At 36.0% G+C, this 68,852-nt stretch overlaps 7 protein-coding genes across 13 annotated transcripts in view; 3 read left to right on the top strand and 4 right to left on the bottom strand.

Moving 5' to 3' along the window:
- Positions 1–21,808: 21,808 nt before the first annotated feature.
- LOC135839734 (renalase-like) lies at positions 21,809–23,390 on the top strand. The gene is made up of 2 exons (XM_065355905.1): positions 21,809–21,983; positions 22,081–23,390. The coding sequence occupies exon 2, from the start codon at positions 22,304–22,306 to the stop codon at positions 23,330–23,332; it is 1,029 nt and encodes a 342-aa protein (XP_065211977.1). The 5' UTR covers positions 21,809–21,983; positions 22,081–22,303; the 3' UTR covers positions 23,333–23,390.
- Positions 23,383–25,762, bottom strand: LOC135839733 (zinc finger CCCH domain-containing protein 15 homolog). Its single transcript, XM_065355903.1, has 8 exons — positions 25,443–25,762; positions 25,165–25,360; positions 24,855–25,093; positions 24,654–24,773; positions 24,363–24,572; positions 24,159–24,281; positions 24,003–24,063; positions 23,383–23,923 (listed from the first exon to the last, which is right to left on the bottom strand). Exons 1-8 carry the CDS (start codon positions 25,515–25,517, stop codon positions 23,769–23,771), a joined length of 1,179 nt encoding a protein of 392 aa, XP_065211975.1. The 5' UTR covers positions 25,518–25,762; the 3' UTR covers positions 23,383–23,768.
- Positions 25,763–26,556: 794 nt separating this feature from the next.
- Positions 26,557–34,711, bottom strand: ldbr (lariat debranching enzyme). Of its 2 annotated transcripts, XM_065355901.1 has the most exons (10): positions 34,517–34,711; positions 34,259–34,443; positions 33,896–34,187; positions 33,703–33,803; positions 33,310–33,430; positions 33,047–33,130; positions 32,823–32,971; positions 27,433–27,742; positions 27,054–27,351; positions 26,557–26,987 (listed from the first exon to the last, which is right to left on the bottom strand). In XM_065355901.1, the coding sequence occupies exons 2-10, from the start codon at positions 34,300–34,302 to the stop codon at positions 26,932–26,934; spliced, it is 1,455 nt and encodes a 484-aa protein (XP_065211973.1). In that variant the 5' UTR covers positions 34,303–34,443; positions 34,517–34,711; the 3' UTR covers positions 26,557–26,931. The 2 variants fall into 2 exon arrangements, with proteins under 2 accessions (XP_065211973.1, XP_065211972.1); XM_065355900.1 differs by having other exon boundaries at positions 34,259–34,711.
- An 869-nt stretch (positions 34,712–35,580) lies between these two features.
- CSN1b (COP9 signalosome subunit 1b) lies at positions 35,581–38,279 on the top strand. Its single transcript, XM_065355902.1, has 11 exons — positions 35,581–35,833; positions 35,953–36,045; positions 36,128–36,309; positions 36,410–36,722; positions 36,794–36,871; positions 36,959–37,188; positions 37,264–37,369; positions 37,442–37,530; positions 37,609–37,738; positions 37,813–37,947; positions 38,027–38,279. Exons 1-11 carry the CDS (start codon positions 35,822–35,824, stop codon positions 38,030–38,032), a joined length of 1,374 nt encoding a protein of 457 aa, XP_065211974.1. The 5' UTR covers positions 35,581–35,821; the 3' UTR covers positions 38,033–38,279.
- Positions 38,280–39,998: 1,719 nt separating this feature from the next.
- Positions 39,999–42,117, bottom strand: LOC135839727 (uncharacterized). Of its 2 annotated transcripts, XM_065355898.1 has the most exons (8): positions 41,903–42,117; positions 41,685–41,759; positions 41,359–41,618; positions 41,139–41,284; positions 40,928–41,058; positions 40,557–40,858; positions 40,332–40,489; positions 39,999–40,252 (listed from the first exon to the last, which is right to left on the bottom strand). In XM_065355898.1, the coding sequence occupies exons 1-8, from the start codon at positions 42,024–42,026 to the stop codon at positions 40,165–40,167; spliced, it is 1,284 nt and encodes a 427-aa protein (XP_065211970.1). In that variant the 5' UTR covers positions 42,027–42,117; the 3' UTR covers positions 39,999–40,164. The 2 variants fall into 2 exon arrangements, with proteins under 2 accessions (XP_065211970.1, XP_065211969.1); XM_065355897.1 differs by having other exon boundaries at positions 41,359–41,759.
- Positions 42,118–42,326: 209 nt separating this feature from the next.
- LOC135839728 (cytochrome b-c1 complex subunit 2, mitochondrial) lies at positions 42,327–44,648 on the top strand. Its single transcript, XM_065355899.1, has 9 exons — positions 42,327–42,509; positions 42,652–42,791; positions 42,882–43,073; positions 43,159–43,273; positions 43,356–43,457; positions 43,549–43,766; positions 43,868–44,078; positions 44,177–44,392; positions 44,486–44,648. Exons 1-9 carry the CDS (start codon positions 42,465–42,467, stop codon positions 44,567–44,569), a joined length of 1,323 nt encoding a protein of 440 aa, XP_065211971.1. The 5' UTR covers positions 42,327–42,464; the 3' UTR covers positions 44,570–44,648.
- A 5,486-nt stretch (positions 44,649–50,134) lies between these two features.
- Positions 50,135–68,852, bottom strand: part of LOC135839725 (uncharacterized) — an 86,933-nt gene continuing 68,215 nt past the window's right edge. For 2 of the 5 annotated variants that reach the window (XM_065355889.1, XM_065355890.1), the window contains exons 23-29: positions 67,060–67,341; positions 62,020–62,333; positions 61,593–61,925; positions 60,050–61,521; positions 57,540–57,648; positions 53,967–54,070; positions 50,135–53,865 (exon numbers count right to left, since the gene is read on the bottom strand). In XM_065355889.1, coding sequence (XP_065211961.1) covers positions 53,661–53,865; positions 53,967–54,070; positions 57,540–57,648; positions 60,050–61,521; positions 61,593–61,925; positions 62,020–62,333; positions 67,060–67,341 — 2,819 coding nt within the window. In that variant the 3' untranslated portion in view covers positions 50,135–53,660. Of the gene's footprint in view, positions 53,866–53,966; positions 54,071–56,728; positions 56,894–57,539; positions 57,649–60,049; positions 61,522–61,592; positions 61,926–62,019; positions 62,334–67,059; positions 67,342–68,852 lie in introns of those variants that run through there. The other 3 variants (XR_010557636.1, XR_010557637.1, XM_065355891.1) reach the window with 3 other exon arrangements.

The following is a 68,852-nucleotide window of genomic DNA, read 5'->3' as shown; positions in this document are numbered from 1 at the left end:
TTTGAAAATCACAACAAAATTTCGCTGGTCATGTTGTTTTCATTTATAGAATACCCAGTGGTGTAGCCAGGGGGGGTGAAGGGGACCATGCCCCCCCTTGCGAGCAAAAATTTGAAAGAAAACATGCAAAAATATACGTTTTTTGGTTGTTTGGACCCATTTTTTTCTAAAAATTTTCGCTCTCGCTTCGCTCGAGCAGTAATTTTACCTTACTTTTCATGAAATCACGACACATCACAATAGGTTTCCAGAACATTACCCCTCATTTCGATTTTTCATACTTAAAAATCTGGTTTTGCCCTCTCCTTGAGAAAATCCTGGCTATGCCACTGAGAATACCTGAGTATGTGTTATAGCCCGGTATGACTTTTAGTTTTTGAGATATTAGCTGTTGGCGTTATTGGGTGTAATATATGCCTATGTCTATGTGGGATACTGATGTGTGCATGTCAGGCAAGAGTATTTTGGCCGGTATCGAGCTTCGGCACCACGCGATACTCTTCTAAAGTTCGTACTACGTTTAATTAACGGTAACGCACGTACATTTTAACATTTTATTCATAATAATTAAAAGAACAATCATAAGCATAATCGAGCATACTTAAAGTACAAATCGCCATTGCTAATTCTAACTCACACGTATACAATTAAGTGGCAAGACCTTCAAAACTGTCACACTTTACAATTACACTGCATACGGGTCGAGTGATTCGGTTAACTGGGTGGGCAATATCGTTCGTATCGGAGATATTCCCAACATTCGGCCGTCCTGCTATATTGTAGCGACCTCGCTACACGGCTCTGGTTCGGTTACGGCTACGGCGGTATCGTCGGATGCGGAAGCGGTTTCGATAAGATTTTCGAGATCGGATTCGGCTGTACCATTCGGTTCGTCTGGTGTCGGTTTCCAGGGTCTCAGTTGACTTATATGAAGGTCGATTAGTCCGGTCGGTGTACCTTCACGACGCAAATCTTGAATGCGGTATATGTCGCGGCCAATTCGTTCTACTATGACCATGGGCCCGCGAAATTTGGGCTGAAGTTTACCAGGTGCCGGTACCTTGTAAAACACGATTTCGCCAACGGTGAGCTCGTCGCCTACGCAATGACGGCGATCGAAAGCTGTTTTCATCTGCTCCTGAGCTTTAACGATGTGCTCGTGGGCTAGATGACGCATAATATCGAGGTCTTCTATGTTATCGGCTTTGTCGATGATCCTTGCGAGTGTGGATTCTTCGATTCGAGGTGTGAAACCGTGTAAGAGTTCAAAAGGCGTGCGGCCGGTCGATCGATTTACGCACATATTTATATTCCTTTGGATCTCTGGGAGGAATCTGTCCCAGTCTTCGGTTTCTTCGGACGACATTGAGGCGTAGATTATTAGTTGAGCATTGAGAATTCTGTTAACTCTCTCACATTGCCCATTAGCTCTCGGGTGACGGACTGCTACGAGATGCGGTACGATTCCGCGTGTGGTACAGAACTTTTGATATTTATCGGATTGGAAACAAGTGCCTTGATCGCTGATGATTCTGTTGGGTATTCCATAACGGAGAAATACTTCCTTAAGACAGACTTCGACGTTATCGGTTGACGTATTTGGGACAGCGAATAGACACACGAACTTGGTAAAATTATCTACTAGCACGAAAACAAACGAATTTTTCGTGTTGGTTTCGACAAACGGTCCTAGATGATCTATGTGTACGGTTTCAAAAGGGCGCTTTCCTGCGGGAATCGGATGCAGTAAGCCTTGGGATTTTCCGGATGTGTTCTTTGCGAGGATACACATTACGCAATTTCGAATATGTACGCGAATGTACTTGCGCATTCCTTTAAACCAATATTTACGCCTTATGGCTGCAAATACTTTATCTACACTAAAGTGACCAAGTTGGTCGTGAAATTGTATAACTAACGATTTGCGCATGGCGGCTGGTACTACGAACAGTTTATTTCCGGTTTCTGTTTCGTCGTAATACGTAATGCCATCTAAACGGATGAAACGGTTATCGGTGGGGTCAATATTTCTGATATATTCGTCATTTTTCTGAAACATCAAGACGATCTCTTCCTCGGTCAAAATTTTGAAGACACCTATGTTTACTGTTTCTTCGGTATCGGTCGGTTCATTAACGGGTGCTCTACTAATCGCGTCTACATGAGCCATTTTGCTGCCTTCACGATGTCGAACGGTGTAATCGTATTCCTGTAATACTAACGACCATCTCGCGATTTGCGCGTTTACGGTTTTATTCATGTTAAGGTGAAGTAAGGCCTGGCAATCGGTAACAACGAGAAAGGGTATGCCTAGCAGAAATTGTCGGAGTCGCGTAATCGACCAAACGATAGCGAGAAGTTCAAGTTTTGACGAGTGATATTTCGATTCGGCTTCAGTCGTCTTTTTACTGACTGCATAAATTAAATGCATGGGGTCTTTTTCTGCTTTGCGCTGTAATAGCATACCTGCGATTCCGTCTTTCGAAGCGTCTGTATGTAACTCAGTTATAGCGTTCGGGTCATATAACCTGAGTACCGGTCGTTGTACAAGCGCGTCACGAATATCAACAAACGAGTTCTGTTGATTGGTAGACCATACGAATTTTTGATCTTTTCGGGTTAAATTAGTTAAGGGCGCTATCCTTAACGCGAATTTCGATATAAAACGACGAAAGAAACTAGTTAATCCCACAAAACGTCGAACCTGGTGTACGCTTTTCGGTATGGGGAAAAGTTTAATCGCGTTTGATTTATCAGTACCTGGACGAACTGTACCTTTTTCAATTTCGAATCCCAAAAACTCTATTTTTGTTACGCCAAAATGGCACTTTTCGGGACGTGCGGTTAGGCCGTATTCTCTTAATGTCTGCAACACAAGTTCTAAACGGACTAAGAACTCTGTGAACGATTTTGCAGTGAAGATTGCTTCATCGAGGTATTTCAGTAAAAATTTCAACTTTCGCCACACAACTTCCATACGTTTTGCGAATTCGGAGGGTGCATTTTTATAGCCAAACGGTAAGACAGTAAATTGCCCACTTTCACGTGTAGTTACGAACGCTGTTAACTCTTGAGCGCGTTTTGTTAACGGAAATTGAAAATAACCACAAGCTAGGTCGATAACTCCAAACAGTAAAGCTTCGGATAGCTCTGCTAGAATTTCGTCGATGTTCGGTAACGGATAATGAACGGTTGGGACTTGTTGGTTGAGCTTTCTGTAGTCGAAGACAGGTCGCTTCTTTTTGCCCTTTTTCCCTACTAAAAATGCGGGGGCCGCGTACGCTGAGTTTGTGTCGATAACGATTCCAACTTCACGCCATTCTGCGATCTGTCTCGACATCTCTGCTGCGTCTTCCGCGTTCGAATGATACGGTTTAGAAGAGACTGGTTTGCTCCCCGGATTGACTTCGATATCAATTGGTGGAACTTTCGCTATACCCAGTTCTTTAACACTTAATGCAAAGCAATCGCGATACTTATTGCATATTTCGAGGCATTGTTTTTGTTCTAAATCGGTCAGTTGGGTGCCAAAGTTAAAGTTATCGAGAGTTAACTTTGCCGGTTCGGTTTTAACGAAATTAACGAGATTTTTAGTCGGTGATATTACGTCATCATCGAGGTTTAAAAATTGACGGAACCAAGTATTATCGGAATTGGTTATTACAAATTTATCACGGTATTTAATCGTAGCAACTTCGTTGTGTTCAGTCCATGTTCTACCTATGAGTAATGGGGCCGGAAGTGCTTTATCGGGTACGATTAAAATTTCAGTATCGGGGGGTTTAACTCCATCTATGACGATAGAAGCGGTAACTTTTCCGAGGACTTTGATACCGTTTTCGAGGTCTCCTACGCCATATATACGAGTGTCAGTCGGTTCGATTTTCGAGGCGATCCCAATCACGTTTGATGCACGGATTACACAAACATGACTGCCGGGGTCTATCATCGAGCCCTCAATTGGAATATCGTTAAGGAACGCGGTCTTAACGTATTTCTCACCGGTTTTATTCGAATTAATAGACACATTTGCCACGACTTTCGGTGTAGTGGTACTCGGATCTGTCTTTGTTTCGGTTGTTATCGGAGTTGTCGTGGTACATTCACGTTTTGAATGCCCCTCAGTTCGACAATTTGTACAAAATTTAGGCCTACGCGGTTGTTTGCAATCACGCGACAGATGATCGGTTTTCTGACGGCAATTGTAACAATAGGTCGTTTTGGGGGTCTCTTCGCTAACACTACCTGTCGAGGTCGTCGACACCACCGACTCGGGAACCAATTTTCGATCACTAGACGGATGTGATGAAAATGGACGCGGCGTGTAAGACGGTTTCGATAGTTTTAACGAGTCAAACTCTCGTAAACGGTTCATGAAATCGGCCGGTAAATAATAATCGAAGCCTTGCAAATATCGGGCTAAGTCTGGAGACTTTAGTCCATTGCAAACGGCACCTTTAGATTCCTTAACAGAGGCACCTACATCCTTAGCTAATCGCAATTTCGCAAGAATGTATTCGCGTGGTGTTTCTCTATCCCTCTGAGTACGAGTTTGGAATCGTTCCCATTTGTCGATGACACTTGTTTCAGATCCAACAAAAGTTTCATTAAATAGTTTGCGGAAACTTTTCCAATCGGATATATCATCGATGTTCAATAAGTACCACTCTTTGCCAGCATTAGTAAGTAGTCTTCGCGCGGTTTCGAGTTTTTGTTCGTTGTTCCAATTTGCGATTGTCGCTTGAGAGTCGATCGATCGGAGCCATTCTTTAGCTTCAGCCGGAGTCGCTTCGCCATTGAACTTTTGGATATCGGGTAAGAGCGTAGTACTATTTATGGCGCGAACGAGATCGCCAATAGCACTAATCGGTAGCATCTTTTCCTCAAGGTCAGATGGGTCTTCCTGCTTCCTTTGCTTTCGAGTTTTCGTTGGCATTATCTTTTGATACTCAGCTTAATCGAATTCGGATTTGGAACATACTTTCGAAGATACGGTTAATCGAAATATACCAGCATTAGTCTGCTTTCGGATTATGGAATCGGACTTCGGAGCCACTTCTGTATGTAGGTCACGCAGAAGGTGTGGTCAATCGGTTTCGGAACAGACATTCAGGTATTCTGATTCGAACCACTTGTGATATATCGGTTTTATTCACAAGATACGGTAGTTAATCTGATTATACATACGTCAGTCAGATGATGAATTCGGAACCACTTCTGAATATGTGGGATACTGATGTGTGCATGTCAGGCTACACACATCGTAACACTCGAGATTAAGAGTATTTTGGCCGGTATCGAGCTTCGGCACCACGCGATACTCTTCTAAAGTTCGTACTACGTTTAATTAACGGTAACGCACGTACATTTTAACATTTTATTCATAATAATTAAAAGAACAATCATAAGCATAATCGAGCATACTTAAAGTACAAATCGCCATTGCTAATTCTAACTCACACGTATACAATTAAGTGGCAAGACCTTCAAAACTGTCACACTTTACAATTACACTGCATACGGGTCGAGTGATTCGGTTAACTGGGTGGGCAATATCGTTCGTATCGGAGATATTCCCAACATTCTACACTGCCTACAGTACAATTAGGAGTTACTCCATCTGGTAACACTGCGTTGTCCTACTCGGAGCTGCACCCTAGACGCAGCTACGAGTGTGTGGAACGGCGCAGTTGTGTTTTGTCTGGCCAGGGAGATGCTTCTGTCAGGAATAACTATGCTTGTCTTAGATATTTCAGAACAACCTCGCTTAAATGGATAATCTCGCTTATGTTAATCTCGCTTAATCATGTTAATCTTGTTTATTGTGTTAATCTCACTTATTAATTGTGAATAATCGTCCATAAGGACACTCTTTTCAGGTTAAATATACTGATTTCGTATGTCGTTCGTGTATTTAATCCATTCTGTGGAATATAATTAGACACCGCCACCCTGCTGAGCTAGCCAGGTAAGTTATTTCACCTTAGTGATATTTCATGTTTATCCCCCATGAAGTAGTTAGGTTTCCCCTATGGTAATAGGTATAGAGCTATTATATTCTCACATGGGCAACTGGCGTATTTAGGGCACAGTACCTTACATTCAAATTTTTTAAAGAAAATGTTAAGCCAAAAAACCCATTTTTCACCTGAAACACTGTATTTTTCAAAACAGGTTTTTGCCCTCCTCCTCCTCCCTCAGTCACTTTATAAGAAACTAAGTTACTGAAGTTTTATTTTGGTTAGGTACTTCTTCTATATAGTTTTAGTTACTAAAGTTACTCTTGAAAAATATTTCAAAAATGGAATTTTAGCACAAGTACATTTTGAAGAGGAAAAAAATACTAATATATGTGTACTTCTACGTCAAAAGGGCCCATTCGGTCGGTGCCGAGAAGGGTATAGATTTTATTTTTCAAAAATCAAAATAAGCTTCCAATGTTCTCCGGTGGATTCCAACAGTGTTTCAGTGTGAAGCTGTCCATGAAAGCTTCACATTCGCGCGCCATTTAAATCAATTGGAAAACTTTGGAAGATTGTACCGATTTTTGAAAAATAAAATCTACACCCTTCTCGGCACCGACCAAATGGGCCCTTTTGACGTAGAACTGTAGAAGTACACATATACTACCAGTAGGTAAGCAAATAATTTGCGAAAGTATCGACCTCCATTATTTTTCAACTAGCTACAATGCAAAATATTCAAAGTCTACCTTGTAATGACAGATTATGCAGCATTTTCTACCACTTATGTGGAAGAAATTCGTTCTGCGTTTAGTCAATGTACTAAATAGTTACCTACAAAATCACAACATCTACAGTTTTAGTTCTCTTCTAACCAACAAGTTGAGAGAGAAACAATCAAACTATTCAATTTTTGCTTTAAAATTCTTCTTCTTCAAAATTATCTAAAAGCCCGGCTTGGGTAGATATTTATTGTCAGAAATTGCAAAAGTACCTAAGTACCTATATCTCTTTTTGACAATAATTATTTTTACAAAGTTCCGTTCTTCTTTTTGCTAAAATTGTCAAAATCCTGCTGTTTGCCAAAAATTGTAAAAAATCCTTGATTTTTAACAAAATTTCTGAAAATAGTCGTTTTTTCAGAAAACTTTGATATTTTACTATTAAAAAAAAAAAAAAATTGTTCAAATTTCTCGCTTTTTTGCCAGAAGTTGTCAGAAAACTATTCCATTTGTTAAAATTGTCAGCCTCGTTTTATTTTTCCAAGAACTGCGAACTACCTTTTTCGTCCAAAATTGTCAAAAAGTTCCGATTTTTCATCAAAAAGTTTCCAATTTGTAGTTCAACTTTTCAAAATTAAACCTTACATTTCAATTCGTACTAATGTATTCTGTTTTTTTTTTGTGATTTTTTTCTGTACCTATTAAAATGTTTTTCTCGCATTTTGTCACTTTTTTGGAAATTTTTCAATTATTTTTTGGCTTCTTTTTTGAGCTTTTTCGGTTATAAAATTACATTTTTGGAGGAAAAATTGAGTACGGACCCTGCCCTCGCTTATTCACTCGGTTCAAAATCATCATATGTACCTACAAATTCTAAAATGTTGGTTCAAAACAAATGAACAAACTTTTTCAAACATTATTTTTACCTCTCGAAACCCGAATTTTTGAAAGCTTTTGCCCCTTGCTTTGCTGAGATCAATTCTGATCAGTAAACTAAAAAAATCCCAGTTTGGAACTTCCATAAATTCAAAAATGAAAATAGGTACGTAACAATTCTTTAATGAACTTACAAGTAACTTGATGTGAGTATTATATCGATCGGCCAAATTGTCACTTCATCTTGAGAACTCATTTTATTCGGTTAAATTGGTATTTTCTTCTCATACCAGTCAAAAAATGATCAGTCCACACCCCCCTCCCCCCTTTCCCACGTATTCGTACATCTGGCTGATCTGTGGGGAAAATTCCAAAGTGGGATCTGAGATAAAAAGTTTGGAAAATTTAAGATTTACCTCGTCAGACCTTTGCTTATTCTCTTCAAAAATCCGTTAACAGATTACTTCAAAGAATCATGGCGATGAATCACCTGCATTGGAAAATATTCGTAGACGTCGAAAGAATTGCATACTCGGTTCGCCGTAAATACCGATTCGCGCGTCGTCGAGCCTTCGTATTTACGGCGAACTGAGTATGCAATTCTATTAACGTATCCGTCGTGCGGTTTTCAAACCTAGGTATCCCATAAATGAACAGGAACCGAAAACGAAATATCGCTTAATTTCGCTATAGGATTTGTGTTTAAATGTTCGATCGATCTACGAAGGATGATGAATTTTACTCGAATGCGTACGGTAATAACTTGATCTGGTCAGTGACTCATAGCAAAAATATTTTGCGAAATTCTAAACTTGACCGTAAAACACTTACCTACAAAAATAACGTTCGAACAATAAAATTTGTTAATTTCACGTAGTTTTACGATAAAAGTAGGCGTCCAATTTCTCATCAAGATTTCGCATTTAAATTTCCCAGTAATTATACTTTAAATGCGACGATGACTGGTAAATTAAAAGTTCTCTCAAATAAAACGCTTAATAATATATCTACGTTTTGCGTTTTGCAGTAAAATAGACATATACCTATTCGTTTAACAGATATTAAGGTGAATATGAATATTGTTCTTACCTATTTGTTTATTTTCTACCTTTCATTATCATCCGATTAAAAATATTCGTTTCCTATTTTAGTCGACACGAACGTCGAGTATATGAAACGAGTAGTAACAAAAAAGGTATCCCAACTGGCAAAAAGATCGAAGAAAATTAATATTGAAAAATTTGCCTCCAGGCAACATTTACGAATCCGGAGTTTCAATTCTCAATTTTTGATAAATTTTTGAGATTAAAATTTAGCACATTTTTAATGAAAAAATTGGTCAAGATTTCATTACAGATTTTTCGAATTTGTGAATTTTCCAAATATCGAAAAATTCCGTTAAAAAGAGCTCAAAATGAAATTAGGTATTATTCGAGACTGTTGTTAATGCGATTAAATCGGATTACCTATAAGTCGAATAATGAAAAAAAAAATCAAAATGAAATCTCACCAATGAGGTGAATATCTGTAGAAATATTCGTAGATATGCCTACAATTTATTTTTTTTTCAAAGTACCCAGCGCAATCACTTTGAAATTTTTTCTGATGTATGCACAGTAGGTACCTTTAGTTGACTACAAATGACCATAAATGTAATGATAATAAAACAAGCTACTTGAATGGAGCATCACGCGTAAAAATTTTATTCACTGTAAAATATACGTGACTTTTGGCTAAATATAAAGCAAAAGTTGCGTTTTTATGCTAAAAAAAAATCGATATTTAATCATTTTAGTGCAGTGCCATTTGTGTGGCATCTACCTATTTACAGTGTATGAAGATTCGCAGTTGAAATAGCCTAAATATATAGTAAATTTCGGTTTTGAAGACCAAATTGCAAACGAGAGGGACATCTTCGGTGGAGTCAATTGGAAGATGCTTAAAATGAACCGGAATGATGGATAAATACTGTAAATAGGCACATATAACCTTTTCGCAGACTTTGCTAATTTACTTTTTTGGTTGTTTTCATATTTCAAGTGAAAAATGAATTGTTTCTCAAACACGTTTGGATGAAGTAGAATCGTCGTTAAAAATAGATCTAACCTTATTTCAACCATAAGCCATTTTGAGTACCCCTCTACCTCCTACCAACCAGCGTTTCCAATTTGTTACGCTCAACTAGGTATTTTTAGATGTATTTTGAAGTAAAATCTAAAAATTTTTTGCGTAGGTATTATTATTTGCCTAAAATCTTACTTCATCTGATTCTCACCACGTTTTGTCATAATACTCGTATTACATTTCGCCACATTATGCAATTTGCGTTGTTATGCAACAAATGTACACATAATTACTCGTAGATTGTAAGTAGCTACTTACCACGCAGGAAAAACTACACAAAATATGATCAAAACACGTTCGAAAGCAGACTTAATCGTTTTTTTTCTTCGAACAAAATGACAGAATAACGAATGTTGATTCGGTCAAAAAGTAAATCTTACGTGTACTCCTACTTGAGAAAAAGTGTTTTCCAGTTTCTCGTCGGTAGGTATCGGATGGCAGTTAAAAATAAATCCGAACTCGATTCTGTTTAACAAATTACACTTTGAAAGTGAAATTTCATTTTAAAAGCAAATCATTTATTTGAAAAGAGAATATAAAGAAGGCGTAGGTAGCAAAAATAGATCAAAGGACATTGTGTCGAATTTAATTAAGTTTTAGAAATTAACCACTTTCTTATACATTTAGCTGATTAAAACGGTATTTCAAAAATCATTAATTATACGTCTTACCTACCAGATACGCGACTACCGACCCGTTTACCTACTTATTTATTTACATTTATTTATTTTTTCCGACCAACTGAAGGCCTATAAAACTTGATTTTTTAATGTCATTTTTCAGGCTATACAAAAATACAAACTTGAAATTAAATTTTTTTTCTCGATTAATCAGGTAGAATGGTAGATAGTGATGATATCGATGTCATGTAGTGACATAGGTAGGTACCTATTAGATCGACTTATTATATTATATTCTTTAGCTGGGGTTAAGTAGGTAGTACTTTACAAAGAAACACGTATAGGTACCTACGTAAAGCTATACATGTCATTCGATGACGACGTGCGAGACATGTCTTTCATTTGTCAGGTAGGTATCGTTTTTACAAATCGTTCGTATAATATAACATCAATTGCGCGATTATACTCGTAGACGCAAACACAAGGGTAGAAATCAAGAAGTGAAATGAACAATGTTTCGCTTCATTACTATCAAATTGCATCGAGTAATACTTGCCATTCCGTAGAATTGGAAACGAATCTAAGCATACCTACGTAACAAACGATATTTCGAATGTTGAAAATATTCATTAAGGTCCAATTTGGTACTCGTCTCTAGGGTACAATTTCTTAAAATAAAAAACGTCTCATTCATTATTACGAGTTCGTTGGCGCGACGAATACCTGCAGTTACGATTCAAAAGTAACACTATACGTACAATACATAGGTACCTGCATCTGGCATAATCATATTATCTACCCACATGTTTCTTTCATATATGTACCTAATATAATACAAGTAAGTAGGTACAGGTAGCATGAACATTGTCCAGTCCACAGAAATTCCAAGTACCTACCGTTTAGTATAAATATGGCACCTTCTTCAGAAGGTCAACGTATAATTTGGTCATTTGACCCTGATTGATCCGAAGCCTATTTTAGTTTTTAGAATTGATAGGTTTCTAAGTTGAATTTTCTCATTTAAAAAAAAAAATGGACTACCTATTTTTGATTTTTGGTTGCCTGTTTGTTCTTAATTTCTCAATATCAGTTATACAACGCAAGGTTTTCGTCCAAGCAGGCATTTCTTCTTCAAAATATCTATTTTCGTATTAGGTACGTTTAATACCTGAGAAAGATTTTCAGAAAAATTAGTTATATGTACTGACAACCTCTTGAGGCGTCACACTCCGATTTGAACAGGATCGCGATTTTTGGTAACAGCATAGTCTAAAACCCCCAAAACCAAATTTTCAGCTGCCCAAGTTCATTTTTCAATTTTTTAGCTAACGTTTGAAAATTCAAAATTGACTCGTTTTTGGCGATTTATGCTTTTTTTTTAAAAGTACTGTAGAGACAGATTGTGATGCATTTTCGGTCGCGTAAGCGAGAGAAATTCGTTCTGCCTCTAGCCAACATTGAAAATAGTTCCGTAATACGACACCTAGCGGATTAGTTTTCATACTACTTCGTAACGAGAGAACATACGTACGCTAGAGAAACTAGTCATTTGGCGACTCCCGATGATACAACATCGGATATCAATGTTCCGGAGATGGTATAGGCATGTACCTATTCCATACATTTGCGTAAATCTAATGGACTAAATTAGTAGCACAAGTCCAGTCATATACGAAATATGAACTGGTGAAGCTTGCGATCAAGTAATCTATTTCGAAATATGATCTGTGTTCCAGTTACATTGATAGAGTCGTTCAGATGCACTCGGGTCCAGGAGTTATTACGTAAAACAACTGTAGATCCTTATTGTAAATCTCATCTTAATGAGTAACATATATGGACCTTCCCACATCCGTGTACTGTTCCCTATTCCCTGTGGTGATGTGCTTTGCACTTTTCAAGGCATCCCTATTGACAAAATTATGCATAAAAACAGGCGTGTAGATGCGTAATGCGTGAAAGTCCAAAAAAACGCATGCAATTCAGCTAATTCAGCCTGTGAATAGCATGCGTAAAAGTAAGCGAATAGCATGCGTAAAAGTAATGTTACAGCATGTAAAATAACAGGAAAATTGAAAAAAATTGAAAAAAATTTCTGCCCTGGGTGGGAATCTAACCTGGGACCTATGGTTTCCGACTTTCCGCGTTACCTAACCCACTCGGCCACTTCGCTGCTTGCGAAGTGAAGAGTTATTTCCACATAAATGCTTCTGCGTTGTGAACTTGATAAATTTTAAAATTTTTCTCAAGTCCAAAAAGTGCAAACGTTTATGGGGAAATAACTCCACTCTTTGCAAGCAGCGAAGTGGCTGAGTGGGTTAGGCAACGCGGATACATTCATATTGTGGGTCCCGGGTTCGATTCCCGCCCAGGGTAAAAAATTTTTTACAATTTTTATTTCACTTGACATGCTATAACATTGCTTTTATGCATGATAATCGCAGGCAGAATCGCATGCTTTTTTTGAAAAAAGTCCAAATTCACGCATGCTTGTGCTAGGCATAAAAGCATGCGTTTTAGCATGCTATCGCATAATTTTTGTCAATAGGGATGAAATGCCATCTCTCCTTTCGTAATACTGTACAGGCCAGTATAAATAATATAGCTTGAGTAAGTTGTTATTATGTACTTGATTAATAAACAATACATGGAATAACAACTGAAGATGTTTCTTATTTCGTAAGATAAATATTATTAGATAAATGTCTGTGTGGTATATGTAAATACTAGGGTGGTCCTTATTTTTGAAGTTGGGATTTTTTCCGCTCCCACCCCCTAAAGTGGTAACCTTGGGTGAGAAAATAATTCCCTATTTTTTATTTTTTCCATTTTCGAAAAATTCGGGCTGCAGTGGGACCCTCAATTTACAAAAATTTGAAAAAAACCTAATTCGAAGAAAAATTTCTGAAATAAATCTCGAGTTCCATCATCTCTAGAAGGTCCTTTTTGAGTAAAAAAGCCTCTCATGGCGATTTTAGCCCCCTCCCATGAAAACCAAGCTGACCCCCCACAATAGCTGAAATTTGTATATCGTGTGAGACGAGCGTCTCGAGAGCAAATATGTGCAACCAATCAGAAGCGAGTTAGTTTTTATCTGTTGTCTCTCTTTCGTCCGTTGTTTACTTTTTGGACTTGTATTTTATTTTATGATGGTGTATTTGTATATAATTATTTCTATGTTTTCTTTTAAAAAAAATAAAAAATATGTTTTCCAACGTCGTTTTTTCGTCATATATGTATAAATCATCACATTACAAATAATAAATGAATCGATATAACATAACTTTACTAAATGTTAAATAATTATTAAAGCTGTAACTACGTATCTACTATGTAGTATCAAAATTCAAAACGTGTTGTTCGAATTCTCAATAAAGATGATCGATGTGCTTGTGACGATATGGCTAATACACCTTGTGTCATTTCGAATTCTCGATAAAGATGATCGTTAACTACATAAGTGTTTGTGTTGTGACGATCATCTTCATTGGGAATTCGGAATACTTATTATACCTTTTGAATTTTGATACTAGTTAAGTACGTACAGCTTTCATATCGTTTAATAAATTTAACGTTTACGGTTCAGTAAAGTTATGTTACATTGATTCATTTGTTACTTCTAATGTGATGATTTATACACATGAATGACAATAAATATAGGAATACACCATCATAAAATAACATACAAGTCCAAAAACGTAAACAACGGATGAAAGAGAGACAACAGATAAAAACTAACTCGCTTCTGATTGGTTGCACATATTTGCTCTCGAGACGCTCGTTATGTACGGGCTCTATATAAACCAGGTGAGCGCATCCACCATTTTGTTCCCTGAAGTGATAACGAACCAGTAATTATGCATACAATTTTTTATGTAAAAAATGCAATTTTTTAAATTGTTCGCGAGTTTGGGTGAACTGTTATGCAGTCTTAAATTAAAGACAATAAAATTCCCTATCGATTGATGTTAAATTTTGATCATTTCGCGTAAAAATAACGATTTTATGAATATTTCTATTTTACTGATTTTTGCATACTACGTACGTCATCTTTAAAGTAAAAATACTCGAAATTTTCAGTGGACACATAGGTATTTTATTACAGTAAAATGTTCGTTATTTTATCTTCTTTAAAATGAGCTATTACCGAAAGCTCTACATGCAACCGTTCAAAAGTTTTCGAAGTTGAAAGTTGCGAAAATCAGCTGCGGGCAGTAAGTATTTGACTTTGAACAAATTTTACTCAAAATTTTCAACGGACACATGGATATTTTAATACAGCAAAATGTTCGTAATTTTATCGTCTTTAAAATGAGCTTATAACGAAAGTTCTACCTCTCATCGTTCAAAAGATCTTGAAGATCAAAGTTGCGGAAAGTAAAATACTGATCAAAACTAAGTGACTGATAACAGTGATAACACAATTTGACCACTTTCCGCAACTTTGAACTTCAAAAACTTTTGAACGGTTGAAGGTAGAGCTTTCGGTAAACAACCATTTTAAAAAGGATACAATTACGAACATTTTGATGTATTAGAATACCTACGTGTCCACTGAAAATTTCGAGTAATATTAGTTCAAAGTTCAGTACTTACCATCCACAGCTTGTTTTCCCAACTTTCAACTTCGAAAACTTTAGAACGGTTGCATGTAGTGCTTTCGGTAATAGCTCATTTTAAAGAGGATAAAATAACGAACATTTTACTGTAATAAAATACCTATGCGTCCACTGAAAATTTCGAGTATTTTTAGTTTAAAGACGACGTACGTAGTACGCAGAAATCAGTAAAATTGAAGTATTCATAAAGTCGTTATTTTTTCATGAAATGATCAAAATTTAACATCGATCGATAGGAAATTTTATTGTCTTTAATTTGAGACTACACGTAAGTTCACCCGGACTCGCGAACTATCGAGAAAATTGCATTTTTTACGTGAGAAATTGTATGCATATTTACTAGTCTGTTATCACTCAGGGAACAAAATGGCCGATGCGCTCACCCGCCTTAGTTATGTGAGATGTCCTAAAATTGGTTATTTTTGGTCTTTCCTCCTTCCAACCCTACAAAGTGGTGTCCTTTGGTTAGAAAATAATTCCCCATTTTTTATTTTTTCCATTTTCAAAAAATTTGGGTTGCGGTGGGCTACTCAATTTTCAAAAATTTGGAAAAAAACCAATTCAAAGAAAAATTTTTAAAATTTCAAAATTTCGAGTTCCATCATCTCTAAAAGGTCCCTTGTGAGTAAAATAGACTCTCATGACGATTTTAGCCCCCTCCCATGAAAACCAAGCTGTCCCCACCAGAATAACTGAAATTTGTAGTTTGGCTTTTCTGGTGGGGTCAGCTTGGCTTTCATGGGAGGGGGCTAAAATCGTCATGAGAGTCTATTTTACTCACAAGGGACCTTTTAGAGACAATGGAACTCGAAATTTTGAAATTTTAAAAATTTTTCTTTGAATTGTTTTTTTTCCAAATTTTTGAAAATTGAGGGGCCCACCGCAACCTGAATATTTTGAAAATGGAAAAAATAAAAAATAGGGAATTATTTTCTAACCAAAGGACACCACTTTGTGGGGTTGGAAGGAGGAAAGACCAAAAACAACCAATTTTAGGACATCTCACATAATATACCTACAAATTTCAGCTATTCTGGGGGGTCAGCTTGGTTTTCATGGGAGGGGGCTAAAATCGCCATGAGAGGCTTTTTTACTCAAAAAGGACCTTCTAGAGATGATGGAACTCGAGATTTTGAAATTTCAAAATTTTTTCTTCGAATTAGGTTTTTTTCAAATTTTTGTAAATTGAGGGTCCCACTGCAGCCCGAATTTTTCGAAAATGGAAAAAATAAAAAATAGGGAATTATTTTCTCACCCGAGGTCACCACTTTAGGGGGTGGGAGCGGAAAAAATCGCACATTTTTTTTTACCATGTAGTTAAGGACCATGACCACCCTAGTAAATACACTCAGTGTCCGAAAAGTAGGTAACGAGGCGGTAAGTCGCCAGGTACCTACGAAGCTCTCAGAAAAAGCTAGGTGCTGCTAGACCTCTAGTAGGTAGCTAGCGCATGTGAGACCTATACATGGAGATATGCATGTAAAAGCATATCGTAATGTGCAGAATTCTATCTCCACAGTACGTACTTGATCAGTAAAAAATAAAAATGGTCAAAATATGTCCCAAAAATAATACTAATTACTCTAATCCAAATTTTACAATTTTCAGCCATTCTGAAGCCTCCAGTACGATTTTCAATTTCTCCAGAATTTTGAATTCACTCCAGAAGGCGTGAATGTCGCACCTCGGGAGTAATAAGGTTGCATCTGAAAAAAAATCGATTTTGACACTTTTGCATTTTTGGAGTTTGTATGACCCCCCCCTCAACCAAAAAGAACACTTTGAGTTGGATACATTATGTAGATCTTGTAAAAATTGCAAATGGCCTAACTCAAAATCCCAACAACATTGCATGTTGTTTGGAGTTATAAGGGTAAGTACATCTCAGAAAACTCCACCTTTCTCGAGCAAAGGAGGAGTCCCGATAAGGCCACTTTTTGGCCCCGGCCAGTTATCGACTCAACCAATCTTAAAATGTTGTAATAAATGTCCCAAATACAAATCCGTGGTCAGTTAACCCAAAATGACCATTTTTTGGGCTCCAGGGGTTCCCAAAGTTGTGAATAAGAAAAGAACTTTGGGAACCACTGACAATCATTTTCAAAAACTTTTTCAGCGTAAAATAGGAATCTGTTTGAACCCAATAAACGTTATGCGAGGTGATTTTTTTTATTTCCGACCTTCAGGAGCAGAAATTGGGGGGTTTTGATTTTTGGAAAATTTTGGAACCCTCATTTTAAACCTACCCCTTTGAACCCCGCTAAAAAGCTTTTCGCAGTTTATTAGTATCTGAAAGACCTCCATCCTACCAAAGATTTTTCTCTTCGAAAAAACCTTTAAATCACGTTTTCACGATTTTTAACGAACTAAAATCTCAGAATTTGACCCAAAAAAGCTTAATTTTGAAAGATACAAGAAAAATCATATGAAAAATTATCGACCTCTTCCTAATGTGTTTTAAACTCAAATGCTTCAATTTATTTGAAAAAATATGCATAAACCTCTTTTTTATGGGTGCCTAAAGTGGGGGGCTCCAAAAAAAAGGGGTTCAAAATTACGAATATGCAGGGAGCCTAATTAAACTTTTTCATCTAAATAATTGATTATATACCTCAAAACGTTATGTTTGGCGCAAATCGCAGGTTTCTAGCTTTCCAGGGGTTCCCAAAATATCTAAATTACGAAAAATTGGAAAATTGGATTTTTGAGTACCAGTGCACTACTTTATTCGGCTCAAAATTTGATTTATAACTAATAATACGTAAAGGTGGTACCTGTAATGTGGGAAATTAATTATTATAATAGGGTGTGATAGACAGGCTTGCGGGATGAGACCAAAAAACCGGACCGATGATTGCGACCGGACCCAAAAATGCACACAAGACCGAGTGGACCAGACCGTACCTTAGACCTGTAAAACAAATTTATGTAAATATTAACCGAACAGATCACCCTTTTCAAGTTTTCAGAAAAAATAACAGGGACAGACCGAGACTGAAGACCTTCCTAAAAAATCGGACAAATGACCGCAGTTTGGACCTAAGTTATGCGCAATTTTTCAAATTTATAATGCCATTTTAGATGCCTATTTCAAATAAATTTCCATTGTGATTTAATTTTTTTTGAAGTTTCAATGTTTTGAAAGTAAAAATCCCATTTTTCAACTCATCTAATGTGTTGGGAAGATTTTTTCTTTCTGAAAAATGAAGAGTGGGTAATGTCTGGTAAATTACTGAGGTAAATGTTAGTAAATTGCTGGGGTAATTTTTGGTAAATTCGTGAATTTTGGTAAATTGGTAAATGTTGGTAAATTGATAAAGTTTGGTAAATCGGTAAATTTGGGTAAATTGGTAAATTTTGGTAAATTGGTAAATTTCGGTAAATAGCTAAATTTTGGTAAATTGGTAAATTTTGGTAAATTGGTAAATTTTGGTAAATAGCTAAATTTTGGTAAATCCGTAAATTTTCGGTAAATTTGTTTATTTTCCTGTATAACAGAGCAACAGAGCAAAGTCGGTTAATCTTGCCTACTGCGCAAGATGTTTTTTTGGTTAATTTGGGTTACAGTTACAGTTTTTTTTATGGAGTCAACCTTTTTAAAACTTGGAATTTTCAAGGCTAGGTAGTATATGAAAAAATCACCAAAAAGTCTCACTTTTTTGTTAAAAAATTCTAAAAAGTTTCACTTTTTTGCTAAAAATTGAGTAAAAAATGTTGCTCTTTTACACAAGGTTTCAATTTTCCCCCAAAAATTGCAAAAAAATATTTAAAATTTCAATTTTTTCAAAAATTTTCAAATGAGCTCTGTGAGTCTGTGTATGTTTAAATTCATAAATAGTTGAAATCTCTTTTTTCTGCCAGTAATCACTGAACATTCTCACCCTAATGTCATAATTTCCAAAAAAGTCTTGATTTATTACCATAAAGCTGCAAAATCATCTCACTTTTTGAATAAAAATATGAGAAAATCTTTTTTCTTGCTATAGGTACTAGTAATTGATAAAATTGAGAAAAACTTGAAAAATTGCCCAAAATATCGTTGAAATGAAATTGAAACAACCAAAATCTGATGAAATATCTCGAAACATAAAAAAAAACAGATCATTGATAGGTAATCGTTGCAAATTAATCTAAATTTTTTGCAAAACTGCACAAAATGTACAAAAAAACATCAAAATTGGTGTGAAAATCGCCAATGATTACTTCAAAGTTACCAAATTCACATAAAATTGATCAAATCTTTGCTCAAAAGTCAGAACTGTTAAAATTTGTGAAAACAAATGAAATTTTAAACAAAACACTACTAACTGCTCTACAAAAACCAGAAGGTGAAAAAAAAACAGAAAAAAATGTGTAATTATAACCGGTTTTTAGCCACAATTTTTGAAGTTAAGGTTATGGTTAAGGTAACCAAATTTTGGAATAAAGGTTAAGGTTATTGGTTAGGGTTACTCAGATTTAAATACGGGAATTTTTTTCGGTGAAGGTTACGTGATTTTTTATCATTTTTTCCAGTTACTTATTTTCCAAATTAAGGTTAAGGTTAAAAGCCGGTTAACATCCCTGGTCTCCACTAGATTAATTAAGTATAACCTAATCATAGTTAATTGATGACGTTATTTTATTGTGATTGATGGCCTGATGGGACAACGAATCCACCTGAACGAAATAATGTACCTTTTTCGCATACATAATTGTTGTAAATTGCTCAATTAATAAGATGCCAATGTCCAATGTCTAGCTGTTAATTGCCATTCTTGGCTTGGACTAGGAACTCGTACCCATCTACAGTATCATCCTATTTATTAAGGAATAACACATCTGTTAAATACATAACATATATGCATAAGATGAATGTAGATGACGACTTAATAAAATAAATTGTACGTAAATAATATTTAAAATGTTGATTATTTTCATGTATTCAGTGTACTTGTTAGAGATCAGTTTCACAGTTTGATTACTAAGAGAACTCCCATCTGAGCTAATCAGGAGTCGGATAAATCTCCCCCCTAAGCCCATTCAACTAAATGCGGACACTTGTATATATATACGTTCATCATCCATGAACTTCGATATGTTGGAAATCAGATCAACACCATGCTGCGACACAATGATGGTGAATGTTTTTGTCTGTCTCAGTTCACGAACTCTATCCAAGTCTCCTTCGTTGAGAGCATCGTGCATCAATTTTCTTTCTCGTTTAAAAAATTCATCGCATGCCATATTTTTTGATTCTGGTAATTATTTGCTCGAATCAAAGATAGACGATTCTAAAACACGAGACAAACAAAATATGTACATCTTCCGTATGATAATTCCAACATCTGATTGAAATACAAATATAACTTAGGCGATTCTTCACCACGTGAAGTATTCACTTCAAATGAGGTGTTTTGCAATAAAAATCAGACACATAAACGAGAAACGAAAAATGGTCAAATGCAAAACACCGTGAATATATTACAAATTACTTTACGTACTCAATTTTAATCTTTCGTATCTAATTATGCTTACCAATCAAGCCGACGGAAAGTAATCCTTCATTTAGTAAACTTTTAGAAGCACGTTTCAACACACGAAACATTCCAATCAGAAACACCTTCTTGTGGATTTCACCGATACGATTTTAGCAATGCAAGACTGTAAAGTTATAGAATTTCTGGTATATCCGACAGGTATTTCACACATTCACGACGATAATATTGTTATTCTTCGGCACTTGGAGTTGAATTATGAGGAGAGAATGAACGCAATACGGATTAGCGAGTAGAAACTGGCGAAATCTTAACCATGTGAAATATTCACTCCAAATGAGGTGTTTAGCAATCAGAATCAAGACACAAATCGAGAATTAGAAACATACCGTATATGTATTATGAATTACTTTATGTACCTCTACTTAATTATAACATTAATTCGCAAAGAAAAATTATTGATATAGGTAGGTAACAAATAACGTTATTCTTTTCTCGGTACACTTGGATCTCTTTTCCGCATCATATGATTCTACAAAAAAAATGAGTAGATGTACAAACACTTATGCTAAAGTAATTATGATGTGAAAAAGAGTACGTACCTTTGGCGCTAACGGACACCGTTTGGATCTGATAATCCTAATCCCACCAAGAACTGGTGGTTAAAAATCTCTCGGGACTTTTCCCTACCGAATAATGTAACGAATAAGTTAACCAGGTCCACCTGTATCTGCTGTGACACCTAAAGAATGGTTAATAAATATATACAATGAATGTGATTTCGACATCCGACATAAATATGACATTTCACACTTACTTCGGTTCCTAACCACCAGCATCGTAAATGATAAACGATTAATAAAACCAATACTAAGACCAGATTATTTACCGCAGATTGAAAGTACCATATCACATCTACAAATGACATAATTACGTATTATTCGTCGACAGCGACAGTATTATTTCAATTCTTCAAAGTAAAATGTTGAAAAAGTTGAAAACTTGAATGATGGTGCAGTGCAGATCTGGCAATTAATTTGATAACGTTGTTTGATAACAAGTTTTTTTTTTGCATTTAAGCATGAGTATACTCATCCACCATTTTGTTCCTGGTTTGACTGAAGAGCCAAAAACCAAAACCAAAACCAAACTCCAAAGCATTATATAATTTATATATGGGAATTCAGCAACATTTTAATTTTTAACCGCGTTTATTGTTTATCATTATCTTCAAAAGTCATTTCTGTCATTCTATCTATTCCAGAAATTCGACCATAAAAAGTAAAAACCATAAATAATTATTGCAACTTGCAAGGAACAAAAACAAAATGGTGGATCAGGTGGATGAGTATACCTATGCTGTGTAGTGCCCTATTTAAGCCTGGTACACACGTTTTGATCATTTTGATCGAGCGATCGAGCGATTACCTACGTACCTATATAGAGGTACCTTTCACATCAATTGCTGATCCGAGAAGATTACAAATTTATTATGTAGATATCTACCTATGTAGGCACGAATTCAAGAATCTGAAGAACGATCATTTTCAAACACTGCCTAATATGCCTACCCCTACTTAAGGTACTTGGAAATTATTTTTCGCGTCTTGTGAAAGTCGACCCATATTATTATTATTCATTTCATTCAACGAATGGCTGTGTTCCCAATGTTCCCATAGGTAGGTATGCGATTTGGGATGTGCATTCCTTTATCACGTTTGATAATCTTCTCCAGTCTTCTCGACGATTATTAATGAACACTTGAACAGTTGATAACAAATAATTCGATACGTCTGCATAAGCCAAGTACGCCAGTGCCAGTACGACTACGAACGAGTAAATAATACCTACTACTTATATGTACGAGTACCTACGTACGTAGATCATCGAAGACTATAAAGTATGGCTGGCACGAATGTGGCAGTGATCGGTGGCGGTATCACAGCAGCGTTGATCGGATATCTGTCCAGACATTTGACTGTAAATTTAGATCTATGGGAGTCGGATGCGCAGCTGGGTGGCAGAATGAAAACCGTGAAATGCGATCGGTTGGCTAGTTACGTAGATATAGGAGCGCAGTACATCACCACATCAGCCGAAACTGCTAACAGCAGCCAGATCTATTCTTCGTTGCTGGAATCATGTAAAATAAAAATCTTCACCGGCGACATAATCAACATGAGACGGTCGTCGGACGACGCTATTAATTATGTCGCACCCGAAGGAATGGACTCTCTAGCGCATCATTTCGTAAATTTGTCGAATTTCCGTAATATTTACTTATCGCGACCGATCCAACAATTGGATATTAACCAAGATCGCGTAGAAATAACCGACGCCGAAGGACGAACGGAAATCTACCATGGTGTTATTCTCACGTTACCGGTACCTGTGATTTTAAATTTGGAAGGAAATTTCAAAAAAGCCATATCAGGCGAAACGTACGAAGCTTTGAAAAAAGTCGAATACAGTTGTCGCGATTGTCTGGCGATGTTTTTCAACGATACTCTACCTGAGAGTTGGGCCGCCAAATATTTACCCGACGATAGCGTTTTCAAGTACGTGTCGATTCAAGAAAATAAAATCGGCTCGTCTTCGAATTCCAAATCGTCCGTCGTATTTCATTCGTCGATTCAGTTCGGCCAAAAATATAAAACCTCCAGCGACGATATAACCAAGTCCATTTTGATCGAACACGCTCGACGATTATTCCCAACGTTTCCCGATCCGATCGAAATTCAACATTATAAGTGGAATTACTCGCAAGTCCTGAAACCGTATCGGAATAGTCCGAAAAGCGTCTCAGTTCACGAAAAACCTCTCATCGTCGTAGCCGGAGACGCGTTCGCAGCTTCTAATTTCGATGGCTGCGTCAGCTCGGCAGAATCAGTCGCCGATACTCTGAAGAATGTTTTCGATAATAAATTATAAGTCTCGAGATTTCTTGTACGCGTCTGAAAAACTTCTATTAAACCATAATATTGCGGTACGCATCCGAGTAACTTTATTCGCAATATTAACAAACGGAGAGCCTGAATAACTTCGTACGAGTAAATCTTTAAACTGGTTTGGGGAACAAATTTGTTAAAATAAATACACAATTATTACCAAATAACACAGTATAAAAAAAAAGGAGAAAAAAAAACGTATATGCTAAAATTCGAGTAAAATGACGTTACGATGCGAACAATTCGGTTTACTGAGTGCCGTACACGCACACAGCATTCGTTGCAACGAAGAATAAACGTCATACAACGGTAAAAATGATACAATTTTTTCACGTTAACGTAGTTCGATAGGCCTGTACATTTTGCGATCGTTCTGGGAAATACGAAAAATCTTCGATAAGAAGTTGCACCGAGGGCATTCAGTTGACCGGTTGCTCTTCGGAAATGGCGCATTTCTCCATTTCTTTGTCGATTTCCGTTTCCAAATCTTGCATAAAAAGTTGTTCGTTGATAGGTGCCGAATCGGTGGAATTCTCTTCGTTGTTGCAATTTGTATCGCCTTTGTCGTTAGTCGCTGAAATAGGTGGTAACATTTTTGTAAATGCGAGTATTTTGACAACGTGATAACGTATCAATTGCATTTTTATACGTACGTTTAGTTTCAGTCTCCTCTTCGATGTGAAATCCTAACGCGCTGACATCTAAATCTACAAACTGAAAATGTTGCAAAAAAGAAAAAAAAACAACGTTCGTTAAACAGATAGCCGAAAAAAGTGCAGAAAATTGATAGGTAGTAATAATTTTCGTACTCGAATGCCTTCTTCTTCCTCTTCGTCGTTTCTCGAGTAACTATCAAAAGCTTCGTCTCCATCGTCGTAGGCGTCAATCATGGCTAACTCTGGATTAAAACTGAACATATCACGTCCGGAAAGCTTGAAAAACAAACGAACAAAAACGTAATATAAATACGAATGTTTTTTCGTGTTTTTCTTTTCGTTAATGCTGAAAGTTACCCCGATGTGATGTCCCGCTTTGAAATTCAATCTCTTCTTTTCTTCTTCCTTCTCCTTAGCTTTCTTCTTTTCCATAAGTTTTTTCTTCTTCCATTGCAAAAACGTTTCCAACGTTAATTTTGTGCTGTTTGTCGAAGTTAACGCCGAACGCTCCTTCTCAATTAGTTCTTCCAACGATATCGTATCTGTTTTCTCGACTTGCTTACGATCCTTCGACGACAGAACAAGTGTAAGTCACAACGACGACTATTTTTACAACAATATCGATAACACTCTTCGAAAGATAAATACTTTTTTAAGCACGAATCCAGGTGGTAGGGCATGCCTGTAGATACACGTGCCTCCATTTGGACAGGACCAGAACCATCCGTATTTGCTGTTCTCGACGGCTTCTAGAAAATATTTACAAATCTGAAAGAGAATCGTCGAATTATTCTACGGTAAGTAAGACGTATTTAGTATAGGAAAATGTGAAATAATCGAGTTACGAACAATATCGGTAGTGGGCATTTTTTTATTCAACTCGCCGTGTTTCTTTTCGACAACTTCTTTTAATTTCTCTTCGGTCCAAGTTTCCATAGTATCTTCGTCGTCATCTCGCATATCAACGTAAAGACTTCTTTTCTCGGCTTTTCTTTCGACAGTAAGATCGTGCGAGAATTTACATTTCGATCCTTTCGTACACTGACCGAATTTGAAAAAAGCGCATAGGACGGATTTCGGATCGGCTCCTGCGATAATAATTTTATTTTAATAAAACGATAAGATTTCGAGCTGATGAGAACTGGTGGAGAAAACCAACCTTTTTCTACTTTTTGCACCGGTCTAAATAACTGATTGAGTTCTTTAGCTTCTTTAAGCTTTTCTTCTTTCTTTTTGCCATGTTCTTCGGCTTGCTTTCTCGGCGGTGCGCCACCAGACTTGACTTGCTTCTCAACTTGTTGGATGAACTTTTGAGTTTTAGCACCTTTCTTATTCTTCAGACCGAAAGTTTTATCCTGCAGAAGGTTGTGAAATCGAATTAGCGAACAATTGAATTATAAGCGTTTCGAAGAAATGCTCGATTCAGGATCCACTTACCACAATTATTTTTTCTTTCTTTTTTTGTTCCGTCTTTTTGCTGGGCGCAGGTTGTTTCGCTTTAGGAGGAGGCATGTTTTTCAAAAGCTACACGCTAACTATGATGAATGAAATAGAGACATATGAGATCGACTTTTTACTTTACAATCAGCTTGCTACGCAGCCAACTTCGTATTGTTAGACGTGAATTTCTGTAAGACGTAACTTGTAGCAAATGAATTGAAAGTTTGTATCACAATTTCCCTTAATTTCAACGTTTCACTCTCGACAAATTTTCGTTATCAAAAAGAATGGGCAGCGATCGCGATTCGCGAAATCGTGAAATATGATAACTGCTCTTTGAGACTACTCGGCTACAGTTTGCGTCCTGAAATCGTAACCGGGCCGGAACCAAAAACCGGCAGTGATGGAAAACTGAAACTGAAACTGAAAAAAAACTGAAATGAGACCGGAACTGAAAACATGGGATGAGAGATGAGACGGAACGAAACTTTCCAATCGATTCGTTTCCGTGATTACAAAATTATCAAATATATCAATCCTTATCATTTTTCATCAATCGGATCCTGATCCGTCGTAATTTGCAATGAAAAATTCATAATTTTCCCCAATTTTTCCACTCAGACTTCCATTAGTTATTTCTAAGGTGAGTTTTGCATTTATTTTGATGGATTTGAATCGAATACGTTGTTGACGAGTCCCTAAAACTGATGTATATTTTTCAGAATGAATTCGTTGGTACGTCTCCATATTTTCAAGGAATTGACCGGGCTTGGTAGCCGTTTATCGTCGGTAATTTCAAGAGCGCAACCATTGGCACATTTCTGTTCATTTCCGTCATCGTTCGCTGTTCCAAGTAACTTGGCGATTTCTAAAACAACCAATTTCTTGTCTCCCCCTGTGTTCAGTACGGTTCCGGTATGTGGCATGAAAGTAAAAGGACGAGTTCGAAAACGCTGCAGAGATTGCTACATGATTTGGAAGGACCATAGGGTATACAATTATTGTAGAGAACACCCGAGACATAATCAAATGAGTAAAGTGGAGAGAGACAGAGAATATTTTATCTTGACCGAGATAACGAGAGGAAGAATAAGAAAATATTGAATAAAACTTACATTATGTAGCTTTGTATTATATTTTAATAAACATTACAAAACTGTCCATTTGCGTGTAATCACTCACTAGTTGATGTATATATCACATAATTGATACAACAACAGACGCTATTGCACAAATACATATGTATGTACATAAAAAATTTTAGAACATCAGAGATCACGTAGTAAGTTTAGTACACAATTACACGGTACTTATTATAATAATTCATTTGCAGCAGCAAAATCCAATGATGATAAATACTTAGAGAAATTAGGTATATAAAAATTGTTAATCTACAACAATCATTAAATTAATTACAATTATCTGCACAATTGGTAGTAACGATCAAAAATATTCATCTACAAAAATGATAAAAACTAACGATCGATCAGTCTTCCTCTTGATAAATATTGGCATTTCTTCTTTTAATCAAAGACGTGTTACCTGAAAAGAGGATAAATTTAAATACGGCGCAACATGTAGAATGAAGAAAATTTAATATGAACTTACCAGCACGGTCTATTTGAATTGGTAATAAACTTGGAGTAGAATCGGCGGAGTCTTCGTTATCCGGCTCTTTATAGGAAGGGAAATCGTACTTTCGTTTATTCTGAATAACCGGCGTCGATGCAGGTCTATTCGATAACGACGGATTATCGATGAAAGAAAAGTAGTCTGCCGATGAAAAAGAGTTGTTCACGTCATTTATAGAATTTTCAAACGACCGTTCATTTTGCGACGAATCATCTCCGCCTGTTTCTTCTGTACTCCCGTCATTCTGACTCGACATACTCGCACCGCTACTTTCCTAAAATCAAAACAAATCAAAAAATGACAATACACACGTAAAAGAGCTTCGCAACTTCCAATTACTACACGATCAACATACCCTTGGACTGTCGCTGAACGAGATAAAACTGGAAAAGTTCGCTTTTTCAGGAGTGGAGAATTGGGAATTTTCGTAACTAGACAAATTCATATTTTCAAATCCACCGATCGGATCTCGGATTCCTAATTTTCGACAGAATATCTCGGTTTGCGGGTTTGGTATGGCTTTGGGTGGGTCAGGTTTAGACCTGCTATTCCGGTTATACTCGTAACAACGGGCCGTCCGTTCGAAGTTTAGCGGTATTTTCAAATCGTTATTCATTCTAAGTAAAACGAAATTTTTTTCATCTTCGGTTGGGGTGAACATCCACCTGCAAAAGTTATAACATGAAGAATATACGTTTTATTACGTAACTGCTTATTCGAGCTTAAAGGATATTCCACGGTAAGATAGGCGAAATGGCCCTGTTCCTAGATTTGGAAAATTATGATGGATTATTGTTGGGTACCTCCGATGAAAATTTTCGAGCGGAATTTCCAACCCCCAACCCACGCCCCTTGGACAGTATAGCCAAAAAACGCGTTTTTTGGGAGAAAAAATCTGTATCCGTGAGTAGTGAATAGAGAATTCTGGTACCACGCGGAATATGTAGGGGAAGCCTGGACCTTTCGACATGATTTTTTTCAAAATTTTTTATCATAGTGGTGGGGGTCAAATTGACAAAAGAAAACTTTGAACCGCCACACCTCCGGGGTGTATGGTTTATCCTAAAAACTGTTTTCGCCAAAATTTGACTTATTACAAGTATACATACTTTCTTCCTACCAATCCATAAAATTGAAATTTTGTCTGAAAAAGGCTCATAGGTATTTGCAGAAAACCCTGAAAAATACGCGTTTTCCGCATTTTGTTTTTGCAAAATTATGCGAAATATGCAAAAAACGTATAGTACAAAAAATGTTAAGCGTCAAATGTTACCAGGGGTGGCAAATTGAATTTTTTCCGTGTGTAGCACAAAAATTTCGGCACAAACTTACTTTGATATACCCCCCCCCCCCCCCTACATCCACGCTTAAACCGGTAAAAGGTCAATAATTTTAAGGCAAAAGACGGAATTTATTTGATTATTAGATAATATGAGTAGGTACCTCTCATTTTCTAATTTAAAAATAAGTTGAACTTCTCGTTCCATTTTTGGAAATTCAGGGCTTGTCCTAATTTTTTTCCAAAGAAAAGTAACTTTTGTAACCAAAAAAGCTCGAAAAAGTAACCAAATAGTAAACAAAAAAATTACAAAGAGTGAGTGAAATATTTTAATGCAAAAAAATCACCAAAAAATCCAGAACTTTTCCTCTTTAATTAAAATCTAAAAATCGAACTGAGTTACACAATTTTAGCAATAAGCAGGATTTTTTGGCAAGTGCGCAAAAAGTAATACATACTCTTTTCTCAAATTTTGTCAAAAAAAACTTGATTTCACATCTTTATGATTTAAAAAATCAAGATTCTTGGGCAATTGGGGCAAAAAAAAGAGAATTTTCGCAATCTCTGGCAAAAAAAAATGAAACTTTTGATAATTTCTCAGCAAAAGAAAGGGCATTTTTTTAAGCAATCTGAGGTAAAAAAAAAAGTGACAATGAGTGAGACTATTTGGATTTTTTTGCAAAAAACACAACTTTATCACTTGTTAGCAATTCTTGTTAACAAATTAATGATACCTACTTCTTTGGCAATTTAGGCGAAAAGCGAACTTTTTTGATATTTTTGGCAGGAAATAAGATTTCAACAAGAGTCAAGGCGAGAGACTTTTTCGCAGTTTTTGGCTATTTTGCGAAAAATCGAGAATTTTTGACAATAAATTTGCAAAATGCAAGACTTTGAACAACTTTTGCTAAAAGCGAGACTATTTAGGAATTATTGGCAAAAAATCATAGGTACCTAGTACCTACCTACTTTTTGAAAATTTTTGCCTGAAAAGCGAGACTAAGCACCTAGAAAAATTTTGCTAATCAGTGAGAATTTTTGTCAAAAAGAAAGACATCGACAATTTTTTAAAAAAAATTAGACTTCTTGGTAATTGGTAAAAAAGTAATATTTTATTGAAAAGAGCTATTCAAACTCGAGAGATTTTTAAGTTGGGCCCAATTTTTGTCGAAAGAGGTCAACTATTTTGCAATTTTTTTGGTAAAAAACGAAACTTTGGCGTACCTGCGCAGTTTTTGGCAAAAAAGTTCAAAGGGAGGGGGGTAACTTTTCAGTAATTTTGCTAAACGTGCGAGATGTTTTGTTAGTTTTTTGAAAAATTCAAGACTTGTACCTATAATTTTAGTACCTACCTATAATAAGCAGCTTTTTAAAAATCAATTTTTGACATTTTCTACCAAAAAAGCGAGATTTCTGAGATTTTTTGGTGTGGTGGGCGAATGGGGCTTATTCAATTTTCGAGGGGGAACCAGAGTTTTTATAAATTTTTAGGAAGAAACAAGTTTTTTTTGGCACTTTTGAAAAAGGTAGAATAATTGGTTATTTGTATTTCAGCATTTTTGGCATAAATAGAGATAACTTTTTTGTTTTCTTCCCAAAGTAGGACCGAGATTTTGAAAAATTCGGGAAATTTTGAAAAAAAAGCAACTTACGTAAGCCAAATTTTTAAAAAAGCAACCAAAAGTTACTTTAGTAATTTTAGTAACTAGTAACCGAGTACTAGTCCTGAAAATACATTCATATAGGATCCATATTAGGGATGTCGCACCGTTGAACTAATTACGTATACCTACATAATACTTGACGAATAGTTTAAGTATTCTTGAAAAGGAAAACTAAGTAACCTTAGTTGTGGGAAAATTATTTTTTTTTTCAATTGAGAAATTTTTTAGAATCCCCAAAATTATTTCATTGACTAATTTATTTATTGCACTCTTAACTTTGTATTGTACCATGTGTAGCATACTACACACGAAATCGGCTCGTGTGTAGCCGAAGCTACACAGGGTACAGGATAGTTGCCACCAATGAATGTTACCCAACAGAACGTGTTCAAAAGGTTGTAAAAACGCTCATCGACTGAGCTGAGCGCGCCCACACACCGCATCTTTGCTGCAAAGTCGACATGAGATGCGAGGTACATCCTATTATGGTACCTGCACTTTCTGATAATGCGAAAAATTGCCACTGCGAATTTGTCAAAAATTCCTAATTTTTCCAAAATTATCAAAAAAGTCCCGTTTTTGTCAAAATTATAAAAAAATCTCCACTTTTGTCGAAATTGTCAAAAAAGGCATTGATCATTTCGGCATAAACAGAATGTTTTAGATAAATTGTCAAAAAAAGATCTTTGCCTACAATATACCTATTGTCAAAAAATCAGAACTTGCTGACAATTTTGACAAAAAGCAGAAGTTTTGATAATTTTGGATAAAAGCAAAGTTTTTTTTTACATCGAAAAGAATTAATTTTAACAACGATTTGGAACAAAAAAGGATTTTTTTTGAACATTTTGGCAAAAAGCAGAAGTTTTGAAAATTTCGTCTAAAAGCAAAGTTTTTTTTTACAATAAGTATGAATTTATTTTGGAAAAAAATTGTTTTTTTTCATCGAAAAAAATTGATTTTAACAACGATTTGGCAAAAAAAAAGGATTTTTTTGAACATTTTGGCAAAAAGCAGAACTTTTTTTTGGCAATTTTTACAAAAGTTAGTTTTTTATAATTTTGACAAAAAAAGAAACTTCTTTACAATTGTCACGTAAACGAGACTTTTTTGACAATGTGGGCAAAAAAAGAACTTTGCACACAATTCTAGCAAAAAACATAATAACGACTTCTTAGAATTATTTTGGCAAAAGCAGGAATTCTCGAAATTTTTGGCAACTAACACAGTTTTTTGGTTATTTCTGCGAGAAATATTATTTTGTCAAAAAAAGTATAACTCGCTGACAATTTTGACAAAGAGCAGAAGTTTTGAAAAAATTGACTAAATAAAAACAGAACTTTTTTTTACAATACCTTATGTATTTATTTTGGCAAAAAAAATGTAATTTTCAAAATGTGTCTCTAGCCAAGGTGGCTGTACTCGTACATGGCAAGCAGTAAGCAGTAGGTAAGTAAGTAATAAATTTTGACAATGATTTAGCAAAAAAAGGACTTTTTAGAATAATTTGGGGAAAAGCAAGAATTTTTGCCAATAGCAACAGGATTTTTTGAACATTTCGGCAAAAAGCAGGAATTTTTTGGCAATTTTTACAAAAGTTAGGAGCTTTTTCATAATTTTGACCAAAAAAAAACTCTCTATTATTTTGACATAAACGAGACATTTTTGACAATTTACGCGAAAACAGAACTTTGCAGACAATTCTGGAAAAAACATTATAAGGAGTTTTTAGGATAATTTTGACCAAAGCAGGAATGTTCAAAATTTTTGCTACTAACAAAGTTTTTTGGTCATTTCTGCCAAAAAACAGTTGGGAATTTTTTATAATTTTTTTAAAAAAGAAACTTCTGTACAATTTTGGCAAAAATGATTCTTTTTTGACAATTTTTCTGGCTAAGTAAAAACATTTTTAAAACATTTTGGCAAAACATTGTGCTTTTTTGCTATTTTTACAAAAAAAGTTTGGATTTTTTAATAATTTTGGCAAACAGCAAGGCTTCTTGTTCATTTTCACAAAAAAAAATGTAGTATTTTTTGATCACGTGATAAGATATTTTTCGACAATTATGGCCAAAAACACTGTGTTTTTTTAACAATTTCGACAAAAGTGGGGATTTTTTAAAAAATAATTTTGACGAAAACGAGACTTTTTTGATAATTTTGGAAAAATTAGTAATTTTTGGCAAGTTCGCGGTGGCAATTTTTTGCATTATTAGAAAGTGCAGGTACCATAATAGAATGTACCTCGCATCCCATGTCGACTTTGCAGCAAAGATGCGGTGAGTGCGCGCGCTTAGCTCAGTAGATGAGCGTTTTGAAAACCTTTTGACCACGTACTCTTGGGTAAAATTTGAGGTTTAACATTTGTTGTCCTATACATTTTTTGCATAATTCGCATAATTTTGCAAAAAAAAGGTATTTTTCAGGATTTTTCGCAAATATGAGCCTTTTTTAGACAAAATTGTGGCGATTCAAAGTTTTCTTTGGTCAATTTTACCCCCACTACTATGATAAAAAATTTAGAAAAAAATCACGTTGAAAGGCCCAGACTTCCCCAACATATTCCGCGTGGTACCAGAATTTTCTATTCACTACTCACGGATACAGATTTTTTTCTCCCAAAAAACGCGTTTTTTGGCTATACTGTCCAGGGGTGTGGGTGGGTTGGGGGCGGAAATTCCGCTCGAAAATTTTCATCGGAGGTACCCAACAATAATGCATCATAATTTTCCAAATCTGGGAACAGGGCCATTTCGCCTATCTTACCGTAGAATACCCTTTAACGTGTTAGGCTCACGTTACCTTTCGCCGGATGATGTGGAGTTAGGCATGGAATTCGTGCTTTTTCGGGAAGACATCAAATGATCCGTTAAATGAAGAATAGTCAACCATTCAAGGTCGTAATACAGTTCTATTTCAGAATTGTTCTCGTCGCTCGGTATATCAATAATCTAAAATGACACCACAAACAATAAAAAAGTTATAAAGAACTCCAACAATCAAGCCTACAAGTAGGTATAGCTTACTTCATGGTATTTTCTTCTAGGCAGGCATTTATCCAAAGCTAAAAACGCCGTTTTGCGGTTCTCGCCCGGGTTTTCTTTACATTTCTGAAATCATCATGTTTGTCGTTAGAGAATAAGCGAATTATTGTACAATTACTCAACTTAAGCTATGTAATGAGAAAATTAGACATCACACCAGTAAAAATTCTAAAGTTACTCTGTGAAACTATGAATGAGAACATCCACTATGACGAATGAAAACGTATTTTTTACCATTCACTTACATGATCAACTAATGCCGAGAATTTAGTGTGTAGATGAGCCGCAAACCAATAATTTGGTTTTAAATGATCCAATAATTCTTTACACGGTTTGTTCCCTAGTGTATTCGCGTCAACTTCTCGTCTACGGTTGGGAATGAAACAAAAGAAATACATAAAACAAAATAGGCATTTAAAAATGAAATATTCCTCGAATCGAATCACTTAAACACTACAGAATACGCGAAATCAATCCGAAAATAATTTGACGTCGATGCAAAAGAAAACCAATGATCAATTCAAATGAGGTTTGCAACTGATCATCAGCTTTATTTACACGCATTCGTAGACAAATATTTTCAGTTTGTCGCTAGTTTAAAAGTAATTCGACAAAATGTATTATTAATTTGAACGTACTTGAAATAGGGTTTATTCATCAATAATGTTTTGATACAACCAGAGTTGTAAACTTCTTGGGGCCAGTCATGAGACAACATTATGTCCATAACGCCTGATACCTGTTTGCGAGGATTAGAAATCAACATTTACATTTGTGATTAAAAAATTCAATTTCGAAACTTGAAACTGTTCCGTAGCTGTAGTTACGAACCTGTTTCAGTCTGAAAACCTCGATATTACGTATATGATAAACGCTACGTAGAGAGCCTTCCTCGTATGGAGCTCTTTCGTGGTGGCCTTTATCGAAGTCGAAAGGCTTATGAATTCCGGAAAGACCTCCTATCCTTAAAGGTCCTACTCTGATTACTGCCGCATATCCCATGTAATAAATTTTGGGAGCAACCCATCCTCCGTACGGTAATTCTTGCATGAAATTCGAGGCTTCGTGATTACCGCCGATAAAAAGTGTCAACACTGGAGCCTGTTTTTCTCCCGAATAGTACCTAAACGAAAAATAATACGTCAAACACTAATAATACAGAAATACATACGACACACAAAACTACCAACTTACTTATAGAATGAACCCATACTCCGGTATTTTGGTGGAACAGCCATGCATTGTAAATCAGATTCATTTCTAGCGGCTTGAAAATCACCGCAGCAAATGACCAAATCTATTTTTTCGTTCCGATGATCTCGTTTCAGATTGTCGTAGATTTGGTCGAGCTTGCCATGAGCACAACCAACAATAGCAATCTTCATATTGCCAAGTATATTTAGTGCTTGAATGAGAAAAAAATTATGATGGAAATGTCTTCTAACAGCTTACTATTGCAAGTGGATGATGAAACGTAAACGCAGATTGGCGCAAATCAATGGTGCTTGAGCATGATGAAAGCGAAATTACTCAATGTGGTTTCCTTTCTCAAAAATATCTTGAAAAACTGAATAAAACACGTAATTTCAACTGAAAAAAAAAATGAAATATAAAAATTTTCTTGTTTACATACAAATCGCAAACATTTTTTACTCCAATCCAAAGTGATAGCGCGAGCAACTGGATGGATGGGAAAGGGAGAGGGTTCCGTTCCGTTCCGTGCGAGTGAAAGGACGGAACGACGGAAGCGATCCAAAACGTTACTTCACGTCACGTTAGGAACAACACGTTATCGTTACGTTATTTGATCACAAATTCCGGTCTCCCATCTGGCATTTAAGCAACTTCCACATGCGATCGCGTACGCCTGTATGTGTGTATGTACGCGTATACGTGCGCGCGCGTGGGGGGGTAGTTTTCGACTGTGTTTTGCAACATGTAAATCGTTAAAAAACGGTTTTCGGCAAGCTGCTCGGTAGACGCTTGGCTATGGTAGCGGATCGCTGTGTAAGAGGTAAGGGTTCGATTCCCGCGTCGGACAGAAATTTTTTCAAAATTTTTTTTCGCGATTTTTATTTTTACGAGTTCAATTTTTACAGAAAATTCAATTTAATTATTTTTTTTTGATTTTGAACCATGAATAATTTACTAATTAGGCGAGGCGAAGCCGAGCCGTTTAAAATTTATATTTCATTCGATGAGCATTACTCCCCTTGGTGAGTTCAGACGGAGGCTGGACATTTACCGTGTATGTAGCACTTGCGGTTGTTTATAAAAAAATTGTACTCACCGAGGCCGAAGGCCGAGGGAAGTTAACAGACATAGTATGAACAAGTAACAACAAAGCGACCAGCGCAACCGAGGCGAAGCCGAGGTGAGCAGACACAACGCCCCCCAACACTTTAAAAAAAATTTGAAAAAAAAATTAAAATCGAAAAAATGGCACAAACTGTGATGACCGACACCTTCGAAAAATTGGCACTTTTGGGTGATTTTAACACGTTTTTAGCGATCGCATGTGGAAGTTGTTAAAATGCTCCGATCTGCGTTCTGCAGAAGCCATAAAATAAAATTTGTTGAAAAAATATTTTCTGCCGAAAAATTAATTTTGCTGTTGTTTCGAGTGATTTTGATTTTGATTTCGATTTCGTACCCACACAATCCTTTCTTGTCGTTTGCTGTTATGCGTAATTGTTTTTAAACCGACGTATTATATTCAAGTGCAGCCGATATTCAAGCGCTTGAGAATCTGTTAAGATGTCGAATCAGGTAAGAAATGCACCTCTTATTACTACTAATAAACTTCGATGTATCTTTGTTTTCTACAAGACTCGAGTGCACTCATGTTGCTAATTGGCTAATCTCTTTTTTGAATATCTATTTATCAGAATGCCTTAGAACCGATGCAAGTTGACATTCATCCCGAGGATAATGAAAATTTCGAAGAAGATCTTCCACATATTGTGGAAAACTCCAACTTGGTAATGTTTACATTATTACCAGCATTATTTCGTACTCGGCATCATATACACGATGACATTTTATAATATATTGTATTCGCAGGATCTGGAATCGTACGCCAACAATTATACGGGATTGGCACGTTTGTACAGATTATCATTCATTGCCGACCATTGTCCTTCTTTAAGAACCGAGGCTTTGAAAATGGCGTTAGCGAATGTAATGCAAACCTATAATACCACCATGTATCAAACTTTGCACAAGAAATTAGTCGACGCTTATTGGTGAGTTTCGTCGTTCGTTGCGTTCTTTTTCTTTAACTAACACGTTTCTTGATCGAGTTACGAGAAAGCTGATCGTAAATTAATGTGTTTTTCCCCTCAGTGGGTCTGCGAACATCTTGCCCGATATAGCTGGAGGTGGTCGAGCTGGTCATCAAGAAATTCCGCAGTTGGATCAAACGTGGATAGAAACAAGAACGAAGAAAGCAGCGTTGAAGTTGGAAAAATTGGACACCGATTTGAAAAATTATAAAAGCAATTCTATCAAAGAAAGCATTCGTCGCGGTCACGATGATTTAGGCGATCATTATCTGGATTGTGGAGATTTAAATAACGCTTTGAAGTGTTACTCTCGCGCTCGTGATTACTGCACCAGTGGAAAACATATAGTCAATATGTGCATCAACGTCATCAAAGTAATAATTTTAAAGCATTTAGAAGTATATTCGAGTAACGACTGGTTATTTTAATAAGGAATGAATTACAGGTTAGTTTGTATTTGCAAAACTGGACGCACGTGTCCAGTTACGTGTGTAAAGCTGAGCAAACTCCGGATTTCGCCGAAGTAAGCTATTCGATGTTGTATACGTAATTAATCACGATGATTATAATATGTTTCATTTTAATCAATTTTTTGACTCGATTGTCGCAGGGAAAAGACAGTAACCATGTAATTTTTACTCGACTGAGGTGCGCAGCCGGCGTAGCAGAGTTGGCTGGTAAACGTTACAAAGCCGCAGCTCGTCATTTTTTGCAAGCTAGCTTAGATCATTGTGATTTTCCGGAGGTCGTGTCTCCCAACAATGTCGCAATTTACGGCGGTCTATGCGCTTTAGCTACTTACGATCGTAATGAGTTACAGAAAAATGTCATTCAAAGCAGGTAATAACGCGGACGTTTATTTCTAACAGTAGTTTATCAGCATCGTTAGTACGATACGTGTGTTTATGTTTGCAGTTCTTTCAAACTATTTTTGGAATTGGAACCTCAACTACGAGATATTATATTTAAATTTTACGAATCCAAGTATGCCACTTGTTTGAAGCTCTTGGAAGAAATCAAGGTATTTTTTTATTTGGACGTATGTAGTTTTCTCCTTTGTCAATATTAACGCTGTTATCTTTCATTCGTTTAGGATAATTTGTACCTCGATATGTATATTGCTCCGCATGTACCCGCTTTGTATTCTCAAATAAGAAATCGTGCTCTAATTCAATACTTCAGGTAATCAATCAGTTCTACATTTTCACATGATTTACCAAGTGTCGAGGATAATTATTTCTCAACGTTTACCATTTCTAGTCCGTATCTGTCGGCCGATATGCGAAAAATGGCGTCTGCATTTAACACATCAGTTCCTAGTCTCGAGGATGAATTAATGCAGTTAATTTTAGACGGTCAAATTCAAGCTCGGATTGATTCTCATAACAAAGTGAGTAAACTTAATCGAAAATTCATACCTTCGGCGATCTTAAATTAATTTCAAATTGTGTCTTCTTTCGTTAGATATTGTATGCAAAAGACATCGATCAACGTAGTACCACATTTAAAAAGTCATTGGCTATGGGTAAACAGTACGCCAGAAGTTCCCATATGTTGATATTACGAGCAGCTGTTATTAAACATCATATCCAAGTGAAAGTGAGTAGTGTTTCGTTGACTTACGAATGTATTTCGCTTGTGTATTTGCGTTTGTTTGACGTTTGTTTTGACGTTTCAGGACTGAATTCGTTCACGTAATTTATCTGCTCGGCGAGATGAATATCAACACTCAACAGTGTGAAATGTCTATGAAAAATATGATTATATATTTAGAAAGTAACGCCAGAGTCCTGTTTCATGTCATATTTTGTTTTGTTTTTTAAACTATTTTTTAAGTTCTATAATCATTTTCATGCTTGTATAAAGTCGAAGCGTTGATTCAAACAAAAATTGTTAATTGATTTGTAAAAATTGGAATATTTTATGCTGAACATTGTGCTTTTATTTTCCAAAGAATGCGTGTACTCCGAGAATGAATTGATGAATGAGTGTTTGTGAAATTAGGTTACCCAAAGTGATAAATGATGACATATGAAACGCCAAGAAAAGCGAAAAGGAAAAAAATTATTCCCAAAAAACAACATTCCAAAATTGCCCGTTTGAGTGAAGCTCCTAGAAAAATACTGATGGAAGTTTTTTAAATAAGTTTTTCATCAAGTTTGATGAATATATCTTGAAAGTAGATAGTTTTCAACATATGTGCGGTATTCATTTGTAGGAACCACTCACGGAAGGCCCATTAATTTCACAATTTTCAAATCTCTGTGGGGGTCCTAATTCCAACCACCAGCAAGTACAACATGATAATTCATTTTCAAAAATTTTTAATACCCAGTAAATTAGTGGTAGGTAGGAGAAAAAAGCTGCCTTCATCATTGTTGAGTGAAATTAAGGCCTCTGAGGGGAAAAACGACGTCAGATACACCTCTTTTTACATAATGAATTTTTGAGTCTTTAAATTCAGGTATGATGGAGAATCTTGGAATTTTGTTTTTTACTGTCCTCAAATATGCAAATCTCGGCATGTGACACTTTGATAATAAATGAAGATTTAATTACTTTTGTATTTAAATCAATAAACTTAGTATTTTTTGCAATTTACGCTACTTTTTTTTATAGTAAAAGTAGGTGGTTGGAATTAGGGACCTAATTTTGAAAATTTGCCATTTCTTTCATCTCACTAAAACTCAAATATTTTTTCCTGGTGATATTATTTCCACTAGGTAATCATGGCAGATGTATCTTGAATAGTTGCTTTATCGAATAGTTACACAACTTTTTAAAAAAATTGTAATTGAGATACCCAAAAATGTACGTTTGAAGAAAAGCAGTGTTGAAAACCGTTTGGAACCACAACCGTTTGGAACCACCACAACCGCTTTTTTAGGTCAATTGAAACGGGACCCAGAACCATCAGAACCGTTTCAAAATTTGGAAAAGAGAAGTACCGAAAGAACAACCATATAAAATGATTTTGAAACAATTTAGAACCATTTAGAACCGATTGAGTTTTTTAATGAAAGAACAACCAGAAGAAGAACCAGAACAAGTTTCAAATAAGAAGAACCATCAGAACCCTTTTCAGGAATCGGTTCTTTTTGGTTCTCTCATCATTGAAACTTCGTTTTTTTTACCAAAGTGAAATAAGAATTTATGTTTTTCATGCAAAATAAGCGATGTAAAGAGGAATTTTTACAAATTTTCAATTTTTTGCCAATTTTTTGCACCTAGAACCATTTGGAACCGTTTTTTAATTGGTGGAACAACCAGCACCACCAGCAAAATATCAAAGGAGGAGTAAAAGGAACCACCAGAACCGTTTGAGTTTGAGAAGAACTGAGAACCATTTTGGAAGAACAATGTGAAAGGTATCTTTTGGAACCAAAACAAAACCGTTTCAAAGCCACAACTGGGAACCTTTTGAGAACCGAAACCAGAACCACTTATTTTCAAAGGTTCTGAAAACCACAACCATCACAACCAATTCAAATCCAAACGGTTCTCAACACTGAAGAAAAGTGGTTGGAATTAGGTCACTTTACCTTACGACAGATTCCTTCGAGACTACAGTCATAGAATGCAAGTAGATAACCCAAAGATAAGTTACCTTTTTCGACGCTTAATGATGTGAAATAAAAAAACCATAAGACTTCTTTGATAAATTGTAATTGTAGGTAGTAATAAGCTATTGTACAGATTATTTGAAACGATTATAAATAAGGAAAATCCAAATCTCGAGCGGATTACGAGTAATAAAAATAATCCATACTTTCATGGAAAAATAATTCTAACAACAGGTAAGTGTATGATCAATTATTACCGAGACGACGGTGACGCATTACTGGTAGAGGGTGAGCTGTCGGTGGGTGTCAGCGAATAAAATCCACAACCCTTTTTTTTTAAGCTGTAAAAACACGAGTCATTAGTAATATTTATAGTAAAGTAAGAGCACACCTGCGGGTTGCACAATTATACAAACTTACAATTTTGAGTCAATACCACTCAACCAAACTTGAAGGTTGTACCATTTCAAGTGTTCTGGAACTTTGATCTCTTCTTCTTCTAAACTTTCGGCGCCTAGTCTCGGAACAAGACCTGATACCAGTTTTTGAATTATCAGTTTTGACGGTTCCGGCGATACCTAAAAAATTGATTCTAAATATTTTTTCATTTTATGACAAAAAATAATAATAAATAATACTTCATACTCGGAATACGAGAAAAAAATCATTCTCATTCCAGAGAAGCGACATATTATAACAGTCGTAACCAGATTTTTGTGGAGTGACACCTGTCTGAGACGGATACTTGAATACAATAACTTCATTTTTATAATTAGGCGGGACAAGCCAAGCAGAATGATAATGGCTGAGACTGCACTTATGAACATCTTTCAGAATTGTCAATAAAGTAGCAGCTAATTTAGCAGGTTTGGATGGTTTATCGGGCTGAATAGCGATGAATTTCGCCTCCAGTTCTTGGTGGGGTTTGGTCAAACGTGATTGTCTTTCTGAAAAAATAATTTACATAAAAACTGTCAATAATATAATAACTTATTGAATGTATGAAGGTTTCTTACCTGCAACATCACATTCTGGCGAATTGCTGTCTTCGTTAATTTTACGCTTCGCAGTTACAGCTCCAAGAGGTTCTACACCATTCGTTGAACATTCCTTCGACTTGAACCGTTTGCCGCGGAAACAACCCTCACTGTTGGTTGAAAAAAAACATACAAAAAACGTGAACAAAATAATAAAAAAGAAGGTATTGAAGCTACAGGAAATACCTACAATTTCTTAATCAAATTCGTAACAACTAAACGAAGATCACGAATTGAAGTTCTATCGTTTGTTTCGGATTCAATGCTGAATATCGGCATATTGGTTCTAGAAACGTCTTTTATCACGTATCCTACTTTGTAAGGATCATTCTTTAACTGCAAATACAAATAATAATTAGTCTTCTTTCTTTAACAAATTTACATAACGTAGTCTTGAACGAATGACTCACCTCAACTAAGATATACAGATATTCACCTTCTGCGCGGTCTTGATTAATTGACGAAATGTTAGGTGCGACTTCTGGTAGCGAATCTGTACGTGGTTCTTGAGCAGCAGTGCTAATTTGAAGCAAAGGCAATACGGGCCCTTCTTCTATTATGGAAACTCTTAGACTGACGTTGCAAAAATTGTAAGTGTGTCGATCTCTTTGAATTTTATAGTTCAGTTCACACGGCCAACAGCCTTCACATTTGAAATCCGGTGTTAATCCTAAATAAACAAGCTGATTATGCACTATAGCGAACAGAATCGTAGACGCATTCGGCTTGATGGTACTTTTATCGATGTTGGCTTTCATTTCTCGCCATTCATCGTCACTTGGCGGCATTTCGATCGACAAATTCATAGTTCCTGTAAAAATGGGAAGTAACAATTAAAACGTTTCAAACAACTTTATAGCGAAGAAATAGGAATTCGTTAACCATCGTTATGAATAACGACTGTTCATAATACGCCTACAATTTCGTTGGAAGTATTATTACTATTGATCTCACCTGAGCTATCCAACAGACTTGCAGTAGACTCTTCGTTGTCTTTTTTCAAGATATTATTTCTCAATTTAGCAGCCACTGCAGTAAGTAAAAAATCAGTGTCGCTCTTTTTATTTTTTTCACGCATTTATTATTAGTTATATAAGTTATCAACCAAAGGAGAAGTCGATTGTAGTGTACAACATTTTATATATTACAGAAAGAAAGATAAGAAAGAAAACTATTTCGAAATTTACGTTGTGCGCTAGTGCGCACGCATCAAATCTGTTTACATAGTACAACGTTGTACCCCATTGGTTGCCACACCGCATGACGACACGAACCTGCCATGCGCAGTACGTAAAACATACGTAAAATGCTTTGACTTTTACCCTACTTTTACATTGATGCGTGCCCATGCGTGCGCAGTACGAAAATCTTTCGTAGCTTCAAGCTTGTCATTTCATTTGATAATTTGACCTACGCTGCGAGTTTTGCTACTAATTTCGTATTTTAAATTAATTAAAATCCATTTTGATTTCATATTTGGTGAAATTTGGAATCCAGAAACTGATCAGTTCCTACGATGTCGTGCTCTGCTGGTAAACATAACGTTTTGAGAACGATTGTGGTAAGTATTCGTGAAACACACGAGGTGTTAATAATACTTCGTTTTCATTAGAGTTCAGATTACCGATTACGATTAGCATTAATTTGATAAATGACGAGTGGTGAATATTGTGTATAGTTTTTTTCACCTATTATTGTTCTAGAAACGGAGCTACGCTTCTCAACCAACGCCGAAAAATGCTGTTATCAATTCCGAACTGAAAGCTAGCACATCAACCAAAGGTTCTCGTTTAATCGCTTTGAATAAAAATAGTCCTCTGTTGAAAGTAACACTCTCGTACAAGTAAGTTATTCTCGAACGATGATACACCCTAGCGTAGTTTAATCCACCAATTATTCGTATCATTGAATGCTACTTTCTTCGTTTTTTTAGAGTCGGACCTCGTTACGAAACGCCCGAATACTTGGGTATTACTCATTTGATCAGGGCATTTACCGGATTATCTACCAAAAATTTCACCCCATTCAATATTCATAGAAATCTGCAACAATACGGTATCAATCTTTACGCTACTTCTGATCGGGAGTCTTTGTCTTATACCGTCGAAACAAATCAAGAACAACTGTACGGTTTTCTTTCATTTCAAGTTCACTAGTAACATGTACCTCGTACGTTTCTAATAAATACCGCTGGTATTTTGATTGTTTAGGGATAAGGCACTGAATTATCTTACCGACGTTGCTTCGTATCCGGCGTTCAAACCGTGGGAATTGAAAGATTACCGTCACAAGGTGTTGACGGAATTATCTGCCATCAGTCCGGAAGTAATATCCGAAAAATTGAATCATACCTAGTTAGGTATTCGATAGTATCGACACAACTAATAGATTCGTGTTTGTTTTACAGGCCAAAGTAGTCGATTTATTGCACCAAGCAGCCTATAGTAACGGCTTGAAAAATTCCTTATTTTGCGATGAAAGTCGTATTGGAAATTTCTCTTTCGAAGATGTAAGTAATTTAAATTTGTATTATTGTGAATTCATTTTTTTTTTAAATTTACGTATATTACATTCAACTGTTCGTTTTTTTTTTTGTTTAGTTCTTACAGTACTTCGATGATAACTTCACTTACCCGAGATTTCAAGTGACTTCGAACGGTTTAGATTTGAGTTTCTTAGAAGAATACATTACCGCTATCGAGTTGTCTGAAACCGGCGGACCTTCGGTTACAAAATCCAAGTACCTTGGTAACGAAGCGAGATTAGCAAACTATCAAGAAAATGTTGCCTACATCGTTGTCGCTGGTGAAAGTCCAGGGTATGTTTTAAGATGATTTACTCACGGTACCAGTTTCGTGGCTCTTTTTTTAAATAGAAGAAAAAACCACCTTACGCGTTCGACATAAATTCTGTTTATAGTGTGACGCAGAAAGAGTACTTGGCGTACGCGGTTTTGAAGAACATTTACGGCACTCCGGTACCCATTAAGTACGGAAATAGTCACGGAATTTTGTCCAAAGCTTTGAGCAAAGCTAATTTGGCGGCTGGCGTAATCGGTTTCAACGCGACGTATTCGGATTCCGGTCTTACTGGATTCTTTATGATCACTGATCCGGATAATGCGGCTGCGGTAAGTTCGCAGTTTCCACAGACGAATACCGAATCGGCGATATCTCGGGTTTTCAATTCTCATTCTCACGTTGTTACCCGTTTGTGTAATTGTTGCAGGCTTTGAAAACCGTGTATACCGAATTTTCGAAAGCCAATATTACCGACAGCGATGTAAAACGAGGAAAGGCCTTATTGAAAAACGATTTGTTGAGAAGTGCCGAATGCAGCAATATCGTCGATTACATTGCCAAACAAGTAGCGTTAGACGCAGTAACTACCCCAGATCAAGTGGCTGCTGCCATCGAATCTGTAACCACAGCCGACGTACAGCAGGTAATGAAAATTTAGTTTCTGTAAAAGATACGTGTACGGTACTGGTAGTTTCTGTTTCGTATACTCGAATTTGTAATTTTGATTTTTTTTCAGGCGGCTAAAAAATTAGCATCTAGCAAAGTAGCTTCCGCGTATTACGGACACATCGCTTCATCGCCATCTTTGAATGATTTATAAGCCGAGTACATAAGTCCAACTTCGTATAGTTGTATGTTAATATTGTTGTGTAATGAAATATATTTTTTATTCTAAGTAATACGTAATCGTTTACTTTTGTTCGTATGATTTTTCTTCATTTACGCTCGCAACATAAATGAGCTACGAAATTGGCAGCAAATATGCAAGGATTGTACTCGGTTACTTTTTAAGTAATCAAGTTACTTAAGTTACTTTTTTGAAATGTTGGTTACTAAAAGTTACTTTTTCCGAGTTATTTCAGCGTTACAAATTTTTTTATTTTTTCAATTTTGATGATTTTTCTTTTGAAATGTACTGGGGGGGGGGGGGGGGTTCTAATTTCGACAGGTACTATTATTATTTTGAATTTCTCGAGTGGATTTACTCCTGTTTTGATTAATTTTTACATCTTGAATTTTGGTAGTGATTTTTTCCAAAATGATTAGCCACGATTTTGTTCTGAGTTTTGATGAGTTTTTTTCGCCTCAATTTTTGCCGAATTTCATCACATTGAATTCTCTTGGATTTTTTCATAAAAATTTTCCCTCGAGTTTGTGTGATTTTATTGCTCAAATAGTCGGAATTTCTCCTTATTTCGGTTCGATGGGTTTTTTGGAATTTTGTGAATTTTTTTCTTCATCGATTGGTGAGTTTTCTTTTGAATTTTTGTAGATTTTCCCCTATTCTGACGGGTATGATTTTTTTGAATTTTCGCGAGTTGTCTTTTTTGAAGTTTTTCGATGATTTTCTCGGAATTTCCATTTTTTTTCTCTCTTTTTAAATTTTGGCGAAGTTTCTACAGTAGAGTTTGGACAGACTTTTTAAACTTTGAATTTTCACGATTCTATAGTTTTGCTCTAGATTGTGGTCATTTTTTGCCTTAATTTTGACTGCATTTTTTTTATTTCAACAGTTTCTTTTGAGTTTTGTACTTTAAAAAAACGAGTGATTTTTTTGCTCATATTTTTGTGGAATTTTGATCTATCTTCTTCCAGAAATCATGATTTTCTTTAAATTTTGATCTTTTTTTGAGAAGGGAGGAAAGCTTCTTCAAGATTTGATGACTTTGTTTGTTTGTTTTTTTTTTTTTTACTTTTTGTAGTGTATTTTTCTGCATTTTTTGATATCTTTAATTCGTTGATCCCTCTCTCTCTTTGAACAATTTTTTTTTCAAGTTCGAATTATTTTTCTCTGTTGAATCTTGCTAGAAATTTTTCGATGATTTTTCTCTAAATTTTTTTGATTAATTTCCGAATTTATACCTAATTTCAATTCTCGCGAGTTCTCTGTTCAGAATTCTTAATGATTTTTGTCGAACTGAATTTTCGAGAGTTTCCCATTTATTTTTCATCATTTCCATAATTTTGTTTTGAATTTTATTGATTCGTTTTTCTATCTAAATTTTTGTTCTCAATTTCGGCGAAAGGTTACTTCTTGAATTTTCGAAATTTAAAAAAAAAATTTCTTCTAATTTTGCCACAAATTTTAGTAATTTTTTCTGCTTACAATTATGTGGAATTCCTCAGTTCTTACAGATTTTTTTCGAGTTTTTTCGGACTTTCAGAAGTGATGGTTGTAATGATTAGAATTTTTTGAGGATTTCTTGATTTTTTTTCTAATTTTATTCTTTTAAATTCTCATAGATTTTATTTACCAATTTTTCGACGATTTTCGCCGAATTTTCGCGTTTTCTTTTGTCTAAATTTTAGTGAAGTTTTCCTAATTTTGTCGTTGAATCTCGCGAGTTTTTTTTTCAACTCTTGCAATGTTTTTTCTCAAATTTTAGTGCTTTTTACCTCAATTTTTTCGGTGGAGTTTTTCTAGGTATGTACTTCTAATCGAATTTTTATTCTGGAATCCTCGTTATTTTTTTCAACTTTTCAAATTTTGACATTTCACTCTCGAGTTTTATTCTTAGGGACTTATGATTTTGATTTATTAAAATAAGATCACAAAGAGATTTTTCAACATTATTTTTTGATTATTTTTTTTATCTCTCCTGGGCTGCGATTATGAACTTTCGTTACAGTTAACGAATTCGTTAACTATTCGTTAACTTAACGAGAGATATTTTCTCACGTAAACTTAACATGGCTTAACGAAAAGTTAACGAAAGGTCACAGAAAAAATATGCGAGTTAACGAATTCGTTAACTGTAACGAAAGTTCATAATCGCAGCCCTCAGATCTTGATAATTTTGCTGTGCTTTCTGTTTCGGTCACTTTCTCTGAATTTCAATAATTTTGTCACATTTTTTTCGTTTTTTATTCGAATCGTGTCAACTTTTTGACAGTTTTCATGGAGGATTTATTTTCTTTTTGAAGTGAGGAACATTTCTTTGCATTCGAATTTTTAAAATGATTTTCACAAATCACTTTTTTTCCAAATTTGGATTACAATCTCCCCCCTCCTCTTCCGACCTTTCCAGCTGATTTTAATAAGTTTTCCGTTCTAAAATAATTTTCCTTATTTATGGAATTTTCTTACAAATTATTGTTTAGGTATTATTTCATCTCAACAGTCGAATAATTTTTTTTTCATCAAATCCTCGCTCGTGTCAACATTTCTGCTATTTTACTATTGGTATTTTTGTGTTTGATTTTTTGAAATGATTTTGAATAAAAGATTAAATTTCGTTCCTCTCTGTTTCGAAAGACTTCCCCATCTTGTTTCAATTTTGCAAATAATTTAACACATTTTTCGATTGTGTTTCCGGAATCCAATATTTTTTCCTGCTTTCTTTTTGCATTCTAATCTACGAGTAGTTTACTTTCGAAATGTTGATAATTATTTGTTTTAAGCTTTCGCTAGTTTTTTTTTTTTTCAAAAATGGTTTTTATTCGAATTTTGATGTTTTTTTGTGGTTTTTGAAAAGGTTGATATAGTTAGGATTATTATACTCTGCTAAAGGTGAAATTGGTTATACTGATTACGTATATCATTGAGATTAATTATCCCTTCCTCGGAGGTAAACAATTATAGATACCAAGATAGCTCAGAGGGTTGCAGTTCCAATAAATAACTACACACATTTAAAGGTGGTTACATTGATAAATAAAAACACATTTCTATTTACATGTATATTTACACTATTTACAAATCTTCATTAACATACATCGTTTGCACTTATGTTTACACATAGCCAGGGCTGTTAATACAAAACGAAACGAAAGACACGAAACAAAACGAAAAATTTTCCCTCTGGACACGAAACGAGACACGAAACGAAACATTATAACGAAACGAATCATTTCTGTTTCTTCAATTTTCGATTTTTCATTGCAAGTTTTTTTGTAAATTTCGACCAAATTTTGTCAAATTCACTCAAGTCAAATTTCATCCATTTAGAGGCTCTAGAGGGGTTCTCTTCTTCATTTATTAATGAAAATGTCCGCTTTTCTCACTTTTTTGGCTGAAAGGAAACGAAACGAAACGACACAAAATGGCACAAAACGAAATGATACCACTTATTTTATGGAACGAAACGAAACGGTATAACGAAACAGTTTGGTTCAATGAGCTCAACCGAAACAAAACGTTTACGTTTCGTGTCCAACAGCCCTGCACATAGCATGAGAATGAATGAAACTAAGACTAGTAAATGATCTACCTATACGTGTGTTAGGTGAGATCGGCGAATATGATGACAATGACACAGCATTGAGACTTTAACCTACTCATCTTACATTTGAGTTGATTAGGCGAATGTATGTACATCACAGCCAACAGATGCACATATAAATAATTTCCAATTCAATCAACACTAATTATGGATTACGACACCATGCTCGCAACCCATATATAATAACTTATAATTAATTAAGTAGGTGTATTTCACCACTTACTTGAACACTGTACGCATTTACCATCGCTTTCAGGTGCCCTCCTAATACTATGGGCGGTTGATGGCAATTAACTAAAAGAAGCCCTTATCAAACTTTGCGTAATTAGGAATATCTAGATTATTCCTCTTTTACCAAAAAAGTACACTAATGATTATGGATCCAAGGACCATTAATTTGAGAATAAAAAGAATTTGTCATGCTCATGCCAGTAATGACGTTAACTTAAAAGAATAAATTAATTCGATGGCTTGGTTTAAAAAACACGTAAGTCCAGGTTTTTCGAAAATGCTTTTTTTGTGGTTTCTTTAGTAAAAAAAAACGAGGAATCTGAATATAAAAACCTCGTAAGTCGAAAATGCACCCTAGCGCTGTAATCGGCAATAATCTAAGATTGAAAAACGCGTAAGTCCGACATACGAGGTTTCTATAATAAATGAAAAATACCTACGTAAGTCCGACTTACGAGGTTTCTATTATAAAAACCACGTAACTACAAGAATTTCATCAATTTTAAATTTGAAAACCTCGTAAGTCCTCATTAAAAACCACGTAAGTCCTTTGTAAGTATGATGAAAACCTCCTATCTTGTCTTTAGAAACCTCGTATGTCCTTTCAAAGAGCTTAATTAACTACTTATAATTGATCAACCTATAAAATATCATCAGACCATACCATTAAGACCCCTAAAATATAATAATGCAATCTAAAACGGCAAATAACAACATCTGAATGATTTAAACGTTTTTTTGCTCTCCTGAAAAATTTACTGTTTTGGACTCGCGTGTTATTTAAACCAAGCCATCGAATTATAAAATAATTGAAAAAGAAGATGCTGCAGTCACCTCTATTGGAGAGGATCCTCACAGCATCAGATTTTGACATTGACGAAGAACCAACTATCGTGAATTGTGGTCACCTAGCCAAGTGAGGAAACGATGCGAGAGTTCTGTATTATAAAGATGCATAAGATATTGAGACTCCTCCCATATAGGTACTTTTGGCGCTATTTCGGAAAAGAACGAACGTTTTCCACAGTATTGCGAGTTCGTTCATAAAAGTTACCTATCTTAGGTCGTAAAATATAAAGATGCGAGTGAAGTTTTCCTCGCTTACCTTTCCTAAGAGAAAAGAAGTGTACCCAAATCCATCTACCTAGAGTGTACCTGTATGGATTTGGGTATTATGCATCAGATGTGAAAATATACCTACTGTACATATATTTTCGTTGCGAACGTTGTTCTGTTGAAATATAAACACGTTACCGATATTAACAATATAATGGGTAATTCTAATAAGCACTACCTAACGGCAGTGGGGCCAATCTGCCCTATGTCAAGGTTGCTATCGAAATTTTCGTTACGTTTTTTTTTTTTTTTTTTTTTTGTAATCTGAAATAAAATGTAATGTTTTGTATGCATTATAATATAACTCAAGTTTTTTGGTTGCCACATTTTTTCACATTAAAATTTTTTTGGTTACTTTTTGGTTACTTTTTGGTTACTTTTTTTGGCTTTTTTGGTTACTAAAGTTACTTTTTTTGAGAAAAATTTGAGTATAATCCCTGAGGCTGAATATGACGACTATGTCTGCGAGGTATTTATTAGGCCTTTATTGTCGCGCGAAAATCGAATTTAGAATTGGAACGTGACATTTTTTAGATGGATGGAAGTAATTAAGAAGATTGCCCGAATGAAAATCCTTAAACCCGATATTAAAATACTTGTAAACCTTTTTTTCAAAAATTTATTATACTAATAAAATATCCTTCATTTTACAACATGAATTTTAAAATCAACAAATAATTACTTAATTTCTATTCATAAAAAAAAAGAGAAAAAATTACAACTATGTATTTTCATTTCGTATTAGTAAGTATATAGGTACGTAGTACGTAATATTGTATTGCTTAGCTTTACATATAGACACTGTATCACGTTATTACATCTTAAATACTTAATTCACGAAATGTATATATTTCAATACAAGGAAGAAAAAATAATGCTTCGCAATATATGAAAAGAATAAAGAAAGAACAACTCATCAGCCTATAAATGAGCAGGAGGATTGCATGAAATTGCAGACTAATTCCCTTCATCCATCAATCACTTTAGGTACGTTACCACATACAATAATATGTATACCTATAATATTTTTTTTTTAATTAAAGTTTTTTTAGTAGGGTAAACTGCCCAGTGGTTGACACCCGCCCAGTGGTTGACAGTTGTGTAATTGCTTCGTTCAGTTTGATTTTTTGGCAACACTGATACTAGCATGACGTAATTTATACCTTGCTTGTACATCACCATGACTTTCAAATGATTTGCTCATTTCAATGTGGCGTCATTCGAGTTATAAATTTTTATAAAAAAATTTGTGAAATTTCAGCATCATAACTGATGTGAAAGTATTTTACAATAAATTTCATAAATCAAAAAGTTTATTATTTTTCTGAAAACTAATGAGATATCCTGAAAGGTATTGAAATGTAGATGACGTTGGTCATTTAGATATACTTCATTCTTACTTTTTGATCAGAAATAAGCCGGTTGTCAATCACTGGATATCAAAATGCATAATTTTCCAGTGGTTGACATTGTGTAAAAAATGTGAATTTTGTAATCATAATTCTTTAAAATTTCATGTATAGGTAAAAAATGACATTATCAAAGCCGAATAAAAGGAAGGGAGTAAACTTAATTACAAAATTCACATTGTTTAGGTAGACTATGTCAACCACTGGACAATTATGCATTTTGATATCTAGTGAATGGCAACTGGCTTATTTCTGATAAAAAAGCAAAGATTATGTACATTGAGATGATAAACGTCATCTACAGTAGTTTTTGAAGTAGGTATAGGTACATGGTACATGTTTTCCTGCATATTTCAGTATGTCAATCACTGGGGTGTCAATTACTGGACATGTCAATCACTGGGTTGTCAATCACTAGTTGTTGGTTGTCAATCACTGGGCAAAAAAGTTGTCATTTTCAAAAAATAATTTGAAGGTCACAGTAGTGTCCTTTTTTGATGAAATATAAGTCAAAATGACGGCAAGGAGTGGGGACATATCTTATACCAACTTATTTTCAAAAAAAAACATATGCATAGGAGAAAAAAAATTTTTAAGTGAAAAAGTGTCCTGAGATATGTCAACCACTGGCGATTTACCCCTAAGTAAGCAAAAAAAACTGCGACAAAATACCCTCGTATTGTTTGAATACGTATATATTACTTTTGCCAAAAATCTTGAAATGATAGTTCTAAATTCACTCTACCTCTCGCTGCCGAATGATATAATGATACGAGCACGTGATTAAAAGCAAGTTAATAACCACAGAAAAAGATACAAGATTTTCTACGAAAAAGTGAAAATTTAAAATATTTTCTGTAGAACTTGTGTTAGTTTTGTACCCATAAAAATCGGAATTTTGAGGGAAAAAAAGACGAAAGTCATACTTACATTCATTGTAGGTACCTTTGACCTTGACCCGCTTTTTGTTGCGTGTTTAGATTCAACTACGATTGAAATCTACGTTTGCATTTTATTTTAGGTACATAAATACCTATAGTATCTATTCTTCTAAAAATTTTCTATCCAAAATGTATGATTAGGTATAAATTTTTGTTGGAAAACTTTCACGTATATAATTCTCTCCAAGTAGTGTACATAATTAGGCCACGGTTGTTTAATAATTATTTAATCATTTTCTTCTTACTCGAGTAAGTATATCTGCGTTGAAAATTCATCATACCAAAGTTATCTCAGGTACTTGAAAGACATGATGAAATACTTAAGCGATCATATCTAATTTACACATACTTAGACTTACATATTTATAAATGAAGAACCAACCCCAAAAAAAAAATATATATAATAATTGGATGCTTACATAAAATAAAGTACGAAAAAAATTACAATTCAAATTAATCACAGTTTGGAAAAATTGCTGTCAGGTAAATTCGGGTGAAATGAAAAAACGAGTCTCGATGAATAATGAAACTTTATAATACATTCCGCATGTATTCATCACCCGCTTATCTAAGTATGTACTTGGGTATTTATTTTATTTTTTTAATGAAGGAAAAATGTAGGCAATGTAAATAAAATAAGAGGAGGAATATGAAGCTGGCAAAAGTGGGTTTACCTACCAACAATTTCTTTCAGATTAGCGAAGCGACGACGAAATGCGAGATTATAGTGATCTGATGGCGAGATAGGTACGTAATAAGAAGCGAATTTTATAACAGAGTATGTAATAAGTAAAAGTATAAGCCCCCATGACACAACAATCGAGTTACGAGTAAGGTACCTACTTATGTACTACGTTTTATAACTTTAAAAACTGTAACTATTTCCCGTCCCTTGAACGAGCTATGATTTTTAGTAAATTACCAATTAGGTAGGTAGTACTGCGAACTCGAATGTTGACGAGAAGTTTTTTCAAAAATAAGACGTAAGACTCGATTTTAAAGCAGTCTTACAAGTAAGAGCTGGATTTCAATCCATAATTAATTATTAAAATACCCTAACCTAAAATTTCAAAAAAATTTATGAAAGACTCGATAACATCTTATTTATTGATTGTGCGTTTTGTTTTTCTCGTCCTGTGGTACGTTACATACATATAAGTACATTTGAAAACAGAGAAAAGTTGAATGTACAGAGTACACCTATGCGATGTAAAAGTAAGATGCTTATATATTGCTTACTAATTACCGCATTAACTGCATGAAAGCACGTTGTTTTGTGCAAAATTATTTCTTTCGCGATAAAAACAAAAAAACAGGATGATCAAATTGAATTTGAATGTAGACGCCGCGGAGCCACATTTAAAAATTTTCAAGTGAAGAAAAGAAAGAAAAATTATTCTCAACTTTTTACTTTATTATTCCTTTAGTGATCGACCATTATGCGAGTTTATGCGAATTAAATTCTCAAAATAGTTTTTTCACGAAAAAGAGAACATTTAAGTATACCTATATAGGTACTTATTATCCCCTACTGGTTTTCAGAAGCAAGCCAACACCATTGTCTTGACGATTATCATCGCTATAGGTACCTAAACTACATATACCATACTCGCGTATTACGGAATCAGTCGAATATCCGACTCGGGCATGTCAATCAGTTTCATCTCATTTATATTGGAGACCAATTGAGCAAGTATTTACTCATAGATCTAGACAAACATTTTGGCGAGTAAAGAAAGCACAAATCAATCGACAGCTTTACTCGTAATACTTTAATCCGTTAATCTGCTGGATTTGTGATAACTTTTGTCGCGTTTCGATCTCAAATAATGTCTTTTTGTCAGAACAGAATTCATCTGGCTTTCCTCCACAGAATGCGAATGTATGAGCAATGGAATAGAAGCAGAATCACCGGAACGATTTTTCCATTGCATTTTCTTGTCATTGGATAAAATTGAGCTCAATTTTTCGATAATGCTGTAGTAAAAATTGATAATGGCAATCGTTAGTAGGTATATAAGTGTCTATTCGACAGAACCGATGCTTATATTCGAAGCGAAAATGAATTTCTGTCTTACTTGAAACGTTGGGAAGTCGGTGGTTTAACGTCCGCATAACTGCTCTTCTCATCTTCTGTATGATCGTTCTTGGATGGTTCATGTAGAACCGCTGAGCATTCATCCTGCATGCAACATTCAAATTCCATAACATAATTTAGACAGGTATTCGATAGGTACATAATCAATATTTAACAAAAAAAAAAAAAAAAAAAAAAAAAAAAAACGTTCGCTGGAACTGTTTAATATTTTTGAGCACACTGTACCTATACCTAAGTTGGTATACTATACATATATGTACCTACTACCTAATTCAACAAGTAATAAGCAAGCGAACACAAATGGTAGATGCTGCATACGTCAGTCAACGTGAAAAGATTTCAATACCTAACTGAAAACTGAAGTGTTACCATTGGAAGACTTTATTTTTTTCGTAGAAACCAAAAATAATTTTTGAACAGAAAAATTATAATTTTAGGGATTAGAAAAATAATCATGATAATGAGTTTTTATTTTAAGGTGCCTGATGCAACAATAGGCTCAGTTGCATAAGTAGTTGCTTTTTATGGAATGTCCTGAGCTCTTGACTCAAATTCTCTCTGCCACTTGAGGCACAAAAGAGAGATTTTTTTCGAGAAACCTAAACCTTACAAGGGAATCTCTTGAGTTGTCACCCACCGATTTGAACGGGACCGCGATTTTTGGAAAGAACATAGTCTAAAGCCCCCAAAACCAAATTTTCAGCTGCCCAAGTTCATTTTTCCATTTTTGGCGAATTTTTGAAAATTCAAAATTTACTGTTTTTGGCGATTTATGCTTTTTTTTTGAAATTACGTACTTGATCAATAAAAATGGTCAAAATAAGTCCCAAAACTAATATTAATTACCCAAATCCAAATTTCACCATTTCCAGCCATTCTGGAGCCTCCAGTGCGATTTTTCAATTTCTTCAGAATTTTGAATTTGCTCCAGAAGGCGTGAATATGAAGTTGGACAGCTAAAAATTGAGTTGTATATTACACTCGACCTGTTTAACGAGTTTATCCACATTTGAGCCGATTTTGAGAGTGACACCTAAAAAGAGGCTTTTTGACCAGATTTTTCAAAATTAAAAAACCCAAAAAATCAAAAGGTAACAGTTAGTGAGGAAATTTTTGAAATTCAGGCGAATCGCTGTATTTTGTTCAAAACTAACCCCCAAAATAAAAATTTCACAATATCCAGCTCTTCTGGAGCCTCCAGCGCGATTTTCAATTTCTCCAGAATTTTGAATTTGCTCCAGCAGGCGTAAATATGCAGTTGGGCAGCTAAAAATTGAGTTCTGTATTATACTCGACCGGTTTAACGAGTTTATCTACATTTCAGCCGATTTTGGGAGTCACACCTCAAGAGTGGTTTTTCGGCCAGCTTTTTTCAAAATTAAAAAATCAAAAAAATCAAAAGATAAACTTTTGTGAGGAAATTTTTGACATTTGCGCGAATCACTATATTTCTTCAAGAAGTAACCCCCGGAGCGCAAATTCTACCATTTCCAGTCGTTTTGGAGCGAGAGTGGACACCTCAAAAAACCACTCTTGAGGTGTCACTCCCGAAATCGGCTCAAATTTTGATAAACTCGTCTAACAGGTCGAGTATAATACACAACTCGATTTTTAGCTACACAACTGCATATTCACGCCTTCTGGAGCAAATTCAAAATTCTGGAGAATTTGAAAAATCGCGCTGGAGGCTCCAGAATGGCTGGAAATTGTGAAATTTTGATTTTGGGGGGTTAGTTATGGACAAAATACAGCGATTCGCGCAAATTTCGAAAATTTCCACACAAACGGGAAACTTTTGATTTTTTGGATTTTTTAATTTTGAAAAAAGCTGGTCAAAAAGCCACTTTTGAGGTGTCACTCTCAAAATTGGCTCAAATGTGGATAAACTCGTTAAACAGGTCGAGTATAATACAAAAACTCGATTTTTAGCTGCCCAACTGCATATTTACGCCTGCTGGAGCAAATTCAAAATTCTGGAGAAATTGAAAATCGCGCTGGAGGCTCCAGAAGGGCTAGATATTGTGAAATTTTGATTTGGGGGGTTAGTTTTGGACAAAATACAGCGATTCGCGCAAATTTCAAAAATTTCCTCACAAACTGTTATCTTTTGATTTTTTGGGTTTTTTAATTTTGAAAAAATCTGGTCAAAAAGCCTCTTTTTAGGTGTCACTCTCAAAATCGGCTCAAATGTGGATAATCTCGTTAAACAGGTCGAGTGTAATATACAACTCAATTTTTAGCTGTCCAACTTCATATTCACGCCTTCTGGAGCAATTTCAAAATTCTGGAGAAATTGAAAAATCGCGCTGGAGGCTCCAGAATGGCTGGAATTGGTGAAATTTGGATTTGGGTAATTAATATTGGTTATGGGATTTATTTTGACCATTTTCATTGATCAAGTAAGTACTTTAAAAAAAAATAAAGAAAACATAGATCGCCAAAAAAACAGTCAATTTTGAATTCTCAAAAATTCTCCAAAAATCAAAAAATGAAGTTGGGCAGCTGAAAATTAGGTTTTGGGGGTTTTAAACTATGCTCTTTCCAAAAATCGCGTTCTCGTTCAAATCGGAGTGTGACGTCTCAAGAGGTTCCCTTGTTAGGTACCTCTACCTACCTACTTTATGTGTATAAATGTTTGCCAGCAGCAAATTATAGATACGTAGGTATGCTGGATAAATCTATGAAAATTATGAACACACCTACGTTATATGTATTACGAATGATTATCAAAAATTTACTCACCCGTTGTGATTACTACGTTCACTTGATTTTTGTACAAAATAAATGATTGGGTAAATAAATTACCTAATAAATGGCAAAGATATCGCGGTCATCAAGCGTGCGCATCTACTTCAGATTTTCTCACAAAATAAGCATACAGTACATTCTTCAGCCACAAATATACGCCTGTGATCAAGAAAATACGCCAACAACAAGACGTGATGTTGTAAAAATTGAAAAAAAAAATAACAAAATAGGTCATTTATATAAGTAGATAAATAATATAGGTAGGTAGGTACGAGTAATACCAGCAGCGTCATCAGTGCACTGGTGATTATCGCCAATTTTTTTAAAAAAATTTATCATCATTTTTTTAAATTGAAAAAATACCTATAGGTAGGTATTCAATGACTAACGGAATTGATTTCGAAGCTAAAGGTACCTATTCCAAAATATAATCTTGGATTTTAAAGGTAATATGCCACGCGGTTATTCGCACTTACTTACAGTAGCTAGACTTATTACTCAAAATTATTTTTGCACACGAGCGTAACCTTAGGTGTTATCATGAGAGCTGATATCAAGCATTTTGACGAAAACAATTGCGTGGGTACTGCGAATCAGCGAATGGAAATAGGTAAGTAAGAACAGCTTCAAAATGCGCCCAAATCCGACGTTTTTCAACGCGATGTGTTTACAAAAATTCAAAATTGTAGGTGCAGTATGATATGCTTTGAAAAAGCGTTATTGTTGAAGCTTGAAGACGGGTTAATAATAAACAATAAACAACGTGTATTCGTGAGAATCGAATGTGTAAGACGATGGAACCTACCTGCATGGTGTCTTCAATGGATGCTTCATCGGCCGTTGAACAAGAACTGTTTTTAGATGAGAACGTTGTTTTACGTTTCGTGTTATGCAGTTTTCGTAAGCAAATTCGGCTGTAGGTACATGTAACAAAGATGAATTATTTTGACGGATATGGTATGTATGTATGTACTTACACACAATCACACATCACAGTGGGACCTGAGCAAAATTTAGGAGGAAAAAAGTCAAATTGACCAATGCACCTGAAACCACTGTTTTCTACTTGAAAATACTTCAGAGTAACACACACAATCATTAAAAACTCACCCCACCCACTTTTCCTGAAGGGGAACCTCAATGTTGTAGGAATGTGAAAAATGGTGAAGGTAATGTTGGTAAGTGCGCGGTGTTGTACATTTCAAGTTTGTGTGTGTTAAATAGTAGGTAGGAAAATTTTGAAACATGGAAATGAAAGCTGAAGGGATGTAGATTCTATTGATGTACTCCATTTTGAATTTCCAATTATTTATAATGTGATTATAAGCTGTTGAAGTTGGAGAAAAAATTTATAATTTTGAAATTTTCAAAAAAATGGTAAACTTGGCTTTCAAAAATTGGGGTGTAAGTTGAAAAAATTTCAAATGCAAGGAAATGTGACACCAAGTATAGGCTTTTGAAAGAATCGAAAATGTTTTGCCACTGAGCTTTAGTTGGTTTGCAATTTTTGGTTTTAGCACCCAAAAACGTTGAAATATTGCAAAAAAATTGTTATATTTTAGTAATTTTTTTTTCTATCTAAAAATTGTTTCAGGAAAATGGTTTTGGGCTCAACAGACGCGAAATTTCATGCTATTCCCAAATCACCTCTTGTTTACTTGATTTTTCCCATAATAAGTGTCCAAAAATCGTTTTTTTCTAGAGATTAAGTATATCAAAATTAGTGATTTTTTTCAAGTACCTGAATTTTTTAATTTCAAATTTTTTAGGGTGAATTCCGACTGGGGTGTAATGATTTTGGTTTTGAAAGATGCTAAATTTGATAGCTTCTCAAAATTTGTTTCAACCAATGAGATGAGTTTGCAACTCCCCCCCCCCTCCTGGGTGAATCAGAATGAAATGCAGGGGATAGGAAACTGTTTTCTATAGTAATCCAGCTTTTGAGGGGTACAAATTGTTTTTTTTTTTGGTGCTGAATGCAAATTTCATATCGGATTTGAAACATTGTACCCCTAAGGTAGAGAACTACCAACCCTCGCCTCTTTGATCCAAAATCGAAAAAAAAAATATACCATGTGACGTATCGTTTGTTATGTTTTTGGGGGTGCTGAATCCGAATATCGACTTAGTTTTTCGATCTGGCCTTCTCTACACTGTTCACCCCTCCCCCTCCCCTTATGATCCAAAATTGAAAAAAATACCATGTGACGTATCATTTGTTATGTTTTTGGGGACGCTGAATCCGAATATGGACTCAGTTTTTCGATCTGGCCTTCTCTACCCTTTCCACCCCTCCCCCCACCCTTTGTGATCCAAAATTGAAAAAAATAATACCATGTGACATATCGTTTGTTATGTTTTTGGGGACGATGAATCCGAATATGGACTCAGTTTTTCGATCTGGCCTTCTCTACACTGTTCACCCCTCCCCCTTCCCTTATGATCCAAAATTGAAAAAAAATAATACCATGTGACATATTGTTTGTTATGTTTTTGGGGGTGCTGAGTCGGAGTATGGACTTGGTTTTTCGATCTGACCTTCTCTACCCTTTCCACCCCCTCCCCCACCCTTTATGATTCAAAATTGAAAAAACATAATACCACGTGACGGACGTATCATTTGTTATGTTTTTGGGGACGTTGAATCCGAACATGGACTTAGTTTTTCGATCTTGTCTTCTCTATCCGTTCCAGCTCCTCCCTCGCCCCTTCTTCAGCCAAAATTCGAAAAAAAAAGTCATAACACCATGGGATATCCGATTACCATGGACAAAACCTAATATCGGATTCGGATTCAGTGCCTCAAAAAACGTATATGAGGGTACCCATATTGGTTTTTAAACCCATTTTGTGATTTTACCCCCTTCCTCCCCCCTCATTACCATCCTCTGATGACCATACACAAAAACTAATATTGGATTCGGATTCTGCACCTCAAAAATCGTATGTGATGAGGATACCCATATTAGTTTTTAAACCCATTTTATGATTTTACTCCCTCCCTCCCCCTCTCCCCCACCCCCGGATGACCATAGATGGAAACTATTATCGAATTCGCATTCAGCGCTTCAAAAAACATATATGAGGATACCCATATTGGTTTTTAAGCCTATTTTCAAGATTTTACCCCTCTCCCACCCCCTAATCACCGTAGTCCAAAATTGATATCAGATTCAGATTCAGCGCTAAAAAATACTTATGGTCAGACGTCAGACATATTTCAAAATTACTACCCACAAAGGGATTTTTTTCCTCCTAAATTCTGCTCAGGTCCCACTGTATGTAGACTAATCGATCATTCTAGTAAGTACCTACCTTTGGTGAGACATAGCGCTGTCGGAGGAAGATGGCGAAGAAGATGACGACGATGACAAAGAAGAAGCTTTGACGACATGGGATCTTAAACGTCGTTTGGGGCTGGGTTTTCTCCATTTGTCAGCGGCTACTTTTCCAGGTACATCGAGTAACATGAAGGCGTTGTTTTTACTCGTACCTGTACTCGTAGTTTTGGAAGTGGTACTTTTATTGCGATGTTTCTCTCTTCTTCGACCGAAATGTTTACGATGGGTGGGTTTCAGACAGTCCGAGCTGGTGCAGTCGTAGATGCCATCCGAATCGGTTAACCTGCTGCAGAACATTGGCGAGAATCGGTTAACGTAGACGTTCCGGTCGCTGAGAGGGCTTTCGCTGCGCGAACTAAGCGGACTGCGGGCACGAGTCGGGCTAATTCCGCCAACACCAGTCCTAATACTCGAATCGACATCGACTTCTGCATCGGCATCCACATCGGCATCCGTATCCACCACGATAGACGGCAACTGCAGCCACGATTTGCTACTTTTATCGGCGACCTTATTCGTAGTCTCCGAATTCCATCGTTTTGTGTAGGTCGAAGCGAACGGTAATTTCTTCAACTTATCCAAATTCTGTTCGGAATTAGCGTGATTTTTCAAAGGACCGCGAGTCGAGCAATTGTCGAGCTCGGCTTGGACGCTGTCGCAACGGCCCATCGTTTCGGTTCCGCTTCCGATGAACAGCTCTAATTCTTTGGCGCTTTTCACGTCGCCTCGTTTGATTTTGTCGTCGAGCTGATCGGTGCTGAAGCCCTCGTCGTCGTTCGACTCCAGCGGATGGTCATCCGATAAGGTTTCCGAATCGGACGGAGGATCGCGGTGCTGGCCACCGTCGCGGCAGCCACCTCCGCTGCCACCACCATCGTCGGCGGCGTTACTGTCGCTCTTGTCGGTGCTGGACGGCGTCCTCAGCAACGGAGACGGTCTACGAGAAGAATGGTGAGATCCGATCGACTGATCTTCGCCCTCGGAAGGGCACAGCGGATTGTTAGAACCGCATCTGGACGGACTCGGGCTCGCCATCGAGCTGTACCCGGACGAGCTCAAATTCGACTCGGAAACTGTTCGATCGGCTCGCGAACACACCGAAAACGGACTCAGATACGCCATTGTCTTGGGAGCGGTACCGCTGTTGCAGCCGCCGCTGCCACCGGCACCGTCGCATTTTCCGCCGCCGGCGGCGCAATCCGTATCGGAGTCTGTTTCGCCGCTACACGTTACCGTAATTGTGGGCGGTCTGTGCAGATGCATACCACGATTCGCGATCGATGTACCATATTCGATGGTCGGCGAACTCGGACATAAAACGATGGCCGGTGACTCGTCCATCGGCGACGGTCCTTGAATCGTGAAAGTCGGTATTATCAGCCCTTTTCTGTTTGTATCTTCGCTCTGTAGTTGGCCTTCGGTGCTCCAAAGTATCTGAGGTGGCGTCTGAAAACAAAACGTGATTAGACTCATCGATTCTTTCTAGCGCCCCCGAAATAGAAATAAAATATGCTTACATCGGTCGGAGTGTGACAGGTCAACTTGAAGGTCGGGTTAGCGCGAGTGGTCGGCGACGCTGCCGGCGAAAACGGCGTAATTTCGCCGCTTCTCGTCGCGTTGCTTTTCACATCCAAACTGTCTTGCGAACTGGACGTGGTGTGCATCGATGGCATATGATGACGCGGCATTATCGGAGTCATCGAAGGAGACGGAGAAGGCGTAGGCACTTCGTGAATCGGAGACAAACACTTGTTGGGCACTTCTAACAGTATGGTCGGAGGATGCAGCAAATTGCTCGATGGGATGTTAGCGCAGCTTTTCTGGCTACTCAGAGGATCCAGTACCGACACCTGAAAATACGAGTACAAATAATATGTACTTTCGATAAGCTAGGTACGAGATACCTGCGTATTAAGTAGATATCAGAGAATTTTGGCAGCTTACCTGAATGGTAGCCGAATGCGGTTTCTTAGTACAAGGCGGCGATTCCGCTATTAATCCGACCGACGATATCGACCCGATGGGATACGACGATAGGGACGAATCGTCTGATCCGGCGACTTCTTCCGGAGGACTCGAGATAGTCGGCGAAGTCGAAGCTGACACGAAATTCGAATTACATTCCGACGAAGGCGCCGTACTGAACGAGAATTTCCGGAACATGGCAAGTATGGAGTCGGCGCTGGCCGCTTTTTGGCATTTACCACTCGTCGTACCCAGAGTCAGCAAACTAGGTCTTCTCGAATTCAGTTTCTCGCCTATTTTACAAAACAACATACGCTTCAGTATAAGCAGCTATATAAGTATTCGTATTTTAGCAATCGATCACAATTTTATTCCACACATCAGTACCATAAGTAGGTACCTATAATTAAAATCATACGTTTCGAGATTATACGCTAACGACTAACGAAACGTATAACAAAAGCATGCCGTACCTAGCACCTACCAGCTATCATTTTTGGTAGGTCTAGATGCCAGTACAAGTTCATTGCGAGTGAATTTGTACAATTAAGTAGGAGTTCTATATTTTATAGCCTATTGCTACGATCAAATTTCATGAAAAACAAACGCCACGCCACGCCGTATTTTAAGTTTCTTACAACTTACTTATATTATTCGCATTATTTACGTCAAATCAGTATACACTTATACAGGGTGCCCAGTAATATCGTGAACCCCTCAGAATTTTTTTTATTAAAAATATACCTAGGTTGGAAATGCGAAATAGATGCACATGATTGGTGGAATGTTATCAGTGTTAACACCTTATCACCTCAGTCTAACAACCAATCATGTGCTATCATCATTATCAATATTATCATTAACTGTGATCAACCGAAACATTTGGCAGAAATTTTTTTTAGAGATTCACGATATTTCTGGGCACCCTGTAGATACATACTAGGTACCTGCCTACTGTTAAGGCGTATATGTACATTATTTTGCAAAGTTGGAATTTTTCCACCCCTCCCCGCACCAGTCATTACCTCAAGTGAGAAAATAATTTCCCACTTTTTATTTTCCTAACTCCCATCTGCTGAAGAAGTGGTGCCAGTAGTCCCCCTCCCTTGACCCGAATTGAAAAAATTTTTAAAATGAAAAGAAAATCAATTCATAAAATTCTTAATTCTTTGTTTCTACCTACGTCAGAATTTTTCTAAATAATCTCCATTCTCCAGACAAAACTTTCCCCTGTTCTACAGAACATACCCCCCCCCCCCCCAAAGGAAGGAGACTCCAAGTTGAAAAAATCAAAATCAGGGAGAATTTGTTGAAAATATCTTATTTCTAAGTAAGTAAGTATTCCATTTTCAATAAAAACCTTCATTGGACATTCAAATAATGTTGATTAAATGGAGCCTCCCACATTTAGGAACAATAAAAAAAAATGTTTTTCTTATAATGAAATTGAAGTGGCAAAACCATGAGGAGAACAAGTATGAGCCATGCCATTCTCTTGGGAAGAGCCAGATGGAGCCTTGAAAAGCTCCAAAAATGGAAAAGCCCCAGGCAGTGATAAATTACCAACAGACTTATTCAAGAACGCCCAGGGCTGTAAGGTAATTTATGTTGGTAAATTACGGCGGTATTTTACCGTATTTTACGGTATTTTACCAAAAGTTTATTACCGTATTTTACCATAATTTACCAAAACACCAAATTGAACACTTTTTTCCCATCTTTCCTTCATAAATTTCCAAATTTCCATGGAAATTTATGATTTGAAAGTTACCAAAAATTTTCCCCACATAAATTTCCAAAAAATGCCCATGGAAAATTTCCTATAATCTCTAATAGCACCTAAAACAGATGAAAATTTACTTCAGAGGCAGGTCAGAAGTTCAGAACTTCGAAGTCAAACTAAAAATAACTCTTCATATCAAAATTCGTAAAATACCATAAATACCGTAAAATACCATACTTTACCGTATTTTACCGCCGTATTTTACCAGCGAATAAATTACGGTAATTTAACAGCCCTGAGAACGCCACAATAACCATTAAGAAGAGACTGCTAGCTTTCTACAATAAAATACTATCAGGTGCGACCATACCAGAAGATTTCCGCACTGCAATTGTAATACCCATCTCCAAAAAAGGAGACCAAAATGACCCAAGAAACTATAGTGGAATTGGCCTACTAAATGTTGCTTACAAAATACTTGCAAAGATGCTAGCAAGAAGAATCGAGAGCCATGCGGAGCCAATAATATTAGGATGGCAAAATGGATTTCGAAAGGGAAGATCATGTATAAATGGGGTATATGCAACAAAGCTGCTGATGGAGAAGAGACGGGACTATAACCTAGAGACCCACATGTGCTTTGTTGATCTGGAGAAGGCGTATGCTTGAGTACAAAGGAAGAAGTTGTTCGAAATCCTGAGGAAAATCGAAGTGAATGAACAAATAGTACGCCTAATTGAAGAAATATACACGGATAATGTAATAAGAGTAAGATCTGGAAACATGTCGGAAGCAAAGAAGATAGGAAGAGGAGTAGGACAGGGATGCCCAATGTCATGTAGTCTGTTCAACATCTACTTTGATGACATGATTAAAGAATGGCTGAAAACCAAGCCAAAAGGGCTAGACATCAACGACACCCATGTCAATACCCTGCTGTTTGCTGATAATCGGGTGGTCTTTGCTGACAATGAAGATGACTTGCAGAGAGCAATGCACAACCTTCAGAAAGTAGCTGATAAGTATGGAATGAGAATCTTGTTGTCAAAAACGAAGGTGATGGCCTTCGAGGGGAAAGAGCCAATACGCAGTAAAATTGTTGTAAATGGACTGCCAGTGGAACAAGTTAAAAGCTTTGAATATCTCGGATGTGAGCTGTGATATGAAGGAGAAGTTGGCGCTGACGCACAACTTAAGATCAGTAAATTCCTGAGAGTAAGCGGAGCTATAAACCGAGCCATACCTCCAAAAAAAAAGTCAAGAACCAAAACTTGAATAAGAATCTACAATACGCTGGCAAGACCAATGCTGCTGTATGGAAGTGAAACATGGACAATGAGAAAGGATATAAAAAGCAGAGTAACCGCAGCGGAAATGAGATTCATGCGAGCCACAGCAGGATATACTACACGAGGTAGGAAAAGGAACGAAGACATCCTGAAGGAGCTAGGAGCAGAGCCAATCATTAAACGAGTGAACGATTACAGAAAGAAATGACGAAAACATGTTGACAGAATGCCCGATGAACGGTCCTCTTGAAAAGTAAAAGAGTACACTCCAACTGGCAGGAATTTTAGGTCAAGTATACTTTTAAGTAACCACATTTCAACAAAAAAACCTTCCTTGGTCCTCCAATGATGTTGGTTGCCTCACAGATGGGAGGAGGGTAAGGGTCAAAATTGGTATTTTAACAAATTTAGTCCGATAATTCGATTTGTCATATTTTGTAAAAATTAGGGGGGGAAGGGGAGGAGTTCATCAGCACCATTTATTTTTCATCGTAGGGGCTGAAAATTTCATGACATGATTTTCTCACCCGAGGTAACAACTTTGGTGGGCAAGAAGGGAAACACAAAACAAAAAAATCCACCATACTTTTACAAATAAAATACACCCCAACCTACTGCACAAGTATATTCACATTTTTGTCACTTGTAAAATATGCAGTAGGTACCTAAATTAGGAGGAATCGGTCCAGTGTGTAACTGACTTTTTTTTCTATCATTTCAGATACCTACGTTCCTATTGTTCCTACTTGAAAGTAATAGCATATTCTTCTACATAATTGTACAAAAATACATACATCAATACGGCGCCGCGCCAAGGCCAACGTGAATGATGCTATGTACGAAAATTTTTCTCTTTCCCCTAAGTGTAGGGGGTACGGCGGTATGGCTTGCTCGAGAGACTGTTTCGCAATTCGCATCAGCCAGCACTCCGGCAGCCTCGACCCTCGACCCTCGATCAGTGTACAGGTACACCTAACGCGTGGAATAATTTTCAAAAATTCAGATTACGACTGCCTGTACAGTGTACGTATTCAGCAGTAAAGCAGTTAAATACAGTACAAAAAAATAACATTTCAATCTTTCGTCTCGTCCCTTGTAATATGCGCCATAGGGTGCGTGAATATTACTTCGTTACGTAGGTAGAGGTACCTCTACCTTCCTATCTGGCTAGAAGGTACCTACCTACATGAACATACATCAGTAACTCTACCCTCGTAAACAAAAATACGAGTAGGTAACTCTAGTGAAAATATAAAATCATTTCGAAGACAGAAAAAAAAACACCTACCTACTTAATTTTCACGCACAATCAATCGACGGCGAGACCGTCGAATACAGTTAAAAATTTTAAAAAGTGAAAAAAACAAGAAAAAAAGATAAGAAAAAACAAATTACCTACGTCAAGCGAGAAGTGCAAAGGCTCAGACTAATAAATTTGTAAAAATTAATACGTAGAATATCATTCTCAATCAAATTTAAATAATAATAAGTGTAAAACTAAGTAATAAAAATTGAAAGAAAAAAGAAAAAAATGTCCACTAGGTCGATAAAGCCTTCAGGTATAAATTAGCAACCTACACTAGGAGAATGGAGACGCGTGCGTTAATAGCGATAGTAAAATATAGGTATCAAAAAATGCGAGTCGTTTGTTTCGTTTAGTATGCAATAGGAAATTCGGCAGCGAAAACAGATACATAAGTACCTATAATGACAATGTCATTTTCGTACGAATATACAAAATAATCGTACTACGAGTATAAGGATATGGATGGACGGATATAGCCGTAGGATCAGATGTGCCTTGCTGGATATAGTTACGAATGGCCGCGTTTACGTTTTATCATCATAAGTGGATTTGGATTACCATAACAATTTACTCGTATCATAATTAGGTAGGCACCGGCCGCGACACGTACAAACAACAAATAAGTAAGTACCTACTTAGTGTTAAAGTAAAATTTTAAGATTTTTTTAGGTTGGAAAGTATAAGTAGTGAGAGGTGTATACCTGAAGCTGTAATCAACGTCATTTCGGAACTCGACAAAGAATCGCTTCCTTGATTAGAGCTAGTACTATGAGGTGACTTGAGTTGATAGATTAACGTTTGAGTGGAAACCGTTAGCGGTTTTTCGTCGAAATTTTGTTCTACTTTATGCTGATCGTCTTTCGACGATCTTACTACATCTACGTGCGCATCGGAGCTCGCGATCATTTCCGCTTGAACTTTACTCATCAGTCGAGCGAAATGCACCTTTTTCTCGTACTTGTTATTTATTTCGCTTTTGTTATCTGAAAGAAATTTGTAGAAAAATTTTCCATACTATTCTAACAGCATCTATGTAAGTATATATTGCTATTTGCTAGAGCTACGACTACGACTACAGTAAAATATACGTTATTACATACTACTCGGAGTACAGCTACCAGTGGTACAGGTTAACCTACGTATTACGTATAAATGTTACCCCTCGTCTACATTCAATAGATCAGATAACACTTTTTAGATATATATGCATTTTTCAGTATAGATCATTTCGCTGTGAATTTAAAAAAAAAAATGAACCGACAGCAAAATATAAGATTTGAATGATGTGCCTAGATTCGCTCACACGTAATACATAGGTTTACACTATACGATCGAATGTACAGTGAAAGGCGATCGACGAAACGCACCATCGTCATCTATTTTTACATCTGCTCTAAGTAAGACTAAAAATACTAAATACATACTAATTAAATTTACGCATAAGTGTAATAGGTAGGTATTGGTAGAGGTACTACTTACATATAATGTACCCAAACCCACTACCTATTTATTGCAACGACTCGAATAGCTGACATCAGCAAAGACTTGCCAAGGCTAGTGACGACTGACAAGTAGGTATAATGGTGTAGTTCTTAATAGTTTATTAGGCTGCCAACACCTACTTTGCAAAGATTTTAATTGGAATTGTCGACTGAACGGACACCTAAAGTGGTGAAATTAAAAAGTATGGTCGAATCGAAAAAATATCCCAAAATATGAGGTTTTTATGTAATTTTTGACGCATTTTATCAATAAGTCAGTAGGTATTTGACGTGGGTTCAGTCTATTCTCAACAATATTTTCATAACACTAATTGAATGCCCTCTTCCACCTCCTAACATGGAAACGGTTTTTGGTGAGGCAAATCGGTTAAGATGTGATATACATATTCATAATATATTTACCCAACAAGACGATGTTCCACGCTTTTTCATAATTTAGTTCGGAGATAGGTAAGTAGTTAAATTTTTGATCAAATCAAGAGCTTCTTCTTTTAATAGAGTCGACAAATAACTGTGTTTTCTCTCAGGTGGAATCTTAGTATTATTATAGATGTTCTTCATGTAGACATTTTGGAAATTTAACCAATCTTTACTATTGCCATTGAATTCCAATGGTATGTTGAGCTTTGGTAATTTCAAGTCTTGAAGATGGTCATGTTTTTTCTGAATTAACGAATTTCTTAGTCTTTGATATAATGCATTGAAGTTGGATCTAATATTTTCAATGTTATCGACTTCTCCTGAGCGTGCTAATAAATTTCTGGTGACGTCATCAAATTTGATTTTTAAGCCGTGTTGGTATGTCGCGCAGTTCAGTCGCATTGATGAATTCCGGAATTGGTATTACTGAATCAATGCCAAGCTTTCAAAGATCACTTAGTAAGATGTTTAATACGTTTTGATTATTTTCATTTGTTGAAGTCAAAGTCAAGGAGCTAGTTGAATGTGTGTACTAGAGCTGAAAACGGTACTCGCTGACAGCGGGTAACTAT

Source organism: Planococcus citri, chromosome 3 (genome assembly GCF_950023065.1).
Source record: "Planococcus citri chromosome 3, ihPlaCitr1.1, whole genome shotgun sequence".
NCBI lineage: Eukaryota > Metazoa > Arthropoda > Insecta > Hemiptera > Pseudococcidae > Planococcus > Planococcus citri.
Note: the sequence above shows the minus strand (reverse complement) of the source record. Positions and strands in the feature narration are given on the sequence as shown.

What these genes read in the sequence shown, in the direction of transcription:
- LOC135839734 (XM_065355905.1), top strand. Translation starts at nt 22,304, where the DNA reads ATGGCTGGCACGAATGTGGCAGTGATCGGTGGCGGTATCACAGCAGCG.
- LOC135839733 (XM_065355903.1), bottom strand. Translation starts at nt 25,517, where the DNA reads ATGCCTCCTCCTAAAGCGAAACAACCTGCGCCCAGCAAAAAGACGGAA. An exon ending in AGAAAGAAAAAATAATTGTG is followed by an intron (nt 25,361 to 25,442) that starts GTAAGTGGATCC and finishes AACCTTCTGCAG; the next exon opens with GATAAAACTTTCGGTCTGAA. An exon ending in AAGCGGGACATCACATCGGG is followed by an intron (nt 24,282 to 24,362) that starts GTAACTTTCAGC and finishes TTGTTTTTCAAG; the next exon opens with CTTTCCGGACGTGATATGTT.
- ldbr (XM_065355900.1), bottom strand. Translation starts at nt 34,449, where the DNA reads ATGAAGATTGCTATTGTTGGTTGTGCTCATGGCAAGCTCGACCAAATC. An exon ending in AGGTTTTCAGACTGAAACAG is followed by an intron (nt 33,804 to 33,895) that starts GTTCGTAACTAC and finishes CCTCGCAAACAG; the next exon opens with GTATCAGGCGTTATGGACAT. An exon ending in CTAGAAGAAAATACCATGAA is followed by an intron (nt 32,972 to 33,046) that starts GTAAGCTATACC and finishes GTGTCATTTTAG; the next exon opens with ATTATTGATATACCGAGCGA.
- CSN1b (XM_065355902.1), top strand. An exon ending in AAATTAGTCGACGCTTATTG is followed by an intron (nt 36,310 to 36,409) that starts GTGAGTTTCGTC and finishes TTTTCCCCTCAG; the next exon opens with TGGGTCTGCGAACATCTTGC. An exon ending in AAAAATGTCATTCAAAGCAG is followed by an intron (nt 37,189 to 37,263) that starts GTAATAACGCGG and finishes TTATGTTTGCAG; the next exon opens with TTCTTTCAAACTATTTTTGG.
- LOC135839727 (XM_065355897.1), bottom strand. Translation starts at nt 42,026, where the DNA reads ATGCGTGAAAAAAATAAAAAGAGCGACACTGATTTTTTACTTACTGCA. An exon ending in AAGTCTGTTGGATAGCTCAG is followed by an intron (nt 41,760 to 41,902) that starts GTGAGATCAATA and finishes CCATTTTTACAG; the next exon opens with GAACTATGAATTTGTCGATC. An exon ending in ACGAATTTGATTAAGAAATT is followed by an intron (nt 41,059 to 41,138) that starts GTAGGTATTTCC and finishes TTCAACCAACAG; the next exon opens with TGAGGGTTGTTTCCGCGGCA.
- LOC135839728 (XM_065355899.1), top strand. Translation starts at nt 42,465, where the DNA reads ATGTCGTGCTCTGCTGGTAAACATAACGTTTTGAGAACGATTGTG. An exon ending in GTCGCTGGTGAAAGTCCAGG is followed by an intron (nt 43,767 to 43,867) that starts GTATGTTTTAAG and finishes TTCTGTTTATAG; the next exon opens with TGTGACGCAGAAAGAGTACT. An exon ending in CCACAGCCGACGTACAGCAG is followed by an intron (nt 44,393 to 44,485) that starts GTAATGAAAATT and finishes ATTTTTTTTCAG; the next exon opens with GCGGCTAAAAAATTAGCATC.